Source organism: Zingiber officinale, chromosome 7B, assembly GCF_018446385.1.
Source record: "Zingiber officinale cultivar Zhangliang chromosome 7B, Zo_v1.1, whole genome shotgun sequence".
Taxonomy (NCBI): Eukaryota; Viridiplantae; Streptophyta; class Magnoliopsida; order Zingiberales; family Zingiberaceae; genus Zingiber; species Zingiber officinale.
In genome coordinates this window covers 51,682,009-51,754,097 of record NC_055999.1, presented here as the reverse complement: position 1 = coordinate 51,754,097, position 72,089 = coordinate 51,682,009, and positions in this window count along the sequence as shown.

Below are 72,089 nucleotides of genomic sequence, written 5' to 3'. Positions count from 1 at the left end.
GCTTATCAGTGAAACTAGTTGATAGAGTCAGGCGAATGCACTAGGGATTATGGAACACTGTAGGAACCCATGAACATAGTTTATAGCATTTTGCTTGAGGACAAGCAAAGGTTCAAGTCTGGGGGTGTGATGTGCGCAAATATTATAATCAGTTACGCATGTTTTAGTGCACATTCACCTACTTTATTCCTATATATTCGTTGCATGATTGCTTCTTTTGTCTTGTATTCATTATATATATTCTTTTGTTCGGATATCTGCACTTTGCTTGGTTTTGTGCTTACAGGGATGACTTTCGGAGCAAAAATAGCGCACCGGAACAAGTCGAGGAGCACGGCCGTGCACATTGCACGGCTGTGCAGCCAGGGTAGAAGAGAAGCAGAACACGACCGTGCACCCTTGCACGGCCGTGCGACCAAAGCAGAAGAGAAGCAACTCACGGTCGTGCACCCTTGCACGGCCGTGCCACCTCAGACCGAGACAAGGAACCACACGGCCGTGCCTCTTGCATGGTCGTGCCTCAGAGAATAGACAGCAGATACCACACGGCTGTGTGACACTGCACGGTCGTGCAGCCACATCCGAGCCCAGGAAAGGCACGACCGTGCCACCCTTACACGGCCGTGCCGCCACGGTCGAACCCTAGGCTATATAAGGGTTTTAACCCTTTTTGCCCGGGAGGAGGTGAACCGTCAGGCGGTGTGACGTTTTGGAGCCATTGCACGTTATCTCGGAGCCCCGTTCAATGATCTTCGACTGCCAAATCAACTCCAGAAGCAGAGAATCGGATTCGAAGGCCACTCGTCGTCATCGGATAGGCATACTTTCTCTTCCTCATTCTATTTGAAGATTGTATGTTTATTTACATCATGTCTTTGAGCGTCTCTCTGATACTTATGGAGTAGATCTTCTGTTCTAGGAGTAGGGAGTAGTTGAGGGATGGTTTGATGTAGAACTCATCTGTCTATTTGCGTTGGATGATCTTACATGCCTTGTTTCAACCTCGCATATGAGTTGTCTTTAGAATGTACACCTGAGGGGCCCTAGTGACAAGGGTAACTCGTTCACGGATATCTAGGGCACTCTCTTGAAAGGAGAGGCAAGTTCTCCTCAAGGGAACGAGAGACCAAGCAAATCTCTTAACTGCTATTCTTCACTTACCAATTAGGATCATTTCCTCTAGATTTGCTGAGGCGCCCTAGTGATAGGGGTAAATCGTAACAGGCTTTCTTAGGGATCTTATTCCTCTTGGTGTTCAAGAGTAGCACATTAGTTTCCAGCAATTGCACGGTAAAGGACAACGAGAGTATGGTAGACAGTGACGCATCAATACAACCTCAACGAAACCGACCTCCTGGAATACTTCGCAACCAAGTGAACTCTCCGACTTCCTAGCTCCTGAGTCTTTTCCCTAACCTCTCTCTTTAGATTAATTCAAGCCATTGGTAACTTAGCTAACCCTAAGTGAACAACTGCTAGTGCTTATAACCAGTCCCTGTGGGATCGATATTTTTATTACTGACGACGAATCCGTGCACTTGCGGAATCATAACACCTTTCCCTCAATGGTTGATCACACTAACACTAGATAAGCAGTTTGGACCCTCGCCACAAGCTCAAAGTGAATTTGGGGAAAAGAAAGACTAATTCTTCCCATGACCTCCACTAAGGATTCCTTTTCTACAAAGGCTAGTGGGGGCCAATAACAATAAATATTTTGGCAAATTCTATTATACTAATATAGTTGAGTGCATATTCCTTGATGTATATAAAGATGAAGACTCTTTAGAAGGTGATTATAATGATAATATAGTGGATAGTGAATATTTATATCTACCTATTGGGGTTACAGGATATTATAGTGACATAAAATTTTCAGATGATGACTGCGTTGAGGTTGATCAATTTAAAACTATAAGTGAAGTGATCAATACTCTTGTTGTTGATTCTCCTACAAATGATATTGATCCTGGTGTATTATTCAACACTGTATGTCATAATATTAATATTTTGGAAGGTAGTGTAGGGAGCTATATTATGGAAGTAGTATCTCAAGTACTTGATATTATGAGAGTCGTAGGAATTAAACATGTTGTAGAACAATGTGTAGGGACTTGTGCAGAGATGGCAGAGCCCCAAGAATCACCACCTTTAGTTTCCCTACCACTTGAGCTAGAGCTAGAACCATCATTTGCTCATGAAGAAGTCAAATCCATATGTTTAGAACTTTCAGGTACCTTTCAGCAATGTAAGGTTAGTATTTCTTATTATCTTTTAGAAAACTTCATAGAGGTTGCTGTAATTAATTTTATTGGATGTGATTCAATTTTTGATACATGCTTCATTAAATTTAATATGGTTCTAGTTCTATCTTATATAATATTCTTGTGGGAGGTATACTTTTCCTATGGGTGTGCAAGTTTTCATGTGGTAAAAAATTGGAAGCTCAATCTGAACCGTCTTCGACCTTCGGAAAATTTTTTCAAGGAGATGAAGATGGAGAGAGCGGTGCTATACTATGTTGATCTCATAACAATAGCTCTCTTCATAATAAAATGGGCAATTGGAAGAAAATTCTTGAAGTATTCTACTCTAGCCAGAGCAAGATTTAGATGAACCCAAAATGGGGTCAAGTTAATGACCTAACACGCACTTCTTGAGAGGCAACCCAAGTTCTTTTTCTTGTTTTCCATCTAAGTTTTTCTTTACTTTTCTTTTTTCTTTAACCCAAACCCTTTACTTAGTTTTTCTTATCTAATCTTATTTTTGTAGGATTCAAAGATTAGGTGGAGTGTGATTCCTAAATAGAGGAGTGACTTTAACAAAGGCATGACTTAGCACTTTATGCGCATCATTTGGTAACCCTCTTTTTCAAAACCTCCTTCATATTACATTTTTTATTTTCATTGGGACAATGAAAGATTTAAGATTTATTTTCTTACATAACAAAATTTTTCTAGTTACATTATAAATCACATCATAATTGTGTATTCCTTAATACAAAAATATTAGTATGCTTGTTCTAGATTTCGTGTGGCTATAGTGACTTATGTTGCTAGTATATTTAGTGATATATATTTTCTATCAATGTTAGCATGAAGTGAGTAATATTCCACTATAAGAGTTTGAGTATTAGCCTTGTTTTAGGATATCTTATCACTTTGTCTAGTCTTGATGGTAACTAACTCTAAAAATAGTCATGATTCATAAAACTATGCTAGTACATGTGTTTGTAAGGTGACTTCTCAATTACATTTTAGTTACTAGAGAATCTCAGATCATGACAACTCATTTGAAAAAATTAAAACTCTCGTAGTTGTTTTTGTTTTAGTGCTACATCATACAAGCACAGTTCTAAAAAAAATGGAATAAGAGATATAAAATAGTGGTTATGAGTGAAAACTAATAATTTACCCCTTTGAGACCAAATTAGATTACTGGGGAAATAAATGTTATATTTCTCTTGATTTTGAGTAATCTTTTGAGACCTTGTGTAGTATAAGAAGGATGAACCATGCATGTGGTAAGTAAGTATCTATCGCTTCAAGCATAAGGAATATGGTTAGATAATGACTTGACTAAGCTTAGAGATTGACACTTAAAAATTTTAAGTCACTAATCACACTAAGCATGGAGAACTATTTCTTAGGCTATAATCAAATAATTTTTATATCTTGCCCACTAATAAAACCATTTGATAGGATTAGACTGATTCACTAGGGATTATGATGCACAGGAGGGGTGTGATGTAGATTTTTAGCCACAGGAGTTTAGATTGTAGATTTTTACTTGAGGATAAGTGAAGGTTTAAGTCGAGGGGTGTGATGTACATAGATTATATATATTTTTAAGCATAGATTGACGCACATTCACTTGTATTTCTTGATTATAATTTACATTATAGCACCCCATTTTATCATTTTATCGGCATAAGTTACTCTTTTTGTTTGGAGGTCTGATCTTTGCTTATTTTCATTTATAGGACGTGATTTAGAGTAAAACTGAATAATGGAGCAACCAAGGAAGAAAAATCAACACGCAAGGCAGTGTATGTTGGGTTGCACCTCATCACTAGGACAGCGTACGGGGGGTTGTACATCATCCACCAGGGTAGTGTATGGGGGGTCGTGCCTCATCACCAAGGCAGTGTATGCAAGGTTGTGCCTCCTTTTCAGGGCTACACATGGGCATGTCGTGCCTTGAGGCACAACTGTGCCTCTTTTCCTAGTGAGACACATGGCCCGACCATGGCTAAGGTATGACCATGCCTCTCTACCTAGTGTGACACACAACCTGGTCATGCCCCCTTCACTCAGGAAAGCACACGGCCCAACCATGTCATAAGGCACAATCGTGTCGCATTTTTAGAGTAACTGCATGCGATGTCAATGCCATGAGGCACGACTATGTGTGCGGTGGGGGGGAAAGGGGGCTATGACCCTGCCTATAAAAGGGGCCTTTTCTCCCTATTTGACCTATCTTGGGTTTGGGACTTCATCCCTTTCCTTGGAGAAAGGTTTTCACCTTAGGGGGAAACCCTAAAGCTCTTCTTCTTCATGATCCGTTCACCTCTAGAACAAGGAAATATCTCAAAGATGTTGGCAAATGATGTGCATAGATTATATATGTTTCTAGACATTTTTTTAATACATATCTACTTGTATTTCATCTGTATAATCTATGTTTATTGTATCCTATTCCATTATTATATCATACATCTATTTTATTTGTATATTTTCTCTTTGCATGTTTAGATTGACAGGATGCCATTTAAAGTGAAAATAGAGCAAAGACACACATTGAAGCAACTTGGGAAGATCCAGCAACTTGTTCATGCCCCCTGGCATGACCGTGTGCCCTCTCCTAAAGTAAAGCTTGGGGCAGGCCATGCTAAGAGGCACAATCGTGCCTCCCACCAACAACCATCCGAGGGGTTGCCGTGTGAAATCACATGGTTGTGCCCCCCTTCCAGAGCCAAATTAGTCAGAGGATGACACAGTCTATGTCTCACATTGATCAATCTAGATATCTAGGATAGAAGGATACTTGTCATATATTGTGAGAAGTCACAATTAGTAGTCACAAGGTGATGTTGGATCTCAACATTCTTATAACTTGGGTAGTAATGATGTGTTGCTAGATACCGCTCATTACTTATACTTCTAAATTGGTTTAGGAGCATTGCCAACGTTATAAGAACCTATAGGGTCACACACAAAGGACAATTAGATGGAGATTAGGTTCATATGATGAACCAAGAGGATTAGATTCATGTGATTAATCAAATTGGATTAAGAGTAATCCTAATTGGGCTAATTGAGTTGGACTCAATTTGATTCATGTGTTCAATGAGTCTAATTTAGATTATGACTCATTGAATCAATTTAATTAAATGAATTAGATCCATTATATTAAATTGGCTTGAATCAAATGGTTGGATTTGATCAGCCATGGGAGTTATAATGTCAAGTTTGACTTGACTTGAGAGGAAGAGGAAGAGTCAAGTTTGACTTGACTATTTGCCACCTCATTTGTGAATTGGCATTAGGAGGACTAATGATGATGTGTCACATCATCATAGTTGGCACATGTGTGTGCCACCTCATGGAGGTTACAAATCTTCTCTTTAATGGCCACATTAAATGAGAATGGAGGTTACAACTCCATTGTGGTCGGCCACTTATTGTGAGGAAAAGAGATGATTTTTTCATTCAAGGCTAATTCATTCCATCATCTTCTTCCTTGCTCTCCTTCTTGTTCTCCCTCTCCTCCTCTTGCAGTGACTGATCAAGGGTGCTAGCACACCTTTGTTTAGTTTTTCTCCACCCATTTGTTCGTGTGGATACTTCTAGAGGAGTGTCTACTTTGACACTCTCGAGATCCGGCACCCTTTGGACCAGCGGGATTGCGAAGGGCAACGCATCAAGGGTAAAAGACACTTCTCCTAGTGTAGATATAGGCTTTAGTAAACTGTAACTCGAATTTTGTTTTATTTTACTTTGCACGGATATGGTGGCATGGGAATCTGGGTTTCCGCAATGCGAAAAAACGGTTTTTTCGGCCCGAAAATCCCAACAAAATAAACATATGCAAGATGTCTTTTGAAAACATATATCATGAAATGAGTATGTGCAAAATGTTCTTTGAAAACATATATATCACATAAATACTTAAACCTAATTTCATCATGAGGGCCCGGGTTTGTACCACATACATAAATAAATGCGTGCATCCTAAGTAGATCCAAGGTAGCTAATCTTGAACCTACTAGGAACTAGGCCCGTTTCATTGACCATCGACCTAGGGGCAACTTAGGAGCCCATCCCTTTTTACTAGGCCCGTTTCATAGACCATCGACCTAGGGGCGCTTAGGAGCCCACCCTTGGTACAAGCCATACAAAATTAAAATAGCATACATGTTTCTTGTCTAATCATAGCATATCATATCTCTTGTCATAACATGAAGAGTGCTCTTAGTCCCAACTTAAGGGAAGCATCTCTTAGGCTATCATGAAGAGTGCTCTTAATCCCAACTTAAGGGAAGCATCTCTTAGGCTTTTCACATAAGCCTTGCATTAACATAACATGATGGCAATGAGTGCCCATAACATATAGCATATCATAGGAATCATATCATGGTGGCATAATGTGCACATAACATGGAGCATATCATAGAAATCATAACATGATGGCATAACGTGCATATAGCATATCATAGAAATCATACATGATGGCATAAAGTGCACATAACATAATAACATATCATAGAAATCGTAACATGATGGCATGAAAATACATATCAAATGGCATAGTGACATAAATTCATATTCTATCATAGAAAGTCATTATCATGCATGGTTAGGGTTTTGATCTTCCTACAAAACCTAAATCACAACTTAGCCGAGACCTAGAGGTAGGATTCTAGGTTCTTAACCCAACATGAAGCATGAGAACTTAAACTAACCATATATCAAGAATCATACATCATGAGGAAACATAACAAGCATAGTTAGGTTTTAAAACTTTTCCCTAGACCCTTCATTCAATCTTGGCCGAACCTTAAGGGTAAGGTTCTTAAATTTCTAAGCAACATGAAGCATAAAAATTTATACTAACATCACATAATGGTCTACATATCATGAGGACTAATAAACAAGCATACTTGAGGTCTTAAATTGTCTCTAATCCTCTTATCTTTCCTTGGCCGAAACCCTAAGAGTATAACATGAAATTTTTAAGCAATATGAAGCATGAAAAATTTATACTAACATCATATCATGGTCTACATATCATGAGGACAAATAAACAAGCATAGTTGAGGTCTTAAATTGCCTCTAATCCTCTTATCTTTCCTTGGCCGAAACCCTAAGAGGATGGCATGTAATTTTTAAGCAACTAGAAGCATGAAAAATTTATACTAACATCTTATAATTATCTACATATCATAAGAACAAATAAACAAGCATAGTTGAGGTCTTAAATTATCTCTAATCCTCTTATCTTTCCTTGGCCGAAACCCTAAGAGGATGGCATGGAATTTCTAAGCAACTAGAAGCATGAAAAATTTATACTAACATCATATCATGGTCAACATATTTTGAGGACAAATAAACAAGCATAGTTGAGGTCTTAAATTGCCTCTAATCCTCTTATCTTTCCTTAGCCGAAACCCTAAGAGGATGGCATGGAATTTCTAAGCAACTAGAAGCATGAACAATTTATACTAACATCATATAATGATCTACATATCATAAGGACAAATAAACAAGCATAGTTGAGGTCTTAAACTTCCTCTAAAGCTTTTATCCCTTCTTGGCCGAAACATACAATAACCTAATCCTAGGTTTTGAACATTTTTAACACATAAAACACACGAAACTACTTGTACTGCAGGTGAGGGAGATACTTACATCCTTCCGCTTGGTTTACTAATGAAAATACCCTTGCTTGTGAAGCTTTTTCCTAGAGAGAATTCCTTGGCTTGAGTTCGGCAAAATGAAAAGGAGAGAGCTTAGGTTTCAGTGGAGGGAGAAAGGAGAAGGAAGGAAGAAGAAAAATAGATTTTTCCCTTCCTTTCTCTTATTTATGCTTAATGAAGGAGGAAAACAAATTCATCTTTTCATTAGGGAGGAAGAAGGCAACTCACACTTTTCCTTCTAAGTCTCCTTCTAAGTGAAAGAGCCTTCACTTTAACTACAATCTCCCTTCTTTTCCTAACAGCACACCCCTGCTGGGGCTACTGGTTATCACATACATGCATCTAACAAGAGGTCCAAAGTTCAAACCTTGGTTATGCCTCTTTTTAATTCTATTTTCTCTTATTTTTGGGAAAATTCACATAAGGTCTATTCTAATCATGATAAAATTCATATGAAATTATTAGAGATCCTATAGGTGTTACAGTCCCCCATACCTCATAAAAGTTCGTCCTCGAACTTAAAGTAACTTCGGGTACTTTTGTCTCATATCGTCTTCGCGTTCCCATGTGGCTTCTTTGAACCGTTGATTTTGCCACAGCACCTTTACTAAGGGCACCTCTTTGTTTCTTAGTCTTTTGACATCTCGATCTAATATCTGAACCGGTTGGCTCTCATAACTCAGGTCCTCTTGAACCTGTACTGTCTATGGTTCGATCATTAGGTCTGTGAGAGGAATACATTTCTTGAGCATTGAAACATGGAACACGTTGTGAATCGCCGACATCTCCGGGGGCAGCTCTGGTTCGTAAGCTACCTTGCCGACTCTTCTCAGAATCTGATAGGGTCCCACATAGCGCGGGCTTAGTTTTCCCTTCTTTCCGAATCTCATCACTCCTTTCATAGGAGCTACCTTGAGAAATACCGAATCCCCGACACTAAATTCCAACGGCCTACGTCGCTTATCTGCATAATTCTTCTGCCGACTCTGAGCAGTTTCTATTCTTTAGCGGATGTTCTGTATAGCACGGGTGGTGTTGTCAATGAAATCTGTTTGGAATCTCATCTCCTTCTTTTCACCACCTTCGTACCAGCATATAGGGGATCTACATTTCCTCCCGTACAACGCCTCGTAAGGCGCTATTCCAATAGTAGCTTGGTAACTATTGTTGTAAGCGAATTCTGCTAAGCATAGATATCGGCACCAGCTTCCCTTAAAGTCTAAGGCGTAAGCTCGTAGCATATCTTCTAGTACTTGGTTCACCCTTTCTGTTTGTCCATCGATCTGAGGGTGGAAGGCGGTACTGAACAATAACTTCGTACCAAGAGCCTTCTGAACACATTCCCAGAATTGTGAAACAAAGCGACCATCTCTATCAAAGATGATGGTCTTAGGAATCCCATGTAATCTAACAATTTCCCTGACATATAATTGAGCCAGTTGCTCAATTGAGTAGGTCATCTTGATTGCTAGGAAGTGGGCAGATTTCGTCAATCTATCCACGATTACCTATGGCATCGTAACCGTTCGCCGTTTTGGGTAGTCCTGAAATGAAATCCATAGAAATATCTTCCCATCTCCATTCTAAACTTTGGATTGGCTGCAGTACTCCTCCAGGTCTCTGATGTTCGGCTTTAACTCTCTAGCAGGTCAGGCAGGTACTGACATACTGAGCCACGTCTCTTTTCATACCGAACCACCAGAATTTCTTTTTCAGATCTTGGTACATCTTGGTGGATCCAGGATGCATTGCATAGGGTGTTGCATGGGCTTCTTCCAGTATCTTCTTTCACAACTCTGGATCGTCGGGAATACATAGGCGATCCCTGAGGTACAATATTCCATTGTCAGCGATACGAAATCCATCATTCTTTCCTTCTAAGACCTCTTGCTTGATCCTTTGGATGCTTGGGTCATGGTTTTGCCTCCCCAATATATCGTCGAACAGCGTTGGTGCTATTGTCAGGGTCGAGAGCTGTCCGGACATATTTTCGACCTCGTAACACCTGTTAATTTACCTTTGCTTCCCAATAAATTCAAACGTCGGTTCTACTTCGGGCTGAAAAATTACTTTTCTTTTTCGGCACTCAATCGAAGCACCGTATTTGCTCAGGAAATCCATGCCTAATATAAGGTCATAATCCTGCATGTCGAGTACTATCAGATCACAGTAGAGTTCTCTGTCTGCGATTTTGATGGGTGCAGCTTGCAGCATATGTGTAGATGGCATTACTTCTCCCGAAGGCAGGGTCGTTAAGAACTTGCAATCTAAGGCTTGTGGTGGCATGTCTATCTTTCTTGTGAAAGGTGTAGAGACGAACGAGTGCGTTGCCCCAGTATCAAATAACACAGTAGCAGGCTGACTGAAAATAAATATCTGACCTGTGACAACCGTAGAATCATTCGCCACGTTTTCCTTGGTGAGGGAGAAAATCCTAGCATTCGTTGTGACTGGCGGGGCTTCCAATCTCCCTTGGCTTATCGAAGTCCCTTCTATAGCAGTCTGCATCTGATGTAGCTATAGGTGAGCACCTCGGTTCTGAACATACTGCTGAGGAGGTGTCTGAACCTGAGTAGGGCAGTTCCTGGCCATATGTCCTTCCAATCCGCAGTTGTAGCACCTATTTGTGCCTATCCGGCATACCCCTGGATGCTTCTTTCCACATGTGATACACTGAGGAAACATGGGTTGCTTGCTTGTTGGACCACCTTTAGAGTCGCTCCATTGCTTTCTCTTGCCACTGTGGTTTCCTTTCCAGTTGGCTCTGGTATTTTGAAGTTTCTGTCCTCCTGACTGGGCTTGACTCTTGCCCTCGTTCAGCGCCTTTAGATAGTGTTCGGTGATTAAGGCACTACTGATTAACTCTTCTGCAGTCTGGGGTCTATTAACTCCAACGGCCACGTTCAGAGCTATCTCGGGTTTGAGCATCTTCAGCATGAGTCTGACCCTTTCTCTTTCTGTACTGACCAGCTCTGGGCATAGGCGCGCTAGTCGGTTGAATCTTTTCACAGCTTCATTAACTGATAGGTCACCTTCCCGGAACTCGGTGAACTCGTCGTAGTGCTTGTTCGTCACACGCATGTGGAAGAATTCTTCGAAAAATTCAGTTTCAAAGTTCGTCCATCTCATTTGATTTACTTGTCTCTTTGCTTTGACTCTATCCCACCACATTCTGGCATCACCCGTAAGGCAGAATGATGCACACTTGACCTTCTCATGTTCCGGCCAATCCAGAAGTTCTACTATACTCTCCACCGTCTTGAACCAGGCTTGAGCATCCTATGATTCGCAGTTACCAGAGAAAGTTTCCGGCTTCAATCTCTGCCACTGAATCAGGTATGCCTCTTGTCTAATCACTGAAGCAGGGTCCACGGGTGGTACTGGTGCTGGTTGTTGGGTTTTTCGGGCCGCGAAAATCGCTTTTTGCGTCTCGGAAACCCCGAATCGCCCAAGCCACGGATCTCGTGCAAGGTAAAACTTTCAAAAAATACGAGTACGAGTTTAAAACACGATCGACTCTTAGATCTACGAGGGAAAAACATTTACCCTTGATGCGTGCCCTTCGTAATCCCGCAACGTCCAAAGGTAACCGGATCTTGAGACCGTCAAGCGAACGGTCCTCTAGCGGTATCCACACGAACAAGGAGTGGTCTTCTACCACTCAAAGATGGAGAGGAGAACCCACAAGTGTGCTAGCACTTTCTAGGGCTCTCGGATTGGATCTAAAAGGTGAGAAAGGAGAGAAGGGAAGAAGGAACTCACACACTCCTCTAGGTACTCTCCTTTTGTGACCTTCACACCACCTAGTTGCTCGGAATCAACTCTCACTTCTTCTCCACCATGAAGCCACGACCATCAGCAAGCTAGAGAGAGGGAGAAGCACCCAAGGAAGAAGAAGCATTGAACACCATTCAATTACCACCAAATGAAACCCTCTCCTCACTTAGTGTGGCCGGCCACCACATGTGTAACCCCCACATTAATGTGGCCGGCCACATTAAGAGGATTAATGGTGTGTAACCTCCATGAGGTGGCACACCATTATATAAGGGGATGATGTGGCATGCCATGTAGGATGAGTCATCCTCATGATGTGTCAATTCATCAAGTCAAAACTTGATGTGTCAACCTCTATTTGGTCAAAGCATACGAGACATCAGGTCGAGTACATAGCATGACGTACATGATCGATCCTATGGCTGAGGCATAAGGGATCTGATCCATGCGGTCTCTCTCCTCTCTAGAAGAGGGACCTTGAGTCTTCGAAAGACTCACGCCATGTGACATCGGCAGAAATCCCTTCTTGGAGTTCTGCATGGCAAACCAAAGGAGTACCTTGTCAATGTATGTACTCTGACTTAGGCCAAGCAATCTCTTAGATCTATCTCTATAGATCTGAATCCCTAGAATGCGGGATGCCTCACCTAAGTCCTTCATTGAGAAGCAACTCCCTAGCCAGGTCTTGACAGACTGAAGCATAGGAATGTCCTTCCCAATGAGTAGTATGTCATCCACATACAATATGAGGAAGACAACTATGTCCCCTACAATTTTCTTGTAGACACAAGGCTCATCTTCGTTCTTGATGAAACCAAACTGTTTGATCGCATCATCGAATCGAAGATTCCAGCTCCGAGAAGCTTGCTTTAGTCCATAAATGGACCTATGCAGCTTGCATACTCTACTAGTATGCTGTGGATCTACAAAACCCTCAGGTTGTGTCATGTACACATCCTCGAGTAGGTTTCCATTCAGAAACGCGATTTTGACATCCATCTGTCATATCTCATAGTCATGGTAGGCTGCAATAGCAAGCATGATCCGAATGGACTTAAACATCACTACTGGAGAAAAGGTTTCATCATAGTCAATACCATGAATCTGCTTGAAACCATTAGCTACCAAGCGACCCTTATAGATAAGTCCATCCATGTCAGTCTTTCTCTTAAAGACCCACTTACACCCAATGGGTTTTACCCCTTCAGGTGGATCAACCAAAGTCCATACTTGGTTGGTGTACATGGATTCCATCTCGGATCTCATGGCTTCTAGCCATTTCTCGGAATCTGGTCTCATCACAGCTTCCTGATAGGTGGTAGGCTCATCCTCTATGAGCATAACGTCATCATGGTCAGACAAGAGAAATGAGTATCTCTCAGGCTGACGACGTACCCTATCAGATCTGCGAAGAGGTATGTCTACTTGAACTGGTTGTTGTTCCTCAACTCCTTGTGGAACAACATCATCCACAACACTTTGTGGTTCCAGTTCAATTTCCATCGAGGCATCAGTGCTATTGTTCGCATCTTGAACTTCTTCAAGATCGAACGCGCTCCCACTAGTCTTTCTAGAAACAAAGTCCCTTTCTAGAAAGACCCCAGTCTTTGCCACGTGCTGACTGGGAATGTAGAAGTAATATCCCTTAGTTTCCTTGGGATATCCGATGAAATAGCACTTGTCGGATTTGGGTCCTAATTTGTCTGAGACTTGACGTCGTACGTAAGCCTCACAACCCCAAATCCTCATGAAAGACACCTGGGCATCTCTCCCAGTCCACTTCCTATATGGTGTCTTTATCATGGCCTTGGATGGAACTCGGTTGAGAATGAAAGCTGCCGTGTCTAGATCATATCCCCATAGATATGTCGGAAGATCTGTGTGACTCATCATAGACCGTACCATATCAAATAAGGTACGATTCCTCCTTTCGGACACACCATTCCACTGTGGTGTTCCAGGAGGAGTGAGTTGGGATAGAATCCCACACTCAGCTAAATAGTCACGAAACTCATGGCTTAAGTATTCACCACCTCGATCGGATCGAAGTATCTTAATACTCTTGCCAAGCTGGTTCTGTACTTCATTCTTGAATTCTTTGAACTTTTCAAAGGATTCCGACTTATGTGTCATCAAGTACACATAACCATATCTACTGAAGTCATCAGTAAATGTGATGAAGTATCTATAACCGCCTCTAGCAGCAACATTGAAAGGGCCACATACATCACTATGTATGAGTCCTAACAAATCAGTTGCTCTCTCGCTGTGCCCACTAAAGGGAGTCTTGGTCATCTTGCCTCGTAGGCATGACTCGCATATCCCATATGATTCAAAATCAAATGAGTCCAGCAAACCATCCTTATGGAGCTGGGATAAGCGCTTGTCATTTATACCTAAGCGACAGTGCCAGAGGTATGTTTGGTTCATGTCATTTGACTTGAACCTCTTGGTATTTATGTTATAGATAGGGCTCTCTAGATCTAGAATATAGAGTCCGTTTATCAGAGGTGCACTACAATAGAACATATCGTTTAAATAGACGGAACAACATTTGTTCTTTATTATAAACGAAAATCCTTTCTTGTCCAAACAAGAAACTGAAATTATGTTCTTAGTCAAGGCAGGCACATAACAACAATCATCTAATTCTAGTACAAGCCCAGAGGGAAGAGATAGATGATAAGTTCCTACAGCAATAGCAGCAACTCGTGCTCCATTGCCTACTCGTAGGTCTATCTCACCCTTCGTCAATGCCCTGCTATTTCTCAGCGCTTGTACATTAGTACAAATGTGCGAAGCACATCCGGTATCTAATACCCACGATGAAGAAATAGAGAGGTTGACTTCTATAACATGTATACCTGAAGTAGAAATCTTATTTCTCTTCTTCTTAAGATCTTCCAGGTATTCTTTGGAGTTCCTCTTCCAGTGCCTTGCTTGTCCTTGATATAGGTGACAAAGATGTTCAACCATATCGTAAGCGCTCATCAACTCATGTTGCTTCTGAAGCTCAGAGTTCATGGTTGCGAGCATAAGACAAGACACATCTAATGCGTCATCTTGATGCTTCTTGTAAGCATCTCGATCCGCTCGCGTGGCAGTGGCCTGGGCTGCTCTAGAACATACAGTTTACGTTCTTGGGTGAGAACTATTCTCAGGTTCCTGTACCAGTCCAGGAAATTTGCTCCGTTGAGCTTGTCCTTCTTAAGGACAGATCGCAGAGAGAAAATGTTCGTATTTGACGTCATGGTTATCTACAACAGAAAATTTACAGAAATAAATATCATATTCTTTTAAAATCATTTAATTAGGCCTTCAATTAAATGATGCTCCCACTGAATTCCATAATTCTTGTGGGACAAGATCCACATCATACTAACCCTTGAGTTAGCTTTGGCTAATACGCCCAAGGCTTAGTATGATCGATAGGTAACGATTACCAATTACATCTCTATGCAACTCTTGTTTATAAAATCAATATCCGCATTTATATTAAAACTCGAGTTAGCTTTGGCTAATACGCCCGAGAGTTAATATAGATGTGATTTTGATCTATCTTTTCCAACCGTTGGAATAATGCCTATAGTTGACTCGATCCAACCGAGTAACTAGGAATACTCAATCTAATTGAGCTTGTATTCACCCATGCGTTGATAGGCGGGACCAAGATTGTCCCTCCGTACCCTACCAAGATAATATGTATTGCTCTGCTTTCAACAAAACATGTGATCGAGGTAGGTATCACAGCACGGTTAGGCATTTAGAGTTGGTTCGATCGAGATCTAATCTAATCGAAAAGGATGCATCTTGTGCACACTTAGATCTAATCTAATCGCAAGGGTGCATCATGTGCACGACTTAGATCTAATCTAATCGTAAGGCACTAATTAATTAATTACTTATTAAACATGCATCACATACACAAGCAATTAATTAATTTATTTGTGATTTAGTCATGGCCCTACTACGATCTTCTCAAGACAATGAGAAGATTGATTGGTCAACCTAGGGTCAACAGCTTCTCCAAGCTCCTCCCTTTGACCACCTTGTGTTGCTCGTGCCCGCCTCGGAACTCCGTCTAGTGTGGACCCTCCACCGCTCCAATTTGTACATTACAATTTGAAACTCGAGTTACATTCGAGTCTAAATCTAATTTACAACAAGAATATAAGAGAAAGGCACGACGCGCAGGTCGCGGAAAAATAAAAACATACAACACGCGCAAACACATAACGGCACGCAGGCCGTATTATGAATTACAACACAATCCAATTATATTGGGTTTTTGGGCCATGACTATCACAAAATTAATATATAATTCAAAATTATATATTTTCATAATTTTCTATAATTTTTACAATTTTACGAGTAAAATTTCCCGGCGGTCCCGTTTAGCGGTTTCGGGCGCAATCGCAGGGGCAGCGCCCCTACCCGCGATCTAACCATCGCGAGGGTTCGTTTGCGATCCAACAGCGCCTAAACCCGCTGTCCCAAAATGATTTGGGCGAGACATTGCCGTTTGGAAAAATCTTCCGTGGTTCGTTTTAAGCGATTTGGTGCGATCATGAGCAAATGCGGGGTTAGGGGCGATACCCACGATCTAACTATCGTGAGTTGCTCCTGCGATCTAATGGCACCCAAGCCCGCTGTCCCAAACGGATTTGGGGCAAAAAAGCCGGTTTTGAAAGATCTTTCCGGTAGCCGAAGCCTACAAGTGCCGAGACACTTGTGCTTCGCGGAAAAATTACCCATAAAATCATAAAAACTAATTTTACAGAAAATTACAGAAGGGTTTTATTTTTCATAAAAATAAAACAAACTCGTACAAGCCTTGCACGTGGCTCGATACCACTGTTGGGTTTTTCGGATCGCGGAAACCCCGAATCGCCCAAGCCACGGATCTCGTGCAAGGTAAAACTTTCAAAAAATACGAGTACGAGTTTAAAACACGATCGACTCTTAGATCTACGAGGGAAAAACATTTACCCTTGATGTGTGCCCTTCGTAATCCCACAACGTCCAAAGGTAACCGGATCTCGAGACCGTCAAGCGAACGGTCCTCTAGCGGTATCCACACGAACAAGGAGTGGTCTTCTACCACTCAAAGATGGAGAGGAGAACCCACAAGTGTGCTAGCACTTTCTAGGGCTCTCGGATTGGATCTAAAAGGTGAGAAAGGAGAGAAGGGAAAAAGGAACTCACACACTCCTCTAGGTACTCTCCTTTTGTGACCTTCACACCACCTAGTTGCTTGGAATCAACTCTCACTTCTTCTCCACCATGAAGCCACGACCATCAGCAGGCTAGAGAGAGGGAGAAGCACCCAAGGAAGAAGAAGCAGTGAACACCATTCAATTACCACCAAATGAAACCCTCTCCTCACTTAGTGTGGCCGGCCACCACATGTGTAACCCCCACATTAATGTGGCCAGCCACATTAAGAGGATTAATAGTGTGTAACCTCCATGAGGTGGCACACCATTATATAAGGGGATGATGTGGCATGCCATGTAGGATGAGTCATCCTCATGATGTGTCAATTCATCAAATCAAAACTTGATGTGTCAACCTCTATTTGGTCAAGTCAAACTTGACCAATGCTCTTCCTAGTTGAGTTAAATCCAAGCTTTGATTCAAGTCAATTTTAATTTAATGAATCTCAATTCATTAATATAAATTGACTCATGAATCAAATTTAAATTAGACTCATTCAACAATTGAATCTAATTGAGTCTAACTCAATAAGTCTAATTTGAATCCAATCTTTGATTCATCATATGAATCTAATACTATTGGTTCATCATATGAACCTAATCTCCATGCACATGTTCTTTGTGTGTGACCCAATAGGTTCTTGTAATGTTGGCAATGTTATAAACTCCTTTAAAAACATAAGCAATGAGCGGCATCTAGCAATACATCATTGCTACCCAAGTTACAAGAAATGTTGAGATCCAACATCACCTTGTGACTACTAATTGTGACTCCTCACAATATGTGACAAGTGTCCTTCTATCCTAGACATCTAGATTGATCAATGTGAGGCATAGACTGTGTCATCCTCTGACCAATCTAAATCGTGAACTCCGAGTAGACTCACTCAATCAAATGAGCTCAATATCTCATATTGACTCATTTGGGTATGGCCATACACTTCGTGGTCTCACTCTATCAAGAATATCGATGTCTCTCCCGTCATATAGGAGGGATAGATCCCATCTACATCACTCACATCCCTCTGCATAATTTGTTATATACCCAGTAATCGCCTTTATAGTCCACCCAGTTACGGGTGACGTTTGACGAAACTAAAGTACATAACTCCTTATGTAGGGATCCATGGTGACTTCAGGTCTAAGGACTAATAGTCATACTAATAGCCATATGAAAAAGTATATGACACTCATACAACGATCCATGATACTTTCTCATGGCGGGTCATTCAGTATACATTCTCCAATGTATACCCATGTGTCAGCTTGATATCTCTATATCCATGACTTGTGAGATCAAGTAATCGAGATGACCTACATGCTAGTCTTATTGCATTAACATTGTCCCTGAATGTTAATACTCGACTAGGAATGATTTAGAGTAGTGTTCCCTACATCATCTCACTATCGATTCAACTAATCGATTGATATAGGTATGAACCTTCTACTCAAGGACGCTATTATACATAGTCTATTTGGAACTAATACAAATAAGTATAAAAACCAAACAAATGCCTTTATTAATATACAAGAATATGATACAATGAGTCCATACAATCATCAAATGATTGGCTCTAGGGCTCTAACTAACACTGGTGGTACTGGCACAACCGTAGCTACGACTGGCATCGTATTCTGGTTCCCTGGTGGGGTGGTAGGGTTCCCCTGCTGATTCATCAAAGTATTTATTACTTGCTGCTGTTCAGTGACCCGACGCTGAAGTTCAGTGACTACGTGCATCAGATCAGGTGGGGTTACCGCCTCATCGGCTCTGGTATTGCGTCTTCTAGCCATGCTTATCTTCATAAATGACAAAAGGCTAGCATAAGGTCATTATCGTTCTTAACAAGACTTAGCATAAGTTATCATCATTCCTACCCTACCTTCATGCATACTTAGATTAAAACATTCCTTATCATCATTAAAAGAATAGAGTAGGCATGCATACTTAGATTAAAGCATTTCTTATCATGCACAAAAGAAATATAGTAGACATAAAGATGAAGATGGCATAGAAATTCTTACTTGGAGCGGCATGATGGAGGCTTGATGTGTGTGTAGTAGAAAGGTAGACCTGCTCTGATACCAAACTGTAACGCCCGCCCCTCCACTACTACCTTAGGAAGGGACGGGGTTACTTACTTCAATCATACATACATATGGAAATCATGGCAGCCGAAGCATAAGAGATGTGAGTAACTAACTACTGATCATGCTATCACAAAAACATACTAATAAAACATGGCATGTGAGCTATAACCTCATGTAACATAGTAAACGTGTCAACATGCTAGTGCATATAACTTAATTCCATATTTACTACTTACAACATGATCATATTACTAAAGCATAAAACATGAACCATAAATTCACCTCAAGTATAAACCATCCAAAAGTATCTAGTAGGAAAAATAGTTCATAAGCAACACTTAGAGAATGAATAAGTCTTGAAATGTAAAATAGATCTTCTTTCCACCATGCCACTTCCACACACATCTTTCGCCCTTCCTGCTACTCCTCTTAGTGTAGCCATTCCTTACCCTTTTCTACAGTACAAGGAAAATATAAAACTATAAGCACATAGGCTTAGTAAGATTTCCTTCCTACCCACAAAACATACATCATGCATCTTAATATAAAGTGGTGACATGTTCATTCAATCAACATCCAGATATAAATTAGCATGCTAGCATAAAGTAGAGTCATACTCATGTAAGTAGATCATAACATAGCATGTGAGAAACTCATACATAAGGAGTAGCATGATCATCTAAGCATCATAGACATATTTTCAAAAAGAAACATCTTACTAAAACATAAAGAAACATTTAGCATAAATAAACATATGCAAGATGTCTTTTGAAAACATGTATCATGAAATGAGTATGTGCAAGATGTCCTTTGAAAACATATATATCATATAAATACTTAAACATAATTTCATCATGAGGGTCCGGCTTTGTACCACATACATACATAAATGCGCGCATCCTAAGTAGATCCAAGGTAGCTAATCTTGAACCTACTAGGAACTAGGCCCGTTTCATTGACCATCGACCTAGGGGCAACTTAGTGTTGGAATTTTCGGGCCACAAAAACCGCTTTTTGCGTTACGGAAACCCCGAAACCCCGAAACCCCCGCCACCGGATCCGTACGAAGAATAAAATTGCGTAAAACTTTCACGTACGAGTTTCTAATCAAGATCTAAACTAGATCTACAAAGGAGAAGAGTTACCCTTGATGCGAAGCCCTTCGCAATCCCGCTCGTCCAAGGTTCATCGCCGGATCTCGAGAGTATCAAAGCAGATACTCCTCTATGTGTATCCACACGAACAACTCGATGGAGAGAACCTCTAAGGATGTGCTAGCAACCTTAGAAGATCAGTAATGGTGGAGGAGAGGGAGAGAAGAGAAGAGCTTGAGGAAGAAGAAGGAGTTACTCACACAAGCACACAAAATGCACTAACTCCTCATCAAAAGTGGCCGGCCACTTTAAGGGGAATTGTAACCTCCATGGGATGCCAAGAGTCACAACTCTTGGTAACTCCCATGAGGTGGCATTCCACTTAAGCAACCATGATGATGTGGAGCATCATCATTGGACCACTTAATGCCAACTCACCAATGAGGTGGCAAATGGTCAAGTCAAAATTGACCCTTCATCTTCCTCTCAAGTCAAGTCAAACTTGACCACTTCTCTCCCTTAGTTGATCTAATCTAACCATTGGTTCAAGTCGATTTTAATTTAATGAATCTCTATTCATTGAATTAAATTGATTAAATGAGTCTAAGTCCAAATTAGACTCACTTAACACATGAACCAAATTGAGTCCAACTCAATTAGCCTACTTTGGATTACTCTTAATCCAATTTGGTTCATCACATGAACCTAATCCTTTAGGTTCATCAAATGAATCTAATTTCCATCTAATTTCCCTTAGTGTGTGACCCTATAGGTTCTTATAACGTTAGCAATGCTCCTAAACTCATTTAGAAGCATAAGTAATGAGCGGTATCTAGCAACACATCATTACTACCCAAGTTATAAGAATGTTGAGATCCAACATCACCTTGTGACTACTAATTGTGACTCTTCACAATATATGACAAGTGCCCTTCTATCCTTGACATCTAGATTGATCAATGTGAGGCATAGACCGTGTCATCCTCTAATCAATCTAAATCTTGAACTCCAAGTAGACTCACTCAATCAAATGAGCTCAACATCTCATATTGACTCATTTGGGCATGACCATGCACTTAGTGGTCTCACTCTATCAAGAATATCGATGTCTCTCCCGTCATATAGGAGAGATAGATCTCATCTACATCACTCACATCCCTCCGCATAATTTGTTACATACCCAGTAATCGTCTTTATAGTCCACCCAGTTACGGGTGACGTTTGACGAAGCCAAAGTATGCAACTCTTTATGTAGGGAACCATGGTAACTTCAGGTCCAAGGACTGATAGTCATACTAATAGTCACATGAGAAAGTATATGACACTCATATAACGATACATGATACTTTCTCATGGCGGGTCATTCAGTATACATTCTCCAATACATACCCATGTGTCAACTTGATATCTCTATATCCATGACTTGTGAGATCAAGTCATCGAGTTGACCTACATGCTAGTCTCGTCGCATTAACATTGTCCCTGAATGTTAATACTCGACTAGGAATGATTAAGAGTAGTGTTCCCTATATCATCTCACTATCGATTCAACCAATCAATTGATATAGGTAAGAACCTTCTACTCAAGGACGTTATTATACTTAGTTATTTGGCACCAATACAAGTAAGTATAATAACCAAAACAAATGCCTTTATTTATATATATAAGAATATGATACAATGAGTCTATACAATAATCAACAAATGATTAGCTCAAGGGCTCTGACTAACAATCTCCCACTAGCACTAGTGTAAATCAGTGTGGGCTCTAAGCCCCAATGACCTAGTGTGACCATCATGCTTTCTCTGTGCCAAAGCCTTGGTCAAGGGATCTACGATGTTAGCCTCTGAGGGTTCTCTGCAAATCTTCACATCTCCTCTCTCGATAATCTCTCGAATGAGATGGAAGGGTCGTAGTATGTGTTTGGTCCGCTGGTGTGAGCGAGGTTCTTTAGCCTGCGCAATTGGTCCATTGTTGTCACAATAGAGCTCAATAGGGTCAGCAATACTAGGAATCACCCCAAGTTCAGTGATGAACTTACGGATCCAAACTGCCTCCTTTGCTGATTCTGATGCAGCAATATACTCGGCCTCTGTCGTAGAATCAGCTACTGTGTCCTGCTTCGAATTCTTCCAGCTCACAACACCACCATTTATGCAAAATACGAACCCTGACTGCGATCGATAATCATCCTGGTCGGTCTGGAAGCTGGCATCACTGTAACCCTTTACAGCTAGCTCATCATCGCCTCCATATATCAAGAAATATTCTTTAGTCATTCTTAAGTACTTAAGAATATTCTTGACTGCGATCCAGTTACTTTCACCTGGATCTGACTGGTATCTGCTGGTCATGCTCAAAGCATACGAGACATAAGTACGAGTACATAACATGGCGTACATGATATATCCTATGGCTGAGGCATAAGGGATCTGATCCATGCGGTCTCTCTCCTCTCTAGAAGAGGGACCTTGAGTCTTCGAAAGACTCACGCCATGTGACATCGGCAGAAATCCCTTCTTGGAGTTCTGCATGGCAAATCGTAGGAGTACCTTGTCAATATACGTACTCTGACTTAGGCCAAGCAACCTCTTAGATCTATCTCTATAGATCTGTATGCCTAGAATGCGGGATGCTTCACCTAAGTCCTTCATTGAGAAACAAGTCCCTAGCAAAGTCTTGACAGACTGTAGCAAAGGGATGTCTTTCCCAATGAGTAGTATGTCATCCACATACAATATAAGGAAGACAACTGTGCTCTCAACAGCCTTCTTGTAGACACAAGGTTCATCTTCATTCTTGATGAAACCAAACTGTTTGATTGCATCATCGAATCGAAGATTCCAGCTCCGAGAAGCTTGCTTTAGTCCATAAATGGACCTATACAGCTTGCATACTCTGTTAGTATGCTGTGGATCTACAAAACCCTCAGGTTGTGTCATGTACACATCCTCGAGCAGGTTTCCATTCAGAAACGCGATTTTGACATCCATCTGCCATATCTCATAGTCATGGTATGCTGCAATACCAAGCATGATCCGAATGGATTTAAACATCGCTACTGGAGAAAATGTTTCATCATAGTCAATACCATGAATTTGCTTGAAACCTTTAGCTACCAAGTGACCCTTATAAATAAGTCCATCCATGTCAGTCTTTCTCTTAAAGACCCACTTACACCCAATGGGTTTGACCATTAAAGAGTTGTAACCTATTGGAGTTGTAACCTCCATTCTCATTTAATGTGACCATTAAAGAGGAGATTTGTAACCTCCATGAGGTGGCACACACATGTGCTAAACATGATGATGTGTAACACCATTAGTGGCCAACTCACAAATGAGGTGACATATAGTCAAGTCAAACTTGACTTTTCATCTTCCACTCAAGTCAAGTCAAACTTGACATTATAACTCCTATGGTTGATCAAATCCAACCATTTGATTCAAGCCAATTTAATATAATGGATCTAATTAATTTAATTAAATTGATTCAATGAGTCATAATCTAAATTAGACTCATTGAACACATGAATCAAATTGAGTCCAACTCAATTAGTTCAATTAGGATTACTCTTAATCCAATTTGATTCATCACATGAATCTAATTCTCTTGGTTCATCATATGAACCTAATCTCCATCTAATTGTCCTTTGTGTGTGACACTATAGGTTCTTGTAACGTTGGCAATGCTTCTAAACCCATTTAGAAGCATAAGTAATGAGCGGTATCTAGCAACACATCATTACTACCCAAGTTACAAGAATGTTGAGATCCAACATCACCTTGTGACTACTAATTATGACTCCTCAGAAAATATGACAAGTGTCCTTCTATCATTGACATCTAGATTGATCAATGTGAGGCATAGACCGTGTCATCCTCGAATCAATCTAAATCTTGAACTCCAAGTAGACTCACTCAATCAAATGAGCTCAACATCTCATATTGACTCATTTGGGCATGACCATGCACTTAGTGGTCTCACTCTATCAAGAATATCGATGTCACTCCCGTCATATAGGAGGGATAGATCTCATCTACATCACTCACATCCCTCCGCATAATTTGTTACATACCCAGTAATCGCCTTTATAGTCCACCCAGTTACGAGTGACGTTTGACGAAGCCAAAGTACGTAACTCCTTATTTAGGGAACCATAGTGACTTCAGGTCTAAGGACTAGTAGTCATACTAATAGCCACATTAGAAAGTATATGACACTCATATAACGATACATGATACTTTCTCATGGCAGGTCATTCAGTATACATTCTCTAATGCATACCCATGTGTCAACTTGATATCTCTATATCCATGACTTGTGATATCAAGTCATCGAGTTGACCTACATGCTAGTCTCGTCGCATTAACATTGTCCCTGAATGCTAATACTTGACTAGGAATGATTAAGAGTAGTGTTCCCTATATCATCTCACTATCGATTCAACTAATCGATTGATTGATATAGGTAAGAACCTTCTACTCAAGGACGTTATTATACTTAGTTATTTGGCACCAATACAAGTAAGTATAATAACTAAAAACAAATGTCTTTATTTATATACAAGAATATGATACAACGAGTCCATACAACAATCATCAAATGATTGGCTCTAGGGCTCTAACTAACAGAACGTAAGCCTCACAACCCCAAATCCTCATAAAAGATACCTGGGCATCTCTCCCAGTCCATATCCTATATGGTGTCTTTATTGCAGCCTTGGATGGAACTCGGTTGAGTATGAAGGCTGTTGTATCCAGAGCATAGCCCCAAAGTGATGTAGGAAGATCTGTGTGACTCATCATAGACCGTACCATATCTAATAAGGTACGATTCCTCCTTTCGGATACACCATTCCATTGTGGTGTTCCAGGAGGAGTGAGTTGAGATAGAATCCCACAGTCAGCTAGATAGTCATGAAACTCATGGCTAAGGTATTCACCACCTCGATCTGATCGAAGTATCTTAATACTCTTGCCAAGCTGGTTTTGTACTTCATTCTTGAATTCTTTGAACTTTTCAAAGGATTCAGACTTATGTGTCATCAAGTACACATAACCATATCTACTGAAGTCATCAGTAAATGTAATGAAGTACTATAACCACCTCTAGCAGCGACATTGAAAGGGCCACATAAATCACTATGTATAAGACCTAACAAGTCAGTCGCTCTCTCACTGTGTCCACTAAAGGGAGTCTTGGTCATCTTGCCTAGTAGGCATGACTCGCATGTCTCATATGATTCAAAAACAAATGAGTCCAGCAAACCATCTTTATGGAGCTGGGATAAGCGCTTGTCATTCATATGACCTAAGCGACAGTGCCAGAGATAGGTTTGGTTCATGTCATTTGACTTGAACCTCTTGGTACTTATGTTATAGATAGGGCTCTCAAGGTCTAGAATATAGAATCCGTTCATCAGAGGTGCACTACAATAGAACATATCATTTAAATAAACTGAACAACATTTGTCCTTTATTATAAATGAAAACCCTTTCTTGTCCAAACAAGAAACTGATATAATGTTCTTAGTCAAAGCAGGCACATAACAACAATCATCCAACTCTAATACAAGCCCAGAGGGCAGAGATAGAAAGTAAGTCCCTACAGCAACAGCAGCAACCCGTGCTTTATTGCCTACTCGTAGGTCTATCTCACCCTTCGTCAATGCTGTGCTATTTCTCAGCGCTTGTACATTAGTACAAATGTGAGAAGCACATCCGGTATCTAATACCCACGATAAAGAAATAGAGAGGTTGACTTCTATAACATGTATACCTGAAGTAGAAATCTTATTTCTATTCTTGTTAAGATCATCCAGGTATCCTGTGCAGTTCCTCTTCCAGTGCCCTGCTTGACCTTGATACAGTTGACGAAGATGTTCAACCATATCATAAACACCCATCAACTCGTGTTGCTTCTGAAGATCAGAGTTCATGGTTGCGAGCATGAGACATGACACATCTAATGCGTCATCTTGATGCTTCTTGTAAGCATCTCGGTCAGCTTGCGTGGCAGTGGTAGGAGGTGCCTCCGGAATGGGCTGCTCCAGAACGTACAGTTTACATTCTTGTGTGAGAACAATTCTCAGATTCCCGTACCAGTCCATGAAATTAGCTCCGTTGAGCTTGTACTTCTTAAGGACAGAACGCAGGGAGAAAGAGTTCGTATTTGATTAGGCCTTTAACTAAATGATGCTCCCACTGAATTCTATAATTCATGTGGGACAAGATCCACATCATACTATGCCCTGAGTTAGCTTTGGCTAAATCGCCCAAGACTTAGTATGATCGGTAGGTAACTAATTACCAATTACATCTCTATGCAACTCTTGTTTATAGGATCAAGATCCGTATTTATATTAAAACTCGAGTTAGCTTTAGCTAATACGCCCAAGAGTAAATATAAACGTGATTTTGTCCTATCTTCCAACTATTGGATAAATGCCAACAGTTAAACTTGATTTAACTAGTTATACTCAATCTAATTGAGTTTTACTCACCCATGCGTTGATAGGCGGGACCAAGATTGTCCCTCCGTACCCTACCAAGATAATATGTGTTGCTCTGCTTTGCCAGATTCAACAACTACATGTGATCGAGGTAGTGATAGGTATCACGACATGGAAGACATTACGAGTTGACGCGATTTAGATCTAATCTACTTGACGATGTGTATCATATACTCGATTTAGATCTAATCTAATCGTGGAGGTGCATCATGTGTCAAACTTAGATCTAATCTAATCGTCGAGATGTATCATATACGCGATTGATCGAATCGAATCGTTAAGGCGCTAATTAATTACTTATTCTAGCATGCATCAAATATACATATACAAGTAATTAATTAAATATTTTATGATTAGTCATGACCCTACTACGATCTTCTCAAGCTAATGAGAAGATCGGATGGTCAATCTAAGGTCAACAGCTTCTCAAGCTCCTTCCTTTGACCACCTTGTGTTGCTCGCGCCCTCCTCGTAACTCCGTCTCGAGTGGACCTCCCACCGTTCCAATTTTGTACATTACAATTTTGAAACTCGAGTTACATTCGAGTCTAAAAAATATTTTACAACAGGAATATAAAATAGATGAAGGCACGACGCGCATGTCGCGAATCAAGTACAACACGACCAAACAAAAAATGGCACGCAAGCCATATTATGAATTACAACATAATTTTCCAATCTAATTGGGTCTTTTGGGCCATGACCATCACAAAATAATACATAATTCTAAATTATGCAATTTCTATAAATTTCTTTAATTTTCTTAAAAATTTTATGAGTAAAAATTCCAGGCGGTCCCGTTTAGCGATTTTCGGGCGTAATCGTGAAACGAAGCCCCTTGTGAGGTCAGGGGCAGCGCCCCTACCCGCGATATAACAATCGCGAGTGTCCCTAAGAGATCCTACAGCGCCTTAGTCTGCTGTCCCAAAATGATTTGGGGAGAAACCTTGCCGTTTTGGAAAAATCTTCTCGGTAGTCGAAGCCTACAAGTGTCTAAACACTTGTGCTTCGCTTCTACGAAAAAATACCCATAAAATCTATAAAAATCAAAAATTCACAGAAAATTACAGTATTGTAATTTTTCATAAAAAATACAAAACAAACTTGTACGCACTTTGCACGTGGATCTGATACCACTGTTAGAATTTTCGGGCCGCAAAAACCGCTTTTTGCGTTGCGGAAACCCCGAAACCCCCGCCACCGGATCCGTGCGAAGAATAAAATTGCGTAAAACTTTCACGTACGAGTTTCTAATCAATATCTAAACTAGATCTACAAAGGAGAAGAGTTACCCTTGATGCGAAGCCCTTCGCAATCCCGCTCGTCCAAGGCTCGTCGCCGGATCTCGAGAGTATCAAAGTAGATACTCCTCTATGTGTATCCACACGAACAACTCGATGGAGAGAACCTCTAAGGATGTGCTAGCAACCTTAGAAGATCAGTAATGGTGGAGGAGAGGGAGAGAAGAGAAGAGCTTGAGGAAGAAGAAGGAGTTACTCACACAAGCACACAAAATGCACTAACTCCTCATCAAAAGTGGCCGGCCACTTTAAGGGGAATTGTAACCTCCATGGGATGCCAAGAGTCACAACTCTTGGTAACTCCCATGAGGTGGCATTCCACTTAAGCAACCATGATGATGTGGAGCATCATCATTGGACCACTTAATGTCAACTCACCAATGAGGTGGCAAATGGTCAAGTCAAAATTGACCCTTCATCTTCCTCTCAAGTCAAGTCAAACTTGACCACTTCTCTCCCTTAGTTGATCTAATCTAACCATTGGTTCAAGTCGATTTTAATTTAATGAATCTCTATTCATTGAATTAAATTGATTAAATGAGTCTAAGTCCAAATTAGACTCACTTAACACATGAACCAAATTGAGTCCAACTCAATTAGCCTACTTTGGATTACTCTTAATCCAATTTGGTTCATCACATGAACCTAATCCTTTAGGTTCATCAAATGAATCTAATCTCCATCTAATTTCCCTTAGTGTGTGACCCTATAGGTTCTTATAACGTTGGCAATGCTCCTAAACCCATTTAGAAGCATAAGTAATGAGCGGTATCTAGCAACAAATCATTACTACCCAAGTTATAAGAATGTTGAGATCCAACATCACCTTGTGACTACTAATTGTGACTCTTCACAATATATGACAAGTGCCCTTCTATCCTTGACATCTAGATTGATCAATGTGAGGCATAGACCGTGTCATCCTCTAATCAATCTAAATCTTGAACTCCAAGTAGACTCACTCAATCAAATGAGCTCAACATCTCATATTGACTCATTTGGACATGGCCATGCACTTAGTGGCCTCACTCTATCAAGAATATCGATGTCTCTCCCGTCATATAGGAGGGATAGATCCCATCTACATCACTCACATCCCTCCGCTTAATTTGTTACATACCCAGTAATCGCCTTTATAGTCCACCCAGTTACGGGTGACGTTTGACGAAGCCAAAGTACGTAACTCCTTATGTAGGGAACCATGGTGACTCCAGGTCCAACGACTAGTAGTCATACTAATAGCCACATGAGAAAATATATGACACTTATATAACGATCCATGATACTTTCTCATGGCGGGTCATTCAATATACATTATCCAATGCATACTCATGTGTCAACTTGATATCTTCATATCCATGACTTGTGAGATCAAGTCATCGAGTTGACCTACATGCTAGTCTCGTCGCATTAACATTGTCCCTGAATGTTAATACTCGACTAGGAATGATTAAGAGTAGTGTTCCCTATATCATCTCACTATCGATTCAACCAATCGATTGATATAGGTAAGAACCTTCTACTCAAGAACCCTATTATACTTAGTTATTTGGCACCAATACAAGTAAGTATAATAACCAAAACAAATCTCTTTATTTATATATATAAGAGTATGATACAATGAGTCCATACAGTAATCATCAAATGATTGGCTCTAGGGCTCTGACTAACACTTAGGAGCTCATCCCTTTTTACTAGGCCCGTTTCATAGACCATCGACCTAGGGGCGCTTAGGAGCCCACCCTTGGTACAATCCATACAAAAGTAAAATAGCATACATGTTTCTTGTCATATCATAGCATATCATATCTCTTGTCATAACATGAAGAGTGCTCTTAGTCCCAACTTAAGGGAAGCATCTCTTAGGCTATCATGAAAAGTGCTCTTAATCTCAACTTAAGGGAAGCATTTCTTAGGCTTTTCCTCATACATAAGCCTTGCATAAACAAAACATGATGGCAATGAGTGCCTATAACATATAGCATATCATAGGAATCATATCATGGTGGCATAATGTGCACATAACATGGAGCATATCATAGAAAACATAACATGATGACATAACATGCATATAGCATATCATAGAAATCATACATGATGGCATAAAGTGCACATAACATAATAACATATCATAGAAATCGTAACACAACGGCATGAAAATACATATCTGTTAGTTAGAGTTCTAGAGCCAATCATTTGATGATTGTTGTAAGGACTAATTGTATCATATTCTTATATATTTATAAAAGGTATTTGTTTTGGTTATTATACTTACTTGTATTGGTTCCAAATAACTAAGTATAATAGCGTCCTTGAGTAGAAGGTTCTTACCTATATCAATCGATTAGTTGAATCGATAGTGAGATGATATAGGGAACACTACTCTTAATCATTCCTAGTCGAGTATTAACATTCAGGGACAATGTTAATGCGACGAGACTAGCATATAGGTCAACTCGATTACTTGATCTCACAAGTCATGGATATGGAGATATCAAGTTGACACATGGGTATGCATTAGAGAATGTATACTGAATGACCCGCCATGAGAAAGTATCATGGATCGTTATATGAGTGTCATATACTTTCTCATGTGGCTATTAGTATGACTACTAGTCCTTGGACCTGAAGTCACCATGGTTTCCTACATAAGGAGTTACGTACTTTGTCTTCGTCAAACATCACCCGTAACTGGGTGGACTATAAAGGCGATTACTGGGTATGTAACAAATTATGCGGAGGGATGTGAGTGACGTAGATGGGATCTATCCCTCCTATATGACGGGAGTGACATCGATATTCTTGATAGAGTGAGACCACTAAGTGCATGGTCATGCCCAAATGAGTCAATATGAGATATTGAGATCATTTGATTGAGTGAGTCTACTTGGAGTTCAAGATTTAGATTGATTAGAGGATGACACGGTCTATGCCTCACATTGATCAATCTAGATGTCAAGGATAGAAGGACACTTGTCATATTTTGTGAGGAGTCACAATTAGTAGTCACAAGGTGATGTTGGATCTCAACATTCTTGTAACTTGGGTAGTAATGATGTGTTGCTAGATACCGCTCATTACTTATGCTTCTAAATGGGTTTAGAAGCATTGCCAACGTTACAAGAACCTATAGGGTCACACACAAAGGACAATTAGATGGAGATTAGGTTCATATGATCAACCAAGAGGATTAGATTCATGTGATGAATCAAATTGGATTAAGAGTAATCCTAATTGAACTAATTGAGTTGGACTCAATTTGATTCATGTGCTCAATGAGTCTAATTTAAATTATGACTCATTGAATCAATTTAATTAAATTAATTAGATCCATTATATTAAATTGGCTTGAATCAAATGGTTGGATTTGATCAACCATATGAGTTATAATGTCAAGTTAGACTTGACTTGAGTGGAAGATGAAAAGTCAAGTTTGACTTGACTATATGCCACCTCATTTGTGAGTTGGCATTAAGTGGCCAATAATGGTGTTACACATCATCATGTTTAGCACATGTGTGTTCCACCTCATGGAGGTTACAAATCTCCTCTTTAATGGCCACATTAAATGAGAATGGAGGTTACAACTCCAATAGTGGCCGGCCACTTATGATTGAATGGATGGATTAATTTTCATTCGAGCAAAGTAACTCTCATCTTCTTCCTCCTCTCATTCTCCTCTCCCTCTCCTCCTCCTTGGCCGAACCACCTAAGGTGCTAGCACACCTTTGTTTGGTCTTCTCCACCTAGTTTGTTCGTGTGGATACGCATAGAGGATCGTTTACTTGACGATCTCAAGATCCGGCGAACCTTTGGACGAGCGGGATTGCGAAGGGCATCGCATCAAGGGTAAAATCTCTCAACCATGTAGTTCTAGTGTAGATCTAGATGTAAGAAACTTGTACTCATAAAATTTTTGTTTTATTTTACTTCGCATGGATCCGGTGGCATGGGAATCGGGGTTTCCGCAACGCGAAAAAGCGATTTTTGCGGCCCGAAAATCCCAACAATATCAAATGACATGGTGACATAAATTCATATTCTATCATAGAAAGTCATTATCATGCATGGTTTGGGTTTTGATCTTCCTACAAAACCTAAATCACAACTTAGCCGAGACCTAGAGGTACGATTCTAGGTTCTTAACCCAACATGAAGCATGAGAACTTAAACTAACCATATATCAAGAATCATACATCATGAGGAAATATAACAAGCATAGTTAGGTTTTAAAACTTTTCCCTAGACCCTGTTGGGAATTTCGGGCCGCAAAAACCGCTTTTTTGCGTTGCAGAAACCCCGATTCCCATGCCACCGGATCCGTACGAAGTAAAATAAAACAAAAAATTAACGAGTACGAGTTTCTTAGACTTAGTTCTAAACTAGATCTACAAGGAGAAAACCTTTTACCCTTGATGCGTGCCATTCGCGAATCCCACTCGTCCAAGGAGATGTCGGATCTCGAGATCGTCAAGCGTACGATCCTCTAGAAGTATCCACACGAACAAACAAGGTGGAGAAGACCAAACAAAGGTGTGCTAGCACCTTGTGTAGTTCGGCCAAGGAGGAGGAGAGGGAGAAGAGATTGAGAGCAAGGAAGAAGATGATATGAATTCACTTGAATTGAATGAAAAATCAATTTCATTCACATACAAAAGTGGCCGGCCACAATGGGATTGTAACCCCCCATTCTCATTTAATGTGATCATTAAAGAGATTTGTAACCTCCATGAGGTGGCACACACAATCTATCCTTGACATCTAGATTGATCAATGTGAGGCATAATCCGTGTCATCCTCTAATCAATCTAAATCTTGAACTCCAAGTAGACTCACTCAATCAAATGAGCTCAATATCTCATATTGACTCATTTGGGAATGACCATGCACTTCGTGGTCTCACTCTATCAAGAATATCGATGTCACTCCCGTCATATAGGAGGGATAGATCCCATCTAGATCACTCACATCCCTCTGCATAATTTGTTACATACCCAGTAATCGCATTTATAGTCCACCCAGTTACGGGTGATGTTTGACGAAACCAAAGTACATAACTCCTTTTGTAGGGAACCATGGTGACTTCAGGTCTAAGGACTAGTAGTCATACAAATAGCCACATGAGAAAGTATATGACACTCATATAACGATCCATGATACTTTCTCATGGCGGGGCATTCAGTATACATTCTCTAATGTATACCCATGTGTCAACTTGATATCTCTATATCCATGACTTGTGAGATCAAGTCATCGAGTTGACCTACATGCTAGTCTTATTGCATTAACATTGTCCCTGAATGTTAATACTCGACTAGGAATAATTAAGAGTAGTGTTCCCTATATCATCTCATTATCGATTCAACCAATCAATTGATATAGGTAAGAACCTTCTACTCAATGACGTTATTATACTTAGTTTATTTGGCACCAATACAAGTAAGCATAATAACAAAAAATCAAATGTCTTTATTTATATAAGAATATGATACAATAAGTCCATAATACAATCATCAAATGATTGGCTCTAGGGCTCTAACTATCAGACCCTTCATTCAATCTTGGCCGAACCATAAGGGTAAGGTTCTTAAATTTCTAAGCAACATGAACCATAAAAATTTATACTAACATCACATAATGGTCTACATATCATGAGGACTAATAAACAAGCATAGTTTAGGTCTTAAATTGTCTCTAATCCTCTTATCTTTCCTTGGCCGAAACCCTAAGAGTATAGCACGAAATTTCTAAGCAACATGAAGCATGAAAAATTTATACTAACATCATATCATGGTCTACATATCATGAGGACAAATAAACAAGCAAAGTTGAGGTCTTAAATTGCCTCTAATACTCTTATCTTTCCTTGGCCGAAACCCTAAGAGGATGACATGGAATTTCTAAGCAACTAGAAGCATGAAAAATTTATACTAACATCTTATAATGATCGACATATCATAAGGACAAATAAACAAGCATAGTTGAGGTCTTAAATTATCTCTAATCCTCTTATCTTTCCTTGGCCGAAACCCTAAGAGGATGACATGGAATTTCTAAGCAACTAGAAGCATGAAAAATTTATACTAACATCATATCATGGTCTACATATTTTGAGGAAAAATAAACAAGCATAGTTGAGGTCTTAAATTACCTCTAATCCTCTTATCTTTCCTTGGTCGAAACCCTAAGAGGATGACATGGAATTTCTAAGCAACTAGAAGCATGAACAATTTATACTAACATCATATAATGATCTACATATCATAAGGACAAATAAACAAGCATAGTTGAGGTCTTAAACTTCCTCTAAAGCTTTTTTCCCTTCTTGGCTGAAACATACAATAACCTAATCCTAGGTTTTGAACATTTTTAACACATGAAACACACGGAACTACTTGTACTGCAGGTGAGGGAGATACTTACATCCTTCCGCTTGGTTTACTAATGAAAATACCCTTGCTTGTGAAGCTTTTTCCTAGAGAGAATTCCTTGGCTTGAGTTCGGCAAAATGAAAAGGAGAGAGCTTAGGTTTCGATGGAGGGAGAAAGGAGAAGGAAGGAAGAAGAAAAATAGATTTTTCCCTTCCTTTCTCTTATTTATGCTTAATGAAGGAGGAAACAAATTCATCTTTTCATTAGGGAGGAAGAAGGCAACTCACACTTTTCCTTCTAAGTCTCCTTCTAAGTGAAAGGGTCTTCACTTTAACTACAATCTCCCTTCTTTTCCTAACAGCACACCCCTGCTGGGGCTACTAGTTATCACATACATGCATCTAACAAGAGGTCCAAGGTTCAAACCTTTGTCATGCCTCTTTTTAATTCTATTTTATCTTATTTTAGGGAAAATTCACATAAGGTCTATTCTAATCATGATAAAATTCATATGAAATTATTAGAGATCCTATGGGTGTTACACTTATCGGATTTGGGTCCCAGTTTGTCCGAGACTTGACGTCGAACGTAAGTCTCACAACCCCAAATCCTCATAAAAGACACCTGGGCATCTCTCTCAGTCCATATCCTATATGGTGTCTTTATCACAGCCTTGGGTGGAGCACGGTTACGTATGAATGAAGGCTGCTGTGTCTAGAGCATAATCCCAAAGAGATATAAGAAGATCTATGTGACTCATCATAGATCGTACCATATCTAATAGAGTACGATTCCTCCTTTCGGATACACCATTCCACTGTGGTGTTCCCGGAGAAGTGAGTTGGGATAGAATCTCACACTCAGCTAGATAGTAACGAAACTCATGGCTAAGGTATTCTCCACCTCGATATGATTGAAGTATCTTAATACTCTTGCCTAGTTGGTTTTGTACTTCATTATTGAATTCTTTAAACTTTTCAAAAGATTCTGACTTATGTGTCATCAGATACACATAACCATATCTACTGAAGTCATCAGTAAATGTAATGAAGTACCTATAACCACCTCTGGCAGCGACATTGAAAGGACCACATACATCACTATGTATAAGTCCTAACAAGTCAGTCACTCTTTCGCTGTGTCCACTAAAGGGAGTCTTGGTCATCTTGCCCAGTAGGCATGACTCGCATGTCTCATATGATTCAAAATCAAATGAGTCCAGCAAACCATCTTTATGGAGCTGGGACAAGCGTTTGTCATTTATATGACCTAAGCGACAATGCTAGAGATAAATTTAGTTTATTTCATTTGACTTGAACCTTTTGGTACTTATGTTATAGATGGGGTTCTCTAAGTCTAGAATACAGAATCCGTTCATCAGAAGTGCACTACAATAGAATATATCATTTAAATAAACTTAACAACATTTGTTCTTTTTTATAAATGAAAAACCTTTCTTGTCCAAACAAGAAACTGAAATTATGTACTTAGTAAGAGTAGACACATAATATCATTCATCTAATTCTAGTACAAGCCCAGAGGGCAGAGATAGATAGTAAGTCCCTACAGCAATAGCAGCAACCAGTGCTCCATTGCCTACTTGTAGGTCCACCTCACCCTTCGTCAATGTCCTGCTATTTCTCAACGCCTGCACATTAGTACAAATGTGAGAAGCACATCCGGTATCTAATACCCATGATGAAGAAATAGAGAGATTAACTTCTATAACATATATACCTGAAGTAGAAGTCTCACTTCTCTTTTTCTTAAGATCTTTTAGGTACACTTTGCAGTTCCTCTTCCAGTGCCGGTCTGACCGCAGTGGAAGCAGGTAACATCCTTGGCAACTCCTCCTTTGGGTTTCAGTGCCTTGCGTTTGCCCTTGGCTTGGGACTTTCCCTTGCCTTTAGGCTTGCCCTTGCCCTTATGCTTTTGTACCCTCAAAATGGAGTTGGGCTTAACCTTCTTAAGGTTGAGCTCAGCAGTTCTCAACATGCTTAGAAGTTCGGGCAGTGGCTTGTCAATTTCGTTCATGTTGTAATTCATGACAAATTGACTGTAGTTCTCTGGCAAGGATTGCAAGATCAAGTCAGTGGCCAGCTCTTGGCCAAGTGGGAATCCCAACCTCTGTAGGTTCTCTATGTACCCAATCATCTTGAGTACATATGGGCCTACGGGAGTCCCATCTTGTATCTTGTACTGAAACAGTGCCTTAGAGATCTCGAATCTCTCATGCATTGCTTGTCCTTGATATAGTTGACGAAGATGTTCAACCATATCATAAGCACCCATCAACTCGTGTTACTTCTGAAGCTCAGAGTTCATGGTTGCGAGCATGAGGCATGACACATCTAATGTGTCATCTTGATACTTCTTATAAGCATCTTTGTCAGCTCGCGTGGCAGGAGGTGCCTCAGGAATGGGCTTCTCCAGGACGTACAGTTTTCGTTCTTGAGTGAGAACAATTCTCAGATTCCTGTACCAGTCCAGGAAATTAGCTCCATTGAGCTTGTCCTTATCAAGGACAAAACGCAGGGAGAAGGTGTTCGTGTTTGTCGACATGGCAATCTACAACAGAAAATAAATATCATATTCCACTAATCATTTAATTAGGCCTTTAACTAAATGATACTCCCACTGAATTATAGAACTTTTGTAGAATCAAGTTATGGATGTGGTCAAACCACACTAACTAGATTCTAACCAACTAGCTATAATTCTTGCGGGACAAGATCCACATCGTATTACGCCTTGAGTTAGCTTTGGCTAAATCGCCTAAGACTTAGTATGATAGGTAGGTAACTAATTACCAATTACATCTATATGCAACTCTTGTTTATAAGATCAAGATCCTCATTTATATTAAAACTTGAGTTAGCTTTGGCTAAATCGCCCAAGATTTAATATAAATGTGATTTTGTCCTATCTTCCAACCATTGGAAAATGCCTATAGTTAAACCCGATCCAATTGAGTTAACTAGTTATACTCAATCTAATTGACTTTGTACTCACCCAAGCTTTGATAGGCGGGACCAAGATTGTCCCTCCTCACCCTACCAAGATAATATGCGTTGCTCTACTTTGGAAGATTCAACAACAATAGATGATCGAGGTAGTGATGGGTATCAAAACATGGTAGGCATTTCGAGTTGACTCGATTAAGATCTAATCTAATCGTTAATGTGTATCATATACGCATCAAGACACTAATTATCCTACACTAGCATGCATCACATACACACAAGCAATGAATAATTAATTTTGATTAGGTCATGACTCTACTACGATCTTCTCAAGCCAATGAAAAGGTCGAACGGTCAACCTAGGGTCAACAGCTTCTCCAAGCTCCTCCCTTTGACCGCCATGTGTTGCTCGCACCCTCCTCATAACTCCTTCTCGAGTGGACCTTCCACCGCTCCATTTTGTACATTACAAATATGAAACTTGAGTTACATTCGAGTCTAAAACTATTTACAACAGGAAATAAAAGAGAGGTACGACGCGCATGTCGCATATAACATTTACAGCACACACAACACACAAAAATGGCGCGCAGGTCGCATATAACATTTAAAGCACACACAACACACAAAAATGGCGCGCAGGTCGCATATAACATTTACAGCACACACAACACACAAAAATGGCGCGCAGGTCGCATATAACATTTACAGCACACACAACACACAAAAATGGCATGCAGGCCATATTATGAATTACAACACATTTATCCAATCGAATTGGGGTTTTTTGGTCATGACCATCACAAAAACATACATAATTCTAAATTATGTATTTTCCATAAATTTCTATAATTTTACTATTGTTTTTACAATTTTATGAGTTATAACTTCCCGGCGGTCCCGTTTAGAGGTTTTCGGGCGCGATCGTGGGACAATGCCCCTTGCGGGGTTAGGGGCAGCACCCCTTCTCGTGAAATGAGTCTCACGAGTGTCCCATGACGATATTACAACGCCTTAAGCCGTTGTCCCAAAAACAATTTGGGCGAGACCTTGCCGTTTCGGAAGGTGTTTCTCGGTAGTCGAAGCCTACAAGTGTCTAAACACTTGTTGCTTCGTCTCTACGAGAAAAATACTCATAAAATGCATAAAAATAGTAAATTTACAGAAACTTACAGATCTGAAGTTTTTCATAAAAACTAAATACGAAACATGTACACGCTTCGCACGTGGCTCTGATACCACTGTTGGGGCTTTCGGGCCGCAAAAACCGCTTTTTGCGTTGCGGAAACCCCGAAGTCTTGCCACGGATCCCTTCGAAGATATATAAAATAAATTCATGTACATGTTTCCTACTCTAGATCTACCTTAGATCTACATGATATAGAGTTTATACCTTTGATGTGAAGCCCTTCACTTATCCCGCTCGTCCAAAGGTGTTGCCGGATCTCGATAGTGTCAAGTGTACACTCCTTTAGAAGTATCCACACGGACAAGAGATGGAAGAAAAACAAATTAAGAGTGTGCTAGCACCCTTAGATGTTTCGGCCAAGGAGGAGGAGAGGGAGAGAAGAGAAGAAGAGAGGAAGAAGATGATGCCTTGAATGAATTTTTACTCTTGTAACTCACACCATTATGTTGCCGGCCACAATAGAGAGGTTTTATTCCTCCATGGGATACCGAGAGTCATGGCTCTTGGTCTCCCTCATGAGGTGGCATTTGGTCAAGTCAATCTTGACCAAATGATGTAGCCTTGATGATGTGGAACACCATCATTGGCCGGCCCTATGCCAAGTCACAATGACATGGCATTTGGTCAAGTCAAGGTCAAGTCAAACTTGACCCTTCATCTTCCCTCTCAAGTCAAGTCAAACTTAACCTTATATCTCCCATGGTTGATCAAATCTAACCATTTGATTCAACCCAATTTAATTTAATGAATCTGTATTCATTGAATTAAATTGACTCAATGAATCCAAATCTAAATTAGACTCATTTAACACATGAATCATATTGAGTCTAACTCAATTAGTTTAATTTGGATTACTCTTAATCCAATTTGGTTCATCACATGAACGTAATCCTCTAGGTTCATCAAATGAACCTAATCTCCATCTAATTGCCCTTTGTGTGCGACCCTATAGGTTCTTATAACGTTGGCAATGCTCCTAAACCCATTTAGAAGCATAAGTAATGAGCGGTATCTAGCAACACATCATTACTACCCAAGTTACAAGAATGTTGAGATCCAACATCACCTTGTGACTACTAATTGTGACTCTTCACAATATGTGACATTGTCCTTCTATTCTTGACATCTAGATTGATCAAGTGACGCATAGACCGTGTCATCCTCTAATTAATCTAAATCTTGAACTCCAAGTAGACTCACTCTAATCAAATGAGCTCAATATCTCATATTCACTCATTTGGGCATGGCCATGCACTTCGTGGTCTCACTCTATCAAGAATAATGATGTCACTCTCGTCATATAGGAGGGATAGATCTCATCTACATCACTCACATCCCTCCGCATAATTTGTTACATACCCAGTAATGGCCTTTATAGTCCACCCAGTTACGGGTGACGTTTGACGAACCCAAAGTATGCAACTCCTTATGTAGGGAACCATGGTGACTTCAGGTCCAAGGACTGATAGTCATACTAATAGTCACATGAGAAAGTATATGACACTCATATAACGATCAATGATACTTTCTCATGGCGGGTCATTCAGTATACATTCTCCAATGCATACCCATGTGTCAACTTGATATCTCTATATCCATGACTTGTGAGATCAAATCATCGAGTTGACCTACATGCTAGTCTCATCGCATTAGCATTGTCCCTAAATGTTAATATTTGACTAGGAATGATTAAGAGTAGTGTTCTCTATATCATCTCACTATCGATTCAACCAATCGATTGATATAGATAAGAACTTTCTACTCAATGACGCTATTATACTTAGTTATTTGGCACCAATACTAGTAAGTATAATAACCATAAAGAAATGCCTTTATATACATAGGAATATGATACAACGAGTTCATACAACAATCATCACATGATTGGCTCTAGGACTCTAACTAATAAAACTTTCTTTTCAAAAATAGTTAAACAAAAAAAACTTAAAATATTTTACTTTTGAAAATAAAACCTTTTAACTTAACTCTCTTTTTCTTTCCCTTAATTAGTGCCTTAAAAAAATTATTAATTGCTTTTAGTCTGAGGGGACAGTTAAAGTAAATAATATTTATCCTAGAATCCAAGCATGGAAAGATCAACGTGAAGGACATCTTTTGAAAAAAAAAACTTAAAAAAGAATCTATTTTTCTTAGAATAAATGTCTAACCTTTAGCTACAAGCTGTTTACCATAAGGTAGTTGCGTTCACTTGGTTAGTCAAGTTAAGTAAGTGATTCAGTTAGTTTGACTAAAAGGTATGACTTAACTTGATCAATTTGAATTAGTATTTATTGTCCAGACTTATGTTGATGCACAGACATAAGCATTCTGAAATCCAGGCAGTACCCTATGCATCTCACACGATTCTGAGTATTTTCCATACACAAGGTATTCCTAGTATGCTTGTGAGATACTCTACCTGAAACCTATGGGTGCATGCTTTTTAGGGGGAAAGACCTAAATTAAGTCCAATCTTTGAAAACACTATTAAAATTGGGAGTTTTGAAGAAAACAAAGAGATTTTATCCTAAAATTTTAAAATCAAACTCATTGTGAAAAGTATTTTTAAAAACCCATCACTTTTTGAAAAAAAAAATAGAATTTGAAAAATATTTTGAATTTATTCTACTAAGCACATGCCTAACTGCCTTCTAAGTGTACTGAACTCCAGTTCAGGTAAGAGTTTTATGAAAATGACAGCTAGGTTTAGCTTAGACTCACTTGGTTAATCAAGTTAAGTAAGTGACCCAGTTAGTTTGACTAAAAGGTATGACTTAACTTGATCAATTTGAATTAGTATTCATTGCCCAGACTTATGTTGATGCACAGACATAAGCATTCTGAAGTCCAGGCAGTATCATATGTATCTCATACAATTCTAAGTATTTTCCATACATAAGTAAAGTATTCCTAGTATGCTTGTGAGATATTCTAGCTAAAACCCATGGGTACATGCTTTTTAGGGGGAAAGACCTAAGTTAAATCCAATCTTTGAAAGCACTAGTAAAATTGGGAGTTTTGAAGAAAGCAAAGAGATTTTATCCTAAAATTTTAAAATCAAACTCATTGTGAAAAGTATTTTTGAAAAATCATCACTTTTTGAAAAAAAAAATAGAATTTGAAAAATATTTTGAATCTATTCTACTAAGTACATGTCTAACTGCCTTCTAAGTGTACTGAACTCGAGTTCAGGTAAGAGTTTTATGAAAATGACAGCTAGGTTTAACTTGGACTCAATATAGTCAAATACAATACCACCCCTAGCGACATGATCCCTTACAAAAGTGAAACTTAATCTCTATGTGGTTAGTCCTTGAGTGATGGATTAGATTTTTAGTTAAATTGATAGAACTTATGTTATCAATTAATATTTTTTATATTTTTATATTCTAATTGATAATCTTTTAAAGTGTGTATCATCCATAATAGTTGAGATGCACATTCTTGCATGCCTATGTACTTTGCTTTAGTAGTAGATAAAGCAACAAAATGTTGTTTTCTACTGGACCAGCTTACTAGGTACTGACCTAGAAATTGTTAGCTTCCACTTGTACTCTTTCTATCTAGTTTGCACTCAGCATAATCTTAGTTAGAGAACCCAACTAAGTCAAATGTGCTAGTTCTAGGATACCAAAGTCCTACACTTAGGGTTCCTCTAATGTATCTAAGTAGGGTTCCTTTAATATATCTAAATATTCTTTTTACATTAGTTAAGTATGATTCTTTTACACACAATTGGTACCTAGCACACATACCTACTACAAATAATATATCAAGTCGATTTGCAGTTAGGTATTGTTGATTTCCTATTGTACTTATATAATATTTTAAGTCTACTGATTTTTCTTCTAAATCAGAGTCAATTTTAACATTAGTTGTCATAGGAGTATTTATGTTTTTATAATTTTCCATTCCAAACTTTTTAATTAATTTTTTAATATATTTTGTTTAAAAAACATAAATTACTTCTTTTGTTTATTTTATTTGTAAACCTAAGAAAAAATTAAATTCTCCTACTAAACGTATTTCAAATTCATTTTCCGTTAATTTAGTGAATTCTTTTAAAAATTTAGTATTTGTTGAGCCAAAAATTATGTCATCTACATAAATTTGAGCTATAGAAATATCTTTTTCTAAGGTTTTAACAAATAAAGTTTGATCTATTTGACTTTGGTTAAATCCCTTAGATATTAGGTATATTGATAGTCGTTTATACTAAGTCCTAGGTGCTTGTTTTAGTCCATATAAAGTTTTTTTTAATCTAAGAACATGGTTTGGGTGGTCTAAATCTTTAAATCCTGGGGGTTGATGTACATAAATTCCTTTTTTGATGAATCCATTGAGGAATGCGGACTTGACGTCTATTTGATATAACTTGAATCATTTATGTGCTGCATAGGCTAAAGCATCATGATGGATTCAAGTCTGGCTACTGGTGCATATGTTTCATCATAATCTAGCTCTTCTACTTGGAGGAACCCCTTCGCCACTAGTCTAGTTTTATTTCTAACTATTTCACCTTTGTCATCTAGTTTATTCCTAAAGACCCACTTAGTATCAATTATGGATTTATTTGTGAGTTTAGGTACTAGTTCCCAGACTTGGTTTCTCTCAAATTGGGCTAGTTCTTCTTGCATTGCAATTATCCAATCTGGGTCAGGTAGGGTTTCTTCTATAGTTTTGGGTTTAATTTTGGAGATAAGGACTATTTGGCTTAGGTTTCTATAAGATGATCTAGTTTGTACTTCTAGGGTTGGGTCACTCAAAATTTAGTCAGGTGGGTGGTTGATTCTTACCCTAGGTGGTCTTATTTCAGGGTTAACACTTGGTTATTATGATTCACTTGATTTAGGTCTAATTTCATTATATTCATCATCTTCTATGTTTCTTGTATTTTAATTAATATTTTCATTGATTGAGTTAGGTAAATTATTTTCTTCATCAAAAATTACATTGGTTGTTTCTTCAACGTTTCGGGTATTTTTGTTATAGACTCTATAAGCCCTACTGGTGGAGGAATACCCTAAAAAGATCCTTGTTGTTGATTTGATGTAAATTTACCTAATAGTCTTTAGTGTTTAGTACATAACTTTACACCCAAACACTTTTAAATAATTTAAGTTAGGAATTTTATTATAATATATTTCATAGGGAGTTTTATTGTAAAATATATTAATTAATATTCTATTTTGAATATAACATGTTGTGCTTTCTACTTCTGCTCAAAATTGGTTACTTAGGTTATATTCGTTTAATATGGTTCTAGCAGTTTTTTGTAATGTTCTATTTTTTCGTTCTACAAAACCATTTTGTTGGAAAGTTTTAGGACATAAAAATTCATGATTATATCCATTAGTTTTACAAAATTTGGTAAACGTATGATTTTCAAATTCCCCCCATGATCACTTCTAAGTTTTTTAATTTTTGTATCTTTTTCATTTTCTATTAATTTATAAAAATTATTAAAGAATTCAAAGGTTTCATCCTTAGTTTTTAGGAATTTTATCTAAGTAAAACTTGAGTAATCGTCAATTATTACTAAGCAGTATTAGTTTCTACTTAGTGACTTGGCTCCATGTGAATCAAATAAGTCTAAATGTAGGAGCTCAAGTATTGAGTTGGTTCGATTTAATTTTGTTAGTTTATAGGTTGACTTCGTTTGTTTACCTTATTGACAAACATTACAAATTATATTATCTAAATTTTTTAATTTAAGTAGACTTCTAACTAAACCATTTTGACTCATTTTTGAAATGAGTTTGATGTGACCCAGTCTTCTATGCAAGAATTTGGTTTCCTCTTGTTGTGTCAAAAAATATTTTAGTGAGGAGGTTAATAGGTCAATTGTGTAAATATTATTTTTCTTAATTCCCTTAAATGTAATTTCAGGATTTTTAACATTTTTAATTAAACATTCAAGGTTGGAAAATATTACTAAGTATCCAGAGTTGACTTATGCTAAGTAAGTTAAAATTGAACTTATCAACTAATAAAAATTTTCGAATAATAAAATAGGAACTCAGTTCGATATTGCCTATTCCGATTACCTTAAGTTTTCCGTTATTTCCAAATGCATCTAACTCTAAATTCTTGATTTTTAGCTTGGTGAACTTCAATCGGTCTCCAGTCATGTGTCTGGAATATCCACTATCCAACATTCATTGATCCAAATCATTATGTTCCTACACAAAGAATTTGATTTAGATCCAATTTTGACATATTATAAGATAGATTAATTGAATTCAAACCCTTAATTTTCCATCTCACCCTATCTAAGTTGTCAATCATGTTATACCTATGGTAATCATGAGATGGTTAATTGAATTTAATTTTTGTTTAATTTAATTTAGGTTTAATTTGGGTTTGATTTGATTTAGGTTTAATTTGAGTTTGATTTGAATAGTTTTATTTTAATTTCATTTGATTTGATCAATTTTATTTTAATTTGATTTAATTTAGGTTTTAAATTAATTTTGATAATGTAACCTAACTCCAACTCATCCTTTTCTAGATTATTAATCAGAGAACCTTATGAGTTTTGTGAATAGGTTATTTTCTAGATTATTAATCAAAAAATCTAAAGATTGATTTACATTTGAGTTAGACTAAGCTTTAACAGTTAGTCAATTAAATATGTATTTCAATAATTGGCTTCCAATCTATGGCGAGACACAAGATCTTCTTGGATATTGGAATAATAACAACTTTTAGACAAATCCTTTTAAAGAAATTAAATATTTAATTTTCAATCTGAGAATCCTTGATCTAACTAAATAAGTGTCGATCAAGCCTGAGTCTTTATTTATCCTAATCTAGTCAAGTATAAGGAAAACAGTAAATCAAACATCAAACAAATTTATTTAATAAAGATGGTCTTTCTATTGGCTCCCCCTGGATCATAGCATCAATAAGGTCTATCAAGGTAATGAATTTGATCTTTGGGGATCCAATATTGATCAAGTCCAACTTGATTAATTAGGTTGGACTTGGGGACCCATGCTTGGACTATTTTTCTATTTGTTTGATTAACAAGAGACAAGTAGGATTTAAATTTACGTTTGGCTTTACACCCAAGTCTGGAAATGTTGTATACGGCCCTTTGTTTCCCAAGAATTAGGTCACAATTCTTAGAACCCAAAGTGAACCATTCCAATAAGTCCCTAAGTTCCTTGATTTGTCCTTTCAAGTTAGAATTTTCTTTCTCAAGTTATTGGATTTAGGTTGAAGTTCCAGCTTGAACCAATTCAGTCAAGGATCTTGGATTAGTTATTTCCTTGAGGGCTTTGGCCTCATCCTGGAGTGACTTGACCCGGAGGTTGGACTTAGTTAACTGTCTCGACAAATAGAAAATTAAGCTATGTGAACTAATTAAAGAGATACTTACATTGGTTTGGGAACCTTCTGAACCGAATTCGGAACCTTCGACTCCGTGGCTTTGCTCGGACTTAGCTTCCGATTCTATCTCTGACTCAGATTTGACGACTTGCTCTTGGGTCGGAAGTGCGAGGAAGCTTGTCTATTCAAGATCTTCATCGGAGTCTTCCGATGATGATTCATCCCACGTTGCTTATAGCACCTTCTTTTTTTGTTGCTTCTTCGCTTCCTTTTGGTTTGGACAGTTCGCCTTGATGTGTCCCTTCTTGTTGCAGCCGTGCCAGGTGACTTCAAACTTCATTTTCGAGTTTGGGCTTAGTTGCGTCATCTTTGACTGGATCACCTTTTTTATCTCACATTTTATAAAGCCCTTCTTTTTCTTGTACAATTTTCGTACAAGGTTAACGAGCTCGGTGATGATCCTGTCGTCATCTTCTAAGTCTGATTCGTCTTCAGGCTCGGGTTTGGTTCGGCGCTTGATTTTTAGTTCTCGCGTTCTGCTTGTACCTACAACCAAAGCAATACTTTTCTCTACCGGCAGTGCATTAGTCTGTTCGTGAAGTTCAAATTCCGAAAACAGCTCATAATTTAATTAATGAAAGATCCTTAAATACTTTATAAGTATCTACCATGGATGCTCACAAAGTATTCCTTGGAAAGACATTAAGTGCGTACCTGATAATGTTGTTTTCCATTTTCTGTCTGATGATGTGCAAGCCGTTGAGTAGATCTCGGATTCAGGCGTGTAGTTGACTTGCCAATTCGCTATCCTGCATTTTTGATGTTATACAATTTATTAAGAATTGAATCTCTCTTACTTACCTTAGTGTCGGAGGTGCCCTTGTGCAGCTCGATTAGCTTTTGCCATAACTCCTTAGCGTTGTTGAAGGGGCCGACCCAGTTCAATTCTTCTTTGGTTAATCACATTTGAGGGTCTACGTTGCTTTGGCGTCGGCCTCGATCTTCTTCATTATACTTGAGTCCCAAATTTTCGCACGTTACTGGTTTTCCATTGCTGTCGAGTGGAAGCGCAAAGCCGGTTTGGATAATGATCTACATTTCGACTTGCATTTTGAGGTGATCCTCCATTCGACTCTTCCAGTGGCCGAAATCCTCTCCGAAGAATAGTGGTGGTCGTGCAGTGCTGTAGCCTTCTTAATGGGTCATTTAGAAAAAGACTCTTGCAAAGACAAAAACAATGAAACTTGTTCCAAGACTTAGTCATGATTAGTAGTGTAGTAGAAAAATAAGGTAATAAATCGGCTCGAATGGTGTTACACTAATTTTGAGAAAAAATTTGACGAATCGACAAATTTGTCAGGAGAGGTTATTAGACCTTAAAATTTTGAAAACAGAAAAAGGCGTAAGAATTTATTTTTTAAAAAAACGGACGAAAAAATGATGAAAAATGTTCGAACAGTAGTTGTATCGATTTATAGCGGTCTCACTCTGATACTAATTATAGGATCTAGATGCGCTAGAGGGGGTGAATAGCGCTCGTAGCTTTTTCATACTTTCCGGAAAATAGAGAATAATGCCGCGGAAATAAAAGAAAAGAAAAAAGGCAAATAAATGTTGACACTTTTGGTTTACTTGGTTCGGAGCCTTTGACGGCTCCTACTCCAAGGCCAGCGATTGCCGATCGCTTTCGTTGGGCAATCCACTATTAGTTTGAATATTACAGGTATATTGAATTACAACTTTGCATTAAGTAAAATATATCGACAGTCAGTTAGAGCCCTAGAGCCAATCATTTGATGATTGTATGGACTCATGTATATCATATTCTTGTATATTAATAAAAGCATTTGTTTGGTTATTATACTTATTTTTATTAGTGTCAAATAGACTTGAGTAGAAAGTTCATACCTATATCAATCGATTAGTTGAATCGATAGTGAGATGATATAGGGAACACTACTCAAAATCATTCCTAGTCGAGTATTAACATTCAGGGACAATGTTAATGCAATAAGACTAGCATGTAGGTCAGCTCGATGACTTGATCTCACAAGTCATGGATATAGAGATATCAAGCTGACACATGGGTATACATTGGAGAATGTATACTGAATGACCCGCCATGAGAAAGTATCATGGATCGTTATATGAGTGTCATATACTTTCTCATGTGGCTATTAGTATGACTATTAGTCCTTAGACCTGAAGTCACCATGGATCCCTACATAAGGAGTTATGTACTTTGGTTTCGTCAAACGTCACCCGTAACTGGGTGGACTATAAAGGCGATTACTGGGTATATAACGAATTATGTAGAGGGATGTGAGTGATGTAGATGGGATCTATCCCTCCCATATGACGGGAGCGACATCGGTATTCTTGATAGAGTGAGACCACTAAATGCATGGCCATGCCCAAATGAGTCAACATTAGATGTTGAGCTCATTTGATCGAGTGAGTCTACTTGGAGTTCAAGATTTAGATTGATTAGAGGATGACACGGTCTATGCCTCACATTGATCAATCTAGATGTCTAGGATAGAAGGACAATGTCATATATTGTGAGGAGTCACAATTAGTAGTCACAAGGTGATGTTGGATCTCAACATTTCTTGTAACTTGGGTAGCAATGATGTATTGCTAGATGCCGCTCATTGCTTATGTTTCTAAAGGAGTTTAAACATTGCCAACGTTACAAGAACCTATTGGGTCACACACAAAGAACAAGTGGATGGAGATTAGGTTCATATGATGAACCAATTGGATTAGGTTCATATGATGCACCAAAGATTGGATTCAAATTAGACTTATTGAGTTAGACTCAATTAGATTCAATTGTTGAATGAGTCTAATTTAAATTTGATTCATTGAGTCAATTTATATTAATGAATTGAGATTCATTAAATTAAAATTGACTTGAATCAAAGGTTGGATTTAACTCAACAAGGAAGACAATTGGTCAAGTTTGACTTGACCAAGTAGAAGTTGAAACATCAAGTTTGACTTGATGTATTGCCACATCATAAGGATGACTCATCCTTGCCACATCACCTCCACCTCATGAGACATGCCACCTCATGGGGGTTACACCTTTCTCTTGGCTTTAATGTGGCCGGCCACATTAATGGGGAGGTTACATTGTGTGGCCGGCCACACACTAATGAGGAGGGGTTTTTCATTTGGTGTATTGATTGTGCGGTAATTGTATCTTCTTCTTCCTTGCTTCTTCCCTCTCTTGGCTAGTGGTTTCCGTGACTTTCATGGTGGAAGAAGGTGGGTGAGTGAGTTAATCCAAGATGTCCAAGAAGAAAGGTAATATTTTTAGAGGAGTGTATTGTATTCTCTTCTTTGCTTTCCATTCTTCTTCCATTCCCATCCGAGAGCCCTAGAGAGAGTGCTAGCACACTTGGGGTCTTTCTTCTCCATCCTTGAGTGCTAGAGAGTACTCTTTGTTCGTGTGGATATCACTAGAGAAGTATCTATCTTGATACTTTGGAGATCCGACACGTACCTTGGACGAGCGGGATTTTGCGAGGGCACGCTTCAAAGGTAAAACTCTCAACACATAGATCTAGGAGTAGATCTAAAGTTTTCAAACTCGTACTCGTATTTTTCATTCAGTTTTCCTTGCACGGATCCGTTGGCTTTGGGTGATTCGGGGTTTCCGCGACGCGAAAAGCGGTTTTCGCGGCCCGAAGAACCCAACAGTGGTATCAGAGCCACGTGCAAGGCTTGTACGAGTTTAATTTTTGGTTTTATGAAAACTAAAGTTTCTGTAATTTTCTATAAAATTATGTTTTTTATGTTTTTATGGGTAATTTTTCCGTAAAAGCGAAGCACAAGTGTCTCGGCACTTGTAGGCTTCGGCTACCGGAAAGATTTTTCCAAAACGACTTCGTTTTGCCCCAAAATATTTTGGGACAGCGGGCTTGGGTACCATTAGATCGCAAAGGAGCAACTCACGATGGTTAGATCGTGGGTAGGGGTACTGCCCCTAACCCCGCAAGGGGATTTGCTCCTCGATTGCACCCGAAATCGCTAAAAACGAACCCGCCGGGAAGATTTTTCCGAAACGGCAATGTCTCGGCCCAAATCGTTTTGGGACAGCGGGTTTAGGCACTGTTGGATCGCAAAGGAGCCCTCGCGATGGTTAGATCGCGGGTAGGGGCGCTGCCCCTGGGCCCTGCAAGGGGACCGAAACCGCTAAACGGGACCGCCGGGAAATTTTACTCGTAAAAATTGTAAAAATTAATTTTAAAATTATAGAAAATTATGAAAATATATAATTTTGAATTATATATTAATTTTGTGATAGTCATGGCCTAAAACCCAATATGATTGGTTGTGTTGTAATTCATAATACGGCCTGCGTGCCGTTATGTGTTTGCGAGTGTTGTATTATATTCGCGACCTGCGCGTCGTGCCTTCTCTTATTTTCTTGTTGTAAATTAGATTTAGACTCGAATGTAACTCGAGTTTCAAATTGTAATGTGCAAATTGGAGCGGTGGAGGGTCCACACGAGACGGAGTTCCGAAGCGGGCACGAGCAACACAGGAGGAGCTTGGAGAAGCTGTTGACCCTAGCTTGACCAATCGATCTTCTCATTGGCTTGAGAAGATCGTAGTAGGGCCATGACTAAATCACAAATAGATTAATTAATTGCTTGTGTATGTGATGCATATTTAATAAGTAGTTAATTAATTAGTGTCTTACGATTAGATTAGATCTAAGTCGTGCACATGATGCACCCTTGCGATTAGATTAGATCTAAGTCGTGCACAAGATGCATCCCTTTCGATTAGATTAGATCTCAATCGACTCAACTCTAATGTCTAACCGTGTCGTGATACCTATCACTACCTCGATCACATGTATTGTTGAATCTGCCAAAGCAGAGCAATACATATTATCTTGGTAGGGTACGGAGGGACAATCTTGGTCCCGCCTATCAACGCATGGGTGAATACAAACTCAATTAGATTGAGTATTCCTAGTTACTCGGTTGGATCGAGTCAACTATAGGCATTCTTCCAACGGTTGGAAGAGATAGGTCAAAATCACATCTATATTAACTCTCGGGCGTATTAGCCAAAGCTAACTCGAGTTTTAATATAAATGCGGATATTGATTTTATAAACAAGAGTTGTATAGAGATGTAATTGGTAATCGTTACCTACCGATCATACTAAGCCTTGGGCGTATTAGCCAAAGCTAACTCAAGGGTTAGTATGATGTGGATCTTGTCCCACAAGAATTATAGTATTCAGTGGGAGGATCATTTAATTAAAGGCCTAATTAAATGATTTTTAAAAGAATATGATATTTATTTCTGCAAATTTTTTGTTGTAGATAACCATGACGTCGAATACGAACTCTTTCTCCCTGCGTTCTATCCTTAAGAAGGACAAGCTCAACGGAGTAAATTTCCTGGACTGGTACAGGAACCTGAGAATAGTTCTCACTCAAGAACGTAAACTGTACGTTCTGGAGCAGCCCATTCCGGAGGCTCCTCCTGCCACTGCCACGCGAGCAGACCGAGATGCTTACAAGAAGCATCAAGATGACGCATTAGATGTATCTTGCCTTATGCTCGCAACCATGAACTCTGAGCTTCAGAAGCAACATGAGTTGATGGGTGCTTACGATATGGTTGAACATCTTTGTCAACTATATCAAGGACAAGCAGTGCACTGGAAGAGGACTTCACAGGACACCTGGAAGATCTTAACAAGAAGAGAAATAAGATTTCTACTTCAGGTATAAATGTTATAGAAGTCAACCTCTATATTTCTTCGTCGTGGGTATTAGATACCGGATGTGCTTCGCACATTTGTACTAATGTACAAGCATTGAGAAATAGCAGAGGATTGACAAAGGGCGAGATAGACCTACGAGTAGACAATGGAGCACGGGTTGCTGCTGTTGCTGTAGGGACTTATTTTCTATCTCTGCCCTCTGGGCTTATACTAGAGTTAGACGATTGTTGTTATGTGCCTGCATTGACTAAGAATATTATATCAGTTTCTTGTTTGGACAAGAAAGGATTCTCGTTTATAATAAAGAACAAATGTTGTTCTGTCTATTTAAACGATATGTTCTATTGTAGTGCACCTCTGATGAACGGACTCTATATTCTAGACCTTGAGAGCTCTATCTATAACGTTAGTACCAAGAGGTTCAAATCGAACGATATGAACCACACCTATCTCTGGCACTGTCGCTTAGGTCATATAAATGACAAGCGCTTATCCCAGCTCCATAAGGATGGTTTGCTAGACTCATTTGATTTTGAATCATATGAGATATGCGAGTCATGCCTACGAGGCAAGATGACCAAGACTCCCTTTAGTGGGAACAGCGAGAGAGCGACTGATTTGTTAGGACTCATGCATAGTGATGTATGTGGCCCTTTCAATGTCGCTGCTAGAGGCGGTTATAGATACTTTATCACATTTACTGATGACTTCAGTAGATACGGTTATATGTACTTGATGACACATAAGTCTGAATCCTTTAAAAAGTTCAAAGAATTCAAGAATGAAGTACAGAACCAGCTTGGCAAGAGTATTAAGATACTTCAATCCGATCGAGGTGGAGAATACCTTAGCCATGAGTTTCGTGACTACTTAGCTAAGTGTGGGATTTTATCCCAACTCACTCCTCCTGGAACGCCACAGTGGAATGGTGTATCCGAAAGGAGGAATCGTACCTTATTAGATATGGTACGGTCTATGATGAGTCACACAGATCTTCCGACATATCTATGGGGATATGCTCTAGACACGGCAGCTTTCATTCTCAACCGAGTTCCATCCAAGGTCGTGATAAAGACACCATATAGGATATGGACTGGGAGAGATGCCCAGGTGTCTTTCATGAGGATTTGGGGTTGTGAGGCTTACGTACGACGTCAAGTCTCAGACAAATTAGGACCCAAATCCGACAAGTGCTATTTCATCGGATATCCCAAGGAAACTAAGGGATATTACTTCTACATTCCCAGGTAGTTGTGGCAAAGACTGGGGTCTTTCTAGAAAGGGACTTTGTTTCTAGAAAGACGAGTGGGAGCACGTTCGATCTTGAAGAAGTTCAAGATGCGAACAATAGCACTGATGCCTCGATGGAAATTGAACTGGAACCACAAAGTGTTGTGGACGATGTTCCACAAAGTGTTGAGGAACAACAACCAGTTCAAGTAGACATTCCTCTTCGCAGGTCTGATAGGGTGCGTCGTCAGCCTGAGAGATACTCATTTCTCTTGTCTGACCATGATGACGTTGTGCTCATAGAGGATGAGCCTACCACCTATCAGGAAGTTTTGAGAAATGGCTAGAGGCCATGAGATCCGAAATGGAATCCATGTACACCAACCAAGTATGGACTTTGGTTGATCCACCTGAAGGGGTAAAACCCATTGGGTGCAAGTGGGTCTTTAAGAGAAAGACTGACATGGATGGACTTATCTATAAGGGTCGCTTGGTAGCTAAAGGTTTCAAGCAGATTCATGTTATTGACTATGATGAAACCTTTTCTCCAGTAGCGATGTTTAAGTCTATTCGGATCATGCTTGCTATTGCAGCCTACCATGACTATGAGATATGGCAGATGGATGTCAAAACCGCGTTTCTGAATGGAAACTTGCTCGAGGATGTGTACATGACACAACCTGAGGGTTTTGTAGATCCACAGCATACTAGCAGAGTATGCAAGGTCCATTTATGGACTAAAGCAAGCTTCTCGGAGCTGGAATCTTCGATTTGATGATGCGATCAAACAGTTTGGTTTCATCAAGAACGAAGATGAGCCTTGTGTCTACAAGAAGGTTGTAGGGGACATAGTTGTCTTCCTCATATTATATGTGGATGACATACTACTCATTGGGAAGGACATCCCTATGCTTCAGTCTGTCAAGACATGGCTAGGGAGTTGCTTCTCAATGAAGGACTTAGGTGAGGTATCCCGCATTCTAGGGATACAGATCTATAGAGATAGATCTAAGAGATTGCTTGGCCTAAGTCAGAGTACATATATTGACAAGGTACTCCTTCGGTTTGCCATGCAGAACTCCAAGAAGGGATTTCTGTCGATGTCACATGGCGTGAGTATTTCGAAGACTCAAGGTCCCTCTTCTAGAGAGGAGAGAGACCGCATGGATCAGATCCCTTATGCCTCAGCCATAGGATCGATCATGTACGCCATCCTGTATACTCGACCTGATATCTCGTATGCTTTGAGCATGACGAGCAGATACCAGTCAGATCCAGGTGAAAGTCACTGGATAGCGGTCAAGAATATTCTTAAGTACTTACGAAGGACTAAAGAATATTTCTTGATATATGGAGGCAATGATGAGCTAACTGTAAAGGGTTACAGTGATGCCAGCTTTCAGACCGATCAGGATGATTACCGATCGCAGTCATGGTTCGTATTTTGCATTAATGGTGGTCTTTGTCGGTGGAAGAGTTCAGAGCGGGATCGATGGTGATTCTACAATGAGAGTATATTCGCATCGAGGCAAAGGGAGGCGCTTGGATCCGCAAGTTTATTCTTGAACTTGGGGTGGTTTCTAGCATCGGAACCAGTTGAGCTCTATTGTGACAACAATGGAGCTATAGCACGGCGAAGGAACCGCTCACACCAGTGGACCAAGCATATACTACGGCGCTTCCATCTCATTCGAGAGATTATCGATAGAGGAGATGTGAAGATTTGCAGAGTACCTACAGAGGCTAACATCGCAGATCCCTTGACCAAGGCTTTGGCACAGAGGAAGCATGATGGTCACACTAGGTCTTTAGGCCTTAGAGCCTATACTGATTGGCACTAGTGCTAGTGGGAGATTGTTAGTTAGAGCCCTAGAGCCAATCATTTGATGATTGTATGGACTCATTGTATCATATTCTTGTATATTAATAAAGGCATTTGTTTGGTTATTATACTTATTTATATTAGTGCCAAATAGACTAAGTATAATAGCGTCCTTGAGTAGAAGGTTCATACCTATATCAATCGATTAGTTGAATCGATAGTGAGATGATATAGGGAACACTACTCTAAATCATTCCTAGTCGAGTATTAGCATTCAGGGACAATGTTAATACAATAAGACTAGCATGTAGGTCAGCTCGATGACTTGATCTCACAAGTCATGGATATAGAGATATCAAGCTGACACATGGGTATGCATTAGGGAATGTATATTGAATGACCCGCCATGAGAAAGTATCATGGATCGTTATATGAGTGTCATATACTTTCTCATGTGGCTATTAGTATGACTATTAGTCCTTAGACCTGAAGTCACCATGGATCCCTACATAAGGAGTTATGTACTTTAGTTTCGTCAAACGTCACCCGTAACTGGGTGGACTATAAAGGCGATTACTGGGTATGTAACGAATTATACAGAGGGATGTGAGTGATGTAGATGGGATCTATCCCTCCCATATGACGGAAGTGACATCGCTATTCTTGATAGAGTGAGACCACTAAGCGCATGGCCATGCTCAAATGAGTCAACATTAGATGTTGAGCTCATTTGATCGAGTGAGTCTACTTGGAGTTCAAGATTTAGATTGATTAGAGGATGACACGGTCTATGCCTCACATTGATCAATCTAGATGTCTAGGATAGAAGGACAATGTCACATATTGTGAGGAGTCACAATTAGTAGTCACAAGGTGATGTTGGATCTTAACATTTCTTGTAACTTGGGTAGCAATGATGTATTGCTAGATGCCGCTCATTGCTTATGTTTCTAAAAGAGTTTAGAAACATTGCCAACGTTACAAGAACCTATTGGGTCACACACAAAGAACATGTGGATGGAGATTAGGTTCATATGATGAACCAATTGGATTAGGTTCATATAATGCACCAAAGATTGGATTCAAAATTAGACTTATTGAGTTAGACTCAATTAGATTCAAATGTTGAATGAGTCTAATTTAAATTTGATTCATTGGGTCAATTTATATTAATGAATTAGATTCATTAAATTAAAATTGACTTGAATCAAAGTTTGGATTTAACTCAACAAGGAAGAGAATTGGTCAAGTTTGACTTGACCAAATGGAAGTTGAAACATCAAGTTTGACTTGATGTCTTGCCACATCATCATGAAGGTTGACTCATCCTACTTGGCATGACCAACCTAGCCACATCATTAGCCACATCACCACCTCATAATGGTATGCCACCTCATTGGAGGTTACACATCCAATTGGTTTTAATGTGGCCGGCCACATTAATAAGGGGCTTTATGGTGTGGCCGGCCACACATTAGATGGTGTGGAGCTTTTTGTTTTGTGTATTGATGTGGTGTCATTATTCCTTCTTCTTCCTTGGGTTCCCCTCTCCTCTTGAGTTGCTGTGGTCGTGGCTATCATGGTGAGGAGAAGATGTTGAGTTGTTTCCAAGAGCACAAGGGAAAGTGAAGGTCACAAAGGAGGGTGCTAAAGGAGTGTATGTGATTCTCTCTTCTATTTCTCTCTTTTCTCCTTTTTGTTCCCATCCGAGAGCTCTAGAAAAGTGCTAGCACACTTGGGGCTCTCTTCTCCATCTTTGAGTGGTAGAAGACCACTCCTTGTTCGTGTGGATATCACTAGAGGAGTGTCTACATTGACACTCTCGAGATCCAACGCTTCCTTGGACGAGCGGGACTAAACGAAGGGCACGCATCGAAGGTAAAATGGTTTTTCCTTTGTAGATCTACTGTAGATCGTAGTATAAAACTCGTATTTGTGTTTTCAAAATTTTTCCTTGCACGGATCTACGGCTTTGGGTGATTCGGGGTTTCCGCGACGCGAAAAGCGTTTTTCGCGGCCCGAAAAACCCAACACATAGGGGAGTAAAGCCCCAAGAAGTGGAGATCCAATTGGCTGGTGGTCTCTGATATCCCGATCGACGTCACTCAATTTGACATACCTTAAACTTCGACCATCAAATAACATTATTAGGAAGATTGTCTTCCCCCTATCCAGATCATTAATTTTAACTGAAATATTTCCAGCTAGTTAGTCTGGTTAAGTGAACAGTGATTCTGAGAAGGATCAATATTTCCATATTGATTCTAGCCATTAAATAAGTACAGTAGCTTAAGATAACGAGTAGATGATTAACTAAACATCTGGTATGCTTATTACGCCACCAAAATTGAGAAACAAATGCTGTGATGGATATTTTGTTCCTGTACAAGTAGTTTAATTTCATCCTTAAAGTAGAGACGGCCTGAATGAATTCACGGCGTCCACTCTGTGTTTGAACTTATCACATGGCCATTGATGAAGCAGGAAACAATCTATCTAATAAGGTGTAAATACCCCTCCAAGTAAAAGTGCTCCACTGCAAAGGAAAAGATAAAGAAAAGAAAATTTTTCATGATGAAGGAAAAAACTTCAAATCTATGATTGAATATAAGCACATTGGACAAATTAAAGAAACGAATTGATACTAAAAAAATCATGTTGACTATGAATTTTTCTAGGAAATCAAGTTAATGAAGGATCTTCCCGTATCTTTTGGCCAGCATCAAGATGACAGTACTACTCATTTAGCTTTAGCACTAAGCAAGTCTACATTATAAGGTCTTGAATTATGTTAAGAAAATGTTCGTACCTCATTGGGTTTATAGAACTTGAATACCTCCGAAATGAAAGCAAATTCTGCAAAGCAACTGTTAATTATTATACTGGAAGATGGCCAGGCAAGAATCAATGACTTTAAGGAACATTTCATGCGTTAAAAATTAACTACTGATGAAAGTGCTAAAACTGTGGTTCCATAACAACCTTACGCAACTTAGATAACATGAATTGCGTATGATGATCTAAGACACGGATAGTCACCACAAAGCTGACATTTTTAGCTTGTACAATTTCGGATGATCAAACTTAGCTTAGTAATGTATAATGGTCTAATAAATACTGATATGGGATTTTTTTTTTTTAAATATCCCTCTATGGTAATGATCAATTCAACTCCAATTTCATTCAAAAGGTATTAAATTCTGAAAATTCCAGAAGTTCAAAAGTGAAAGATACAGATTTTGTTGGATTTGGGTTGGGGGGCGGGCAGATGGGCGGGCGAGAGTAGAACCTTATCCTATAAATGCAATTCTATAATACAATTGTTATTGATAGTAAGGTCACAAACACAATTTCTATAGGGGAATAAAATATACACAAGAAAAACAATTACAATTGCTAACAATGGATGTTTACGTGCCCAAGACGACTCCACGACATATGATGTGTAAATGGATCACTCCTGCAAATCTACTATCTTTCTTCTTCACGGTCAATTATTGTATTTGAAGAAACCTCTTCTTACAAGCACAAGGATTATAATGGATACAAAAAGATGCTAACGATGACATACAAGGCTTCTAATAAAGTTTAACTAGCTCTATTTTATTGTAATCTGATCTATCGTTGGGTAGCTGGTGTGTACTATCTAAGTCAATTGCTTTGTCCAATTCGACCATTGTCGCATAGCAATGACACTTTTCTACTTTCCATCTCAACAAGAACCTTACACAGTCGACTTTCCCTCTCTCTTTCCTTCTCTATCTTCTCTCAATCTCTCTCTTTCAAGCGAACATGAACCAACCTTCGATTGTTTTGTGAAGTTAACTAATGCTTAATCAACAGTCTATGTGAAATCGATATTTTTATTATCGACGACGTAGTCGTGCACTTACAATAGCATAACAACGAACCTCGAGCCATCAAGCTACCAATATAGTTAACCTAAACAATCACATGATTGCAATGAAAACTAAAATATTCATAAAGAAAAATTAATAAGGGAAAAAAAATTCTTGAGTTTGATAAAATATTACTTTTACGGACTTCTTTTTTAAAAGGACTAAGAAATCAAGCCTCAAATTTTTATTCAGACTTCTCACAAGTTGGCTAGAAAAGTTTTATCCCCCTCAATTATGATGTCAACTTTTGCTCATTGATTCATAACATCATAATCACATGATCTTATATCATAAATTGGTCCAAGGGTGCATAAACAAATATATATCACCGGATCATGAGACAAATTGAAAAGAAAGAAATGGAATTCAATGTAAGTTGCGAACCTATAATGCACCGGCAAAAGAAGCTGCAATAAGGAGAGGAGCCACATAACCCGTTGTGTATGTTAAAAGTAAGCCTCCACCTAACAAAGGATCCTGTAAAACACATTTTGGATAAGCAACGGATAAACTATACAAAAAGATAGTAAGATTCTATTAAGAGAAAATAAACAGAATAGAAAATAAAGGCAACACCTAGACCTTATCATTAAATGAAAAAAAAAATATTGGAAAATAATTCTTCATTCAATATATGTTTTAGAGCTTGATTACTTGAATGGAAAATTGAAAGGATATATTATAAATGATGATTTTAAAAAATAAAATTATCCTTGCTATTGATTACATGGAAAAACATTAAAACAACGATGTGAAGAGATCTTTTTAATTCACCATTTTAGTCGCATCCAAATTGGGCCAAATTTTGCCTTCAAAACATGTCCGGCTGTAACTCCTTATAAGATAGCATCTGCCTGATTTCTTATGAAATAATACTCACCTGTGACTATTAAACACAAACTGCCAGACACAAGATCAAACTCCAACTTTGAACTCGTGAGTAGTATCAATTCTAACTGGTCAGGCTAATCGGGTTAACGCAGGTTGGTGATCCAAAAGAGCGAAACTAACAAAATGGGTCAAATGGGTTGCGCATGTTGATCAAGCTAGATGGCTAATCAATCTATGTGACATGATTAAGCGTGGGCAATCTAGTTGATAGTGTCAATCAGGACAAGCAAACACCCGTGGCATAGCAAGGCAGGCAAGTTGAGTGTGAAAGGGGTAATTTGATCACTCCAAACAAGCTATGCATGTTTTGGATGAGTCAAGTGGTCCAAATAGTTCAAACAAGCCCATCAAGTTTAGTGATCTAGACATGCAGGATAAGTTGAGGAGGAGGAACATACAAGTTATTTATTCCTTTAATGTTTCATCCTTTTTTTTCATTTGCTGGAGTAAAAGTGGGCAATCTAATAATTTACTTAGATTACTACATAACTTTAAGGGAAATACATATAAGGCAATATGCTAAATAGAAATATATATTACATCATTGTAAATTGGAAGAATATTGAAGGCAAATTAGAATACAATTGGAGATGGTTTGAAGTGAAGTTGGTTCATCCTTCAATTCTCACGGACGAACCGAAAGGAAGGGGAGTCACTCATGCCATTTGCTTCTTCGCCAACGCACACCCGATGCAACCTCCTTTCCCCTTCTTCCACTCCTCAACCTCACAGTCGATGGCTCTCCCCTTCCTCACTGTCATCGGTCGGTCGGCCAGCTCCCTCACCCACATCTTCTTCTCTTCTATCCGACGCCCATTCATCTTCTCTCTAAATCTCGACGCCAACTACTTATGGACAAGAGGGAAGCCCGATGCTGCCTCCTACACGCCCTTTATCATCTGTGACCACCAAGGGTCGACGACTCCATCCTTCACTGCCGCTAGCCATCTCTTTCCTCTCATCTCTCCTCTTTGGGTTAGAAGCGGAGAGCCTCTTCTTCTTCCTCACCGACCTTACCTCCAGCCACCTCCTCCTCATTGTGTGTGGTTTGCACTCACAATGGACGATACTCGAACTTGCTTTGCTCCATCTTGAAACCACATTTAGCTTAAGTTGTTTGATTATGATGAAGGTTATCTTGTTTATTTCCTCCTAGTTTTTTGTGATACATGATTTGATGATAAACATTTTATTCATCCTTGGTTGTTTCCATATCTTTTCCCCCTTTACTTAAATGATTTGTCTTGCTATTCTTTTAATATTGGGGCATTTGATTGTTATCTTGTTGAGTTTATTACCCCAAATGGTCAAATTTTAAGTGTGGGAGAAGATATATAATTTTGGAAGAGAGGCTAGATTTGAAATGTAGTATGAGTAAGTCGTGCACCATGGTCAAACCATACTTTTACTTTTTGAGCCCTAGTTTATTTTTAAGAGAGACGTTTTACCTTTTCGAGAGACTTGTATTGATAGCATGTCATGTTAAAAAAAATAAAAACAAAAAGAAAAAAAATTAAATAACAACCAAGTCTTATCCCACTAAGTGGTGTCGACTATATAGATCATTTTATGCAACTCTATCTCCAACTATATTATCATCTATACTTAAATAAATTTTATCTTGTTTTATTATTGCTACCAAGTCTTTTTTTGTCTTCCTCTTTCTCGTTTGATATGTGTGTTTGTTATAGTTTTACATCGCCTAACTGGAGCATTTATTGGTCGTATAAGTGCATGCTCATACCTATCTTAAACATGTCTCTCCCAGTTTTCTCTCAATAGATGCAACTCCGACTTTCTCTCTAATACTCTTATTTCTTATTCTGTCCATTCTCGTATGTCCACACATCCACCATAACATCCTCACCTCTGCAACTCTCATCTTCTACTCATGTGCTAGAGTTATAGCCCAACATTCAGCTTCATATAGCATAGTAGGTCTAACTATGATTTTGTAGAATTTTTTTTTAAATTTTAGAGATACTTTACAGTCATATAAAACACCTGACGCTCTCCTCCATTTCAACCATCCTGCTTGTATTTTATGTAAGGCATCTCTCTCAATCTCTTTATCATTTTACAAAAATGATCCTAAATATTTAAAACTCTCAAGTTCCAGTAACTCGTCATCTTCTATCTTAACAATTATCTCATTATATCTAATATTGCTAAACTTAAATTCCATATATTCTGTCTTTATTCTACTTAGTCTAAAACTCTTCCCTTCTAATGTTTCCCACCAAGATTCTAGTTTAGCATTTACTCCTTCACATATTTTATCTACCAAAATAATATCATCTGCAAACAACATATACTACGGTACTGTATCTTGAATATGTTCAATGAGTTGTTAGTCTATAATTAGTGTAAAAAGATAGAGATTTATAACTGATCCTTGATGTAACCTTATCCTTATTAGAAATGCTTCAGTTACTCTGTCTGAAGTCTTTACTCTAATCGTTACATCCTCATATATATCATTAATAAGTTCAATATATATTACGCTAACCCCTCTCTTTTTTTAGAATTCTCTATATAATTTCTCTTAGAACTCTATCATTAACTTTTTCTAAGTCAATAAATACCATGTATAGATCTTATTTTTTTACTCCCGATATTTTTCAATTAATTGTCTAAGATGTATAACTCTTATCGTCGACCTTCTAGGGATGAATCCAAATTAATTTTCGATCACCATGGTCTCCTTCCTTAATCTTTTTTCTATTACTTTTTCCTAAAGATTCATGGTATGACTCATTAGTTTAATACCCCTATAGTTGCACAATTTTATATGTCTCCCTTGTTCTTATATAAGGGAACTAAAGTACTTATCCTCCATTGATCAGGTATTTTTTTCATTTTCAATATCATGTTAAATAATTTTATAAGTCATTCAATACCTTGTTTCCCTAGACACTTCCATACCTCTATCAGAATATCATCTTGTCCAATAATTTTTTTATTATGCATCTCATTTAAAGCTTATTCTACTTCTGAAGTTTAAATTCTACGATAAAAATTTAAATTTCGATGCTCATTTGACCTACTTAAATTACCTAAGTTAAGTTGGTGACCTAAACTTTCATTAAAAAGTTGATGAAAATATCTCTTCCACTGCTCTTTTATTTCTCCATTGTTTACTAGTACCCTATTATATTAGTCTTTAATATATTTTATTTGGATAAGATCTCTTATCTTCCTTTCTCTCACTTTAGTTATTCTATAAATGTCTCTTGCTCCTTTTGTATCCAATTTTTGATATAATCATTCAAAAGTTTTATTTTTTACTTCATTCACTACTCTCTTAGCTTCTTTCTTGGCTATTGTGTATTTTTTTTTATTTTCCTCATTCTTATAAATATATAATTCCTTATAAGTCATTTATTTTTGCTTCACTTTCTCTTGTACTTTTTCATTCCACCACCAAGATTTCTTTTAGTGGTGCATATCCCTTTAACTCATCGAGTACATTCTTAGTTACTATTTTCAACTTTGATACCATCTTATCTCATGTCGTATTAGAATCACCGTATATTTCACCTAATGCTTATACTCCTATCTTTTCCTCAAATATATTTTACTTTACATCCTTTAACTTTCACCACTTAATTCTAGAAGTCGTATATATTTTTTTTCTATTGATATTATACTTAAGGCGGATATCTAATATTACTAACCTATGTTGGGTAGTTAAGTTTTTTCCAAGGATGACCTTGCAATCTTTATAAATTTTTCTATCCTTCTTAACCATAAGAAAGTCAATTTGCGATTTATTATTTCCACTTTTGAACATGACTAAGTGTTCTTCTCTTTTCTGAAAAAAAAACGTATTAACTAATATAAGATTATATGTTATCGTAAAATCTAATATAATTTTCCCTTCCTCATTTCTCATCCAAATGCACAACTCCATGTACCCTCTCATATTCCTTATTTTTTACTATGATATGCTCATTTAGATCACCTTCTATTAAAATCGTTTCATTTGACAGAATATTTTATAATATTTTATTTAAATCGTCGTAAAACCTTGATTTTGTAACTTCATCTAATCTTACTTGCGGTGCATATACGCTAATTATGTTCATAATTTCTTTCGTCACTATTATCTTAAGGGCTATAATTCTATCCCCTTTTTCTAACTACTCATACAACTTCATCCTTTAACGAACTATCTACAAAAATATCCACTCTATTTCTTACTTTACTCTTTTTAGTGTACCATAACTTAAAATCTGAGTTCTCTATCAGTTTTACCTTCTCTCCTATTCATTTTATCACTTGTACACAAAATACTAATTTTTCTCATAATCATCATATCTACTACCTCTATTGATTTACCAGTGAGGATTCTCATGTTCCAAATCGTAGATTATTAGTTTTCCTATCATATTTATTCTTATCCAACATATGGTGTGAGAACGCTTGTCTATTTAGCACAACACCCGAGTTCTGGAGATGTAGCGGTCCTTGCCGAGACGTTACAGTCGGACCCTGCAATACGTTCTTTCCGAGGAACAATCTAGCATTAGCACAATAGTTTAATAGATAAAAAAATTAAACTTTTTTTTAAAGAAAAAAATAAAAAAGAATAAAAATATTTCGGTGCCATGAATATAAAAAAAGAGAGAAATTTGGCATGTCATGCAAATTTCTTTAATTTGAGTGTGAGAAATTGTTGAAAATTTTTACTGTGGCATTTATTGGATGATTATTGCAAAATTATATTGTTATGTGATTAGGATGTATGATAAGTAAGTTGGTTGTTGCGGTTGTTGGAAGTGTAGATAGAGTGGTTATGCACATTGTTTGGTTAAACTCAATATGATAACACTCTTATTGTCTCATATCTTCGTTTGTTGTCTTTCTTAATCTAAAAAGTCCATGAGTCATGCTTCTTGTGTTTATTGTGGTGGAGAGTAGGAAATAAGTAAACATATAGTAGTACGGCATCATGAGTGGCTCAAAGTTAACTCTACCTTTGCATTGTTTGCATGAATAAGAGCAACCACTATTATCTTGTAAGATTTATCATTCTTAATCTATTCAAGATAATTACTATGTTTGTTAACTAATGCATGGGGCTAAGAGGATTATTAAATTTCTAAATTTGATGAAGTCTATTAGATTACTGAGTCGTTAGCGAGTAGGGCAAAGAGGGTCATCAATCTCCTGAGTCATCAATCTCCTGGGTCATCATTCTTTATTTTTATTTATTTATTTTTATTTTCTCTTTATAGTAACTAAAATCTTAGTTCCAAATAGTGGAAAATGTGGGATATTACATTAGGTGTAGCTAGGTCATGGCACTATAGTCGCTCCCGAGCCCTAGCTTCGATTAGTTGCCGCTCCCTTCTTTTCGATCCGATTCTGCCATGCGTATGAGTCAATCACCATCGATCGCCTTTGCACGGCTTGGCTCTCGGCCAAGAGGAGGAACTCGACCCCTAGCTTGGATCTCTCTTCGCCACATTTACGAGTTGTGCCTCCGACAGTCGAAACACTCGGTCCTAGGCATTCCCTAGCCTGACGAGAAGTTTTTGGCCATGAGAAGGTATGGTTGCCTCCTTATCCCCCCCCCCCCCCCCCTCGCTCTGTTCTTGTCCAATTGCTGACCGTGATTGACCACCGATGGGTGTGTAGTTGCAGATCCTTAGCTGCGGCGATCCCTGTGGCATGGAGGATTGCTGCTCGGGTTCACCACTGGATAGGGTCACCAATACCGACAGAGGTCAACAGCTCCTGTCCCTCACAGCTATATTTGGAGGGGAAGTTACTACAGATCTGGATTGGGGTAAGATGTATATAGATTTAGATTAATATTGAATTAAATTCATTACTTGTTTGGCTACATTGGATTGATTTCATTATGGAATTAGAGGTGTTAATTGTGAATAGAGGATAGATTCATTTATGTATTTAGATATCAGTTTGCATTTCGGTGATGAATTAGTTGATTGTTGATGATGGTATTGGGTCAATATGGATGTGTATTAGATTTCATTTAAGGTTGTAATCTATGTAGTTTGGTTAATGAGTATTTAGTTATTCTAAGTCATGGATTAAATGATGGATTGGTTATTCTAACTCTGTGGTTGCAGGCTCCAACTATTATGGTCATGTGTTATGTGTTTGTGTGTGATTGGACCCTTGGACATGTCAAGGGCATTTTATGTGTGTGTGCATGATTGTATTATTAAAATACAGCAGGAGCTGTATTTAGATTTAGGATTTTATATTTTGTTCGATCTAGACTTGATGTACATTCCCTTGTGGAATATAGGATCGATAAATGTAAAATTCTATTATTGTCGTGGATCATATCTTTGCGAGGCGTGGTACTATTTGTGGACCAGAGGCGCAGCGGAACAAGAAGCAAGATAGATGCTACAACTGGACTCCGTGGCGGTGGCTAAAGATAGCAGCAGCTAGGGTTGGTGACACGCGGATGACAGCTATAGATAAAGGCCATAATAATTGAAAAATTAGTTTTTCTTATTTATTATCTTTTATGATGTGATGTGTGTGCTTGTTAGTATGCATGTTAAGTAGGCTTGCATAGTCAAAATTCCTCACCTTAAATAACTAAGTGGGAGAGGAATTTTTAAATAAATTCAACGGTCTCCATTACTGGTTTGTAAGTGATGCAAACAAACTTGCGTGTTGGCTCTGAGTGTCTTCCTCCACAACGGATGAATTTGTTTGCGGATCACTAGATCAAACTTCCTTTAGAGATGGTTATAGGAAATTATCTAGGAGCGTGTGATCTTCTCCAACTGAATGAGCACAATCCTATTTAATGGACTAAGTATCAAGTAATGGTATACACTTAGGCACATTTAAGAGTATCCTCCCCAACGGAGTAACTGCTATTATTTGTGTGACCGAAGGAACCAACTATTAATTTTATTTGTCATAAAGTTAGGTTGACAAGATAATAAAATTAATGGGTAAAACCTCCTCTTACAAATGTTTGATTTTGTATACGTCCACACTAACGTGACATGCAAAATTTCCGGTGTTTGAGCTGTTGGTTAATTTAAAATAATATTGTTTTGAGGAATCAATATTATTCTAAATTTAGAGTTTTGACCAAATATAATCCTTGGTAATAATCTCTCTTATAAATGTTTGAATTTGTATACATCCACACTAACGTGACATACAAAATTCACGGTGTTTTGAGGGATTGATGAATTTAATATCATTTTAAATTATGACCAAGTGTTTTGTGATTCTTAGGATCCCCTTGCTATAATAGACAATAGACTTAGTGGTCCCAATTAGGAAACAAAATTTGGACATTGTCGAACTTCTTGTGGTCTATCCTAGCAAGCCAAATAGCGATTCTAGTGAAGAGGAAATTGAGTGTCATAGGAAATGGATAAGGGCAGATGAGATGGTGTGGAGTTACATTTTGACTTGTATGTCAAAAAGTACTGCAACATCAGCATCAGACCATACCAGCTGCCTATGATATGATGCTCAAAGAACTCTTCAGACACTAGAATCAGGCTGTCAGGCAAGAGGCCATGAGAAACTTAAAGATGGCCATCATGACTGAGGAGACACCCATAAGAGATTGTATCCTCAAAATGATGGTTCATTTAAGTAAAGTAGACTGTTCTCATAGGTAGGAGAACAATAAGGTATATCTTATTCTCTAGTATTTGAAACATGTTTGGTGGTGCTATCTACCGGTACCTGGTGTGTAGATACAGAAGCCACTAATCATGTCTGTAATTTATTGCAGGGGTTCCAGGAAACTCGACGACTACATGAAGAGAAGATTACCATCTACATGGGCAATGCTATGAAAGTAGCGACTGTTGCAGTGGGAGAAGCTTATTTAGGAATAATATATTGTTTTAGAAATTGTCTTTATGTACTAAGTTTTAGAAAGATTTTGTTTTCAGTTTCTAAAACTTTTATGAATGGATATTCTATTTCTTTTGATGACAAAGTTGTTGTCAAGAAAAATAGGGAAGATATTCATTCTTATACATTGGTGGACAATTTAAAACACTCTTAATCCAATAACTCCCACGATGCAATAAATGGTAATTAAGAACTTATCTTCTAAAAACTAATAAGTGAAAGGAACCTTCATAAATGAACCAAAATATATCTTTGACATCTAAGGCTAGGTCATATTAACTTAAGAAAGATTCAAAGGTTAGTAGCTGATGGATCTTTGGGTTCATTGGTAGTTCAAACCTGTGAATTGCACTTGGAAGGTAAAATGATCAAGAGATCTTTTAAAGCACAGGAGTATAGAGCTAAAGATTTGTTGGAATTGGTTCATCCTGATTTGTATGGACCTATGACTATCTAGGAAAGAGGTTATTTCTAATATTTCATTTTTTGACGACTATTTGAGATATGAATACATTTACCTGATGCACTACAAGTCTGAGTGTTTTGATGAGTTCAAAGAGTACAAGGCTGATGTGGAGAAACATCATGGTAAAAGTATCAAGTCACTACGGTCTGATAGTAGTGGCGAGTACCTCTTAGGAGAGTTTAGGAGTTACTTATCAGAGGTCGGGATTCAATCCAAATTGTCTGCACCTGGTAAACCCCAACAGATGTGACAAAACGAAGGTATAGGACTCTTATAGAAATAATTAGATAGATGATGAGTTATTCTAAAATTACCAAATTCATTTTAGGGATATACTTTGGAAACAATAGTGAACTTAGTACTTTCTAAAGTCAGTACCCTCTACTTTCATAGAATTCTGGAATGGACATAAGCCTAGTCTGAATCAAATTCAGATTTGGGGTAGTCCAGTACAAAGGAGATACTGATAAGTTAGAATTACGTACAGAAGTTCATCTGTTTGTAGGATATCCTAAAGGAATGAAAGGTGATTTATTTTATAGTCCTTAAAAGATCAGAAGGTCATTGTTAACATCAATGCCCGATTTTTAGAAGAGGACTATGTATTAAAACAACAAGCCCATAAAATTGTTCTCGAGAAAATTAGAGAGGACACGTCTAACTTAGTATCAACAGTACAAGATGAGATACCACAAGAAACGACAACACGTGTCACAAATGATACACAATTATAAGCAGTGTCTTGTCGTAGTGGAAGGGTTGTAAGACAACCTGATAAGATTTGTATTTTTTGGAGAATCTTCGGACTTGATCCCTGGTAACATTAACCTGATCCCTCGACATATAAAAAAGTACTCCAAGATAAAGATGCAGTATCTAGGCAAAGTACAATAAACTCTGAAATAGAATCTTTGTGATATAGGAGCTAGTAGAACCACCAAATGGTGAAGCCATTAGGATTTAAATGGATCTACGAAAGAGAAAGAAGGATAGACGGGAAGGTAAAAACCTTCAAAGTAAGGCTTGTTGAAAAAGGGAAACCTTTTCACCAGTAGCAATGCTTAAGTCTATCCGGATTCTTTTCTGCTCATACGGATTATGAGATTCGGCAAATGGATGTCGAGACAGCATTCCTTGAAGGAAGTCTTTAAGAAAATATTCATATGCAACAACTAAAGGGGTTTATTGAAAAAGGCAAAGATCATTTAGTTTAAAAGCTCAATCGGTCTATGGACTGAAGCAAGCTTCAAGATCTTGGAACATCCGGTTTAATGAAGTGATCCAGTCGTATGAATTTATTCAGTGACCGGATGAGTCTTGTGTATAGATCAGAGTGATAGAAACGTGGTGGTATTTCTTGTACTATATGTAGATGACATTTTGTCAATTGACAACAATGACAAAGTGTAATCAGATGTAAGGGTATGATTGTCCAAATATTTCGACATGAAGGACTTGGGAAAATACGGACATATTCTTGGGATCAAAGTAATTAGGGATCGCAAGAAAAAGATGTAGTACTTATCCCAAGCTTCATACTTTGATTAAATCCTAACCTGTTTTAGCATTAAAAACTCCAAGAAAGGTTTCTTGCCTTTTTGGTACGGAATACCTTTATCTAAAGAGATGTCTCCGAAGACATCAAAGGAGATGAAGGCAGTTCCTTATGATTCGGTTGTAGGAAGTCTAATGTATTTAATGCTATATATGAGACCGGATATCTGTTTTGCCGAGGGCATAGTCAACAGATATCAAAGTAATCTAGGACAGGGATATTAGACTGCGGTAAAATATATATAAGTACCTGAGAAGGACTAGAGTTTATATGCTAAGTTTACCGAGCAGATAATTTATTCCCTGTGGGTTACAAGAATTCAAATTTCCAGTTAGATAGGGACCATAGGAAGTCTACCTTAGGGTTTTGTGTTTACTTTAGGAAGTGGAGTCATAACAATGGAGGAGTGTTAAGAATAGATGCTTTTCGGACTCCACCATGAAAGCTGAGTATTTAGCAGCCTCTGTGGCAGCCGAATAAGTTGTATGACTTAGAAACTTCAAGATGGACTTAGAAGTGATTCCTGGTTTGCCCAAATTTATCACAATTTATTGTGATAATAGTGGTGCAGTAGCAAACTCGAAGGAACCACTAGCCCATAAGGCAAGTAAACACATTAAGCGCAAGTACCATCCGATACGAGACATCGTAAAGTGAGGTAAAGTTGTTGTCGCCAAGATTGCGTCAGAAGATTACCCGGCAGATCCTTTCACTAAGGCCCTTCTGGCGAGAGCTTTTGATAGGCATGATGAGGGGATGGGAATCAGATGTATGACAGTATATATGGCAGCATAGTCTTTTAGTATAAGTGGGAGATTGTTAGGATGTATACTAAAAGCCTAGCTTTTAGTATGAACATTTATTAGTAATAAAGAATCACATTGGTCAAATGTCTACATTTATATGCTAAGTGTAGTTGTTCAATTAATTTATATTGTAGATAACATGGTGTGTGGTGTCATACACAGAAGATCATGTTATCAGTTCCTTATAAATTATAAACAGTAGCTCACGACTGAGATGAAAAGGAACAAACCATCAGAACAGTCGTAGTGTAATTATGTATTAATTTATCTTGACTATATAATTATACTAGTACACTTAGAGTGTATTGAGCAGGACCACCTGAGGATTGTTCATTTTGCACTGAACAGATAAATGAACAAACTGTTAGTTAGAGCCCTAGAGCCAATCATTTGATGATTGTATGAACTCAGTGGATTCATATTCTTGTATATTAATAAAGGCATTTGATTTTGGTTATTATACTTACTTGTATTAGTGCCAAATAAACTAAGTATAATAACGTCCCTGAGTAGAGCGTTCTTACCTATATCAATCGATTGGTTGAATCGATAGTGAGATGATATAGGGAACACTACTCTAAATCATTCCTAGTCGAGTATTAACATTCAGGGACAATGTTAATACAATAAGACTAGCATGTAGGTCAGCTCGATGACTTGATCTCACAAGTCATGGATATAGAGATATCAAGCTGACACATGGGTATGCATTAGAGAATGTATACTGAATGACCCGCCATGAGAAAGTATCATGGATCGTTATATGAGTGTCATATACTTTCTCATGTGACTATTAGTATGACTATTGGTCCTTAGACCTGAAGTCACCATGGTTCCCTACATAAGGAGTTATGTACTTTGATTTCGTCAAACGTCACCCGTAACAGGGTGGACTATAAAGGCGATTACTGGGTATGTAATGAATTATACAGAGGGATGTGAGTGATGTAGATGGGATCTATCCCTCCCATATGACGAGAGCGACATCGGTATTCTTGATAGAATTAGACCACGAAGTGCATGGCCATGCCCAAGTGAGTCAACATGAGATGTTGAGCTCATTTGATCGAGTGAGTCTACTTGGAGTTCAAGATTTAGATTGATTAGAGGATGACACGGTCTATGCCTCACATTGATCAATCTAGATGTCTAGGATAGAAGGACACTTGTCACATATTGTGAGGAGTCACAATTAGTAGTCACAAGGTGTGATGTTGGATCTCAACATTCTTGTAACTTGGGTAGTAATGATGTGTTGCTAGATACCGCTCATTACTTATGCTCCTAAATGAGTTTAGGGGCATTGCCAACGTTACAAGAACCTATAGGGTCACACACTAAGGACAATTAGATGGAGATTTGGTTCATACGATGAACCAAGAGGATTAGATTCATTTGATAAATCAAATTGGATTAAGAGTAATCGAAATTGGGCTAATTAAGTTAGACTCAAGTTGATTCATGTATTTAATGAGTTTAATTTAGATTACGACTCATTAGATCAATTTAATTTAATGAATTAGATTCATTATATTAAGTTGGCTTGAATCAAATGGTTAGATTAGATCAACCATGAGAGAGATTGAGTCAAGTTTGACTTGACTAGAGAGGAAGAGGAAGAGTCAAGTTTGACTTGACTCTTTGCCACATCATGAGAGAGGTGGCAAGATGTGGACCAATAGTGTTGCTCCACATCATCTTGCTTTGCCACCTCATGGAGGTTACAAGCCTCCATTGCATTTAATGTGAGTTGGTCACATTAAATGAGTGGAGGTTACTCATTTGTCACATCATTGTGAAGTGGTAAGATGTGGACCAATGGTAATGGTCCACATCTTCATGATGTGCCACATCATAGGAGTTACAAAACACCTCTTAATGGCTTCACATTAATTGTGATTAATGTGGAATGGGAGTTACACTCCATGGATTGGATGATTGAATCAATCAAATAAACCAATCAATCATTGATTGGATGATTGAATCAATCAAGAGAATAAAGAGGAGGAAAAGGA